The sequence below is a fragment of the Benincasa hispida genome, chromosome 5, assembly GCF_027475165.1.
Source record: "Benincasa hispida cultivar pf3 chromosome 5, pf3_genome.v1.1, whole genome shotgun sequence".
Taxonomy (NCBI): domain Eukaryota; kingdom Viridiplantae; phylum Streptophyta; class Magnoliopsida; order Cucurbitales; family Cucurbitaceae; genus Benincasa; species Benincasa hispida.
In genome coordinates this window covers 63315731-63387819 of record NC_143482.1, presented here as the reverse complement: position 1 = coordinate 63387819, position 72089 = coordinate 63315731, and the positions used below count along the sequence as shown (strand labels likewise).

Here is a 72089-nt window from a genome sequence, read left to right as displayed (position 1 = left end):
ATTAGAGTGCTTATGGATCTTGGTCACTTCCGTTGCATGATGGTACATTCCAACAAAAGCAATGTCCGTCATGTGCCCAAAACTAGCCGTTAGACACAAAATAAAATAATATTAAATTCATTTTCTTTTTAAAATCAATCTAAAAATCAAAAGTCCACTATGTATTACTCGTCCATTGCTCCAAGTGGAACCTTTCAATTGGTCGACTTTGTTGAGAAAAATTCTACCACGTCATCAGCTCGAGATTTTTTCATTAAGCTTGTTTCGGTCATATCTTCTTCGTTTAAACTCCTATTTGAGTTGTTCAAATTGCGTTGGAATCGTTATTCTGAGCTCTATACAATAGGTACTTCAAAACACTCAAATTATTAATGAATAAAAGCATATTTCTTATCATCAAAGTATTAATAAATTAATTAATTTGAGATTAAGGACCCAAAAGCTAACATTTATAGATGATGTTGCACAAACTGGTAAGCCTAAACTCCATAAAAAAACTTGGGGTATTTACATTTGGGGATTGGAGAAATGTAGGTGTGGTTGATTTTTTCTAGACCTGTCCCTCCTTCATTGAGAATGTTCAAGCAAAGCTCCACCGAGTTTGAACTCACAATCTCCCAATAAAACAAAGCATACATTCCATTTGGTCTAGGGGCTTTCATCGAGTGCATCCTTTTCATAGAAATTTCAACCTCACACCTCGTGAAATTTTTACACAACTCCATGTTTTGACCTTTAGTCATTTTACGTTCTATATGGTTCATGATTTTCATTATGTCCTCCTCACTTGGGTTCATCAACAAACAACTTCTTATAAAGATCTGTTGCAAGATGACCCAACTCAACATCCCCCTCAACCTAAAAACCTTTTTCATCATATAAATTAGTAATTGTGTTTATCTTTCTTCTAGTTGCCGCCTTGTGATGAAACCATCTAGTGTTTCTATCACCCCATTAAAGCCAATCTTCCCTAGAGCGAATTTTCCAGTGTCTCTCCTCCTCATCCAAAAGCATCTTAAGCTCCTTTTCTATTCGAATCTATTCAATCCTTTCATTATGATCTATGTTGTTACCAAGAGAGTTTTTGAAAGAGTCTACTTCATTTTCCTATCTAGTAATGACTCCTTGAAGAGAGCCATTGTCTTTTTTCCCCCACAACTTTAATCTTTTTAGACAAAAATAAAGTTTCTATTGGAATCCAGTCTAGGGTTGGCAAAAATCCCTGCGGGATCGGGTCCTCGCGGGTCCCCACCCCAATCGGGGCGGGGAATCCCCGGTTTGATGGGGGATGGGGGTCAAACTGGGGATCCTAACCGGGTCCTCGATCGGGGGCGGGGTGGGGATGGGAAGGGTATCCTCACCCCGTCCTCGTCCCTAATTAAATTTTATATATATATATATATATATATTACAAATATTTATATATCTATACATATATTTTTTTTAAAAAAAAAACTAGGGACGAGGGCGGGGATGGAGAAATACCCCCCGCGGGGACGGGGATCGGAAGTCCCCCCCCTTCCGCCCCGGCCCCGTTGCCAATCCTAATCTAGTTACTCCCTCTAAAGCATTGTCCTGCCAAACTAATTCAATTATATTCTTGTAATCTTCATTATTGATTTGAACCATACATTTAGATTAAGAGTTCCAAACTTATACGTTTGATTTGGTTTTCACTAATTCACTAACTAGCTTTCATTTAACCATCACAATTATATATATATAACTCACCAATTTTAATAAAATCAACTTCACACGATACTAAAGTAAATTTGATCACACATGAACAACTCTATCAAAACTTAGCTTCTAAATTTTAAATCAACTTAGTGTGCCTTTTTTTTCCTCTAAAATCTTATCAATTATGTACAAGATATATATGTTATAATTTACTAGATGCAATTTTTAGTTTCTTATATTTTTTCTTAAAAATTTATTAAAAGGTAAAAAATATTTTTTTTTCAAGTTTTATGGTAAATATTTCAACCACTCGTTCAAGTTAAAGTTGTAATAGGATAAAAAATAAAATTTGATAGTAAAAAGTAATAGAGTGAAAATTCATTTTTTTTTTTTTAAAAAAAAAGTTATCATAGAAATATTGTATATCATTTGTATAGAAATTGAGAAAAAGGAAAAACAAAGGCGTATCTAATTATTTCGACTCATGTTCCCACCTATGCTCTCTTTTTCTTGTATCAAAGGGAATTTTCTTTTGTGGAAAGCAAAAGTAAGATTTTTTATGATCTTTATATTCTTTATGTCTCTTGTTATTTCACCTTAACCACTTATTAATATTTATGTCAAAGCAAAAAAGAAAAAAAAAGTGACTGGCTAATAGGGTAATTTTTTAATGACAAAATAGTTGAAAATAATTTTAAATATTGTTTTTATTCGTGATAGACACTGATAGATATCAATTCCTATCAACGATATTGATATATATATGTTAATGTCTATCATTAACTATTTATTCGTGTCTATTATAAAATTTTAAATATTATAAAATTTCGCTTTTTATTCGTGTCTATCATTAACTATTGATAAGCAATGATATTTTACTATATTTATAAATAAATTAGTTAAAAATAACCCTAGTTAATATCTACTTAAGGAAGAAAAAATTATCACTAAGATCAATTATATGTTAAATGGCCTTATCTTAAATTATAGGCAACAAAATTTCAATTAATTACAAATCATTACTTGCGAAGGATTTCACATTCGTTTCCATTTTATTTCCCTTTTTAATTTAAAGTCTGAAAATTTCCCCCTTTCCTAATACTATATTCTATAATTCTTTTGGATCAATAACTTTAGGAGTAAAGAATTATATATGATTAAACTTAAGTATATAATAAGACTTGTTTGGTGATAATGAGAGATTGTTTGGCGGGTAATGTGAGAACAAAAATTCTAAGATAACCAAAGAAGAAAATTATATTTCATATTTTCACATATATATTTGATAGCAAATTTATAAATTAAAATTTAATTTTAACAACCGTTCAAAATTTGTTTGATAGGATACTATAAACAAGAATATTATTTGTGATTATCCACTAACTAATTTAATATAAATAATATAAATAATTAACTATTTATTAATGAACTTGTTTTAGGTAAAATTTTATATAATTATTATTTTGTAATATCATATAATTTATAATACACATTTTAATAAAAAATGAATTAAGTTTATAATATGAAATATTATATTTATTAGAATGTTATTTATTTAATATAATTCTACATTTTAATATTTCATATTTAAAAGAGCTATTTTCAAATATAGGAAAAACAAGTCAACTTAATATTAATAGATGTCTAACGGTGTTTATTATCGTTTATCACGATAAACAGTGACATTTTATTAAAACATTCTCAGTATTTTTGTCATTTAAAATAATTACTTTATTCAAAATTTAGATACACAAATATAAAAATATTGTTTTTAAAATTATACTATTTCGGTGTCAGAATTCCTTAACGGTTTTCAAAACCAAAATTCAAGTTATCTATGAAACATATCTTTTAAGTATTTTAAAAAAATTGAATGTTGTAAGTTTAAAATCATAGGGCACCTTTCAAAAAAGAAAGAAAATGTTGTAAAGGTGTCAGATTTTGATAGGTGTAGATCCCTAAGTTTTGGTGTTCAAAGCCAAAGTCCTCATCCAAATATACAATTATGAAACAGAGTGTACCCACGTGGTATAACCTACAAATTTAATAAGTACGTGAACTTAGAATTATGCACTTATAAAATAAAATAACATATGATTTCATATATACTAAAACAAATTTATTTTTATAAATATTTTATTAATGTATTTTGTGAATTCCACGCTATTTTTTAAAGCACGAAATTATGAGAAATGACAATGAAACCGGTTTATATATATCGTGTGCAAAATATCTCTTCTTCAACAGAATTATCCAGTGTTCTCAGAGTTCTCATCATTGCATTCTGCGGCTGATATGACAATTTTCTCCTTCTTCACTAGAGCTTCGAGAGCTTTTCATGGCTCCTCTCAATATTCAAAGCTTCTAGTCATCAGCGCCTTCAGGTTTTTCTTCTCCTCGCGTTCTATTTTTCTTTGATTCTACCTAAGTTCATCTATTGAGCAGTATTTTTCTCACTCTTGATTTGAGATACGAGAACTAATCGAGGAACAATGACTTTCCTTCTCATAGTTACCATATTGTTTGGACCTGATTTGAGATTTGTTGCTTTAACTTTCAACAGCTCTGAATCTGCTTTGTTTTGAGTTGCAAGATTCAATGGCTGAACGACTGTGGGTTTGGGAATAGGTTATTTTAAGTTTGTAAAACGACGGAGTGGCGGTAATGGATGATCACTGAAACCATGGCTTAGATCTTGATACTTTAAGTTCTGATTTCATGTTTTTGCTTTCAGTTTCTTCATCCATGACTGGTTTGCATATTTGTTTCTTTGTCTTTTACATTCCCAAAATGTATATAGTGATTCACTAATTGTTAGTTGTGATGACTGATACGTACAAATGAACACTCATTTCGTCTGCTTCGGTTCTGTTTTCGTTTAGTATCTCAAGGGGACTAGTCAAATCTTTAGTTTGGTATTTGTTAAATTGGCTGGCTCTGAAATGGTTTGTTTTGGCTTCAGTAGCGGAGGTGTATTGGCATATGCAGATTCACAATCAGACGTTGCCAGTCCTATTGAGGAGTGCCCAAAAAAGAGAGTTCTGGTGCTTGGAACAGGATGGGCCGGTACCAGTTTCCTCAAGGATCTGGATGCTTCAAAATATGATGTTCAAGTTGTTTCGCCTCAGAATTATTTCTCATTTACTCCTTTATTGCCTAGTGTTACATGTGGATCAGTTGAAGCACGAAGCATTGTTGAACCGGTTCGAAACATCGTGAAGAAGGTAATTTGTGTGATACACTTAATTAATCAATATCATCACAATACGTATGTAAGAAAATAGGAGAAGATTATAGATTGATGATTTTTTTCTCAAAAAACAAATTATACGAAACTTAACACCATGTATTCATCAAAAAAGAGAAGAACAAATACAGCCTAAAGGCGTTAGAGATGAAGAGTCCCTAACTGCTAAGCTTGATTTGAAGGATTAAAAACAAAAGACCTCCAATCTAAATTACAAACATAATTGTGTAAAGCACCCCACAAAGAAGCGGTAAACTGTACAATTTAAAAAAAAAAAAAAAAGGGGGTAGCTTGGAGAAGGGTACAGTTGTTCAATTTTGTCATCCTTTGCTCGTAATCAATCGACAACATAAAGCTGCCCCTAATTACAACAATATTACTTTTGCAACAGAGAAAAGGTGAAATTAAATTCTGGGAAGCTGAATGCATTAAGATTGATGCCGCTAACAAGAAGGTTTTCTGCCGGTCTAATGTTGACAATAACTTGGTTGGAAATAGGGAGTTTGCCTTAGAATATGACTATTTGGTAATAGCAATGGGAGCACAAGTTAATACTTTCAATACTCCTGGTGTGAAGGAGAACTGCTATTTTCTCAAGGTAAGCAGTTCTGTTTTCATAGTTTGATGTGCATCTCTTTGGGGTTAGCCACTTTTCTGAAATTTTGTTAGGCAGTTTGTCTATATCTAGGTCCTTGCTTCTTTTGTTGATCACTGTAAATTCCCACGTTATTATTTGGTAACCATTTCAGGAAGTGGAAGATGCTCAGAAGATCCGCAGAAGTGTGATAGATTGCTTTGAAATGGCTGTGATTCCTAGTCTAAGTGAAGAAGAGCGAAGGAGAAATCTTCACTTCGTTATTGTTGGAGGGGGTCCCACTGGAGTTGAATTTGCTGCAGAGCTTCATGACTTTTTTGTAGAAGATTTAGTTAACTTATATCCTTCGGTTAAAGATTTGGTGAAAATTTCAGTAATTCAATCTGGAGATCACATTTTGAATGCGTAAGGAATGAGTCTTTACACTAAGCCTGCTTTTTCTGGAACGTGAAGAAAATTAATTCAAAATTTTACTCGTCCGCTAATATATTTGGAGTGTATAATTTTTTTTTATGTAGCTCAGCATCTTTACAAAATCAATACATCAAGTATGTACTGTAGCCTTTAAAAGGATTAATTTATAAAAGGAAAAATCTCAGCATCGTTTTATATTGATCTATTGGTTTGGCAAGTTGATGAAATTTCCTTGCTTAATGCAGATTTGATGAAAGAATTAGTTCATTTGCCGAACAAAAATTCCTAAGAGACGGTATCGATGTGTACATAGGATGTCGAGTTGTCAGTGTATCTGATAAAGAAATAAAGATGAAGGTGAAATCAACTGGAGAATTATGTTCAATGCCACATGGACTAATTGTGTGGTCTACAGGCATCATGACTCGTCCTGTTGTGAAGGATTTCATGGAGCAGATTGGCCAGGTTTATTGATTAAGATTTATGTTCTTGTGAGTGTCATTGGGCAGGAAGAATGCATAAAAACAAAGTTCTAGATTTCGCTAGACTTGATCGATGCATTCATTCTATCTGGTCTTATGTGTTTCTCATGATGCAACAATTCTTATCATGGGTGGTTATTCTGTTCTTAACTATTAGTTCTTTCTGACATATAGGGTAGCAGACGCATTCTAGCCACTGATGAATGGCTTCAGGTGAAGGGCGCTCAAAATGTGTATGCCATCGGTGATTGTGCTACTATTGACCAACGCAAAATTATGGTATATTGAGCCATAACTGCTTGATTATATTTTAGTGCAACGTCTGTCTGGCAATCTGATTTTGACGAGAGCATTTTCGTACAGCAGTATAACATTTATCAAATTTTGGTCGATGTTCTTGAAGATCTAGATTTTCACCCATTTTATCACTTTCCTGAAGTTCTTAATTTCTGTTAACCGTTGAAGTATTTGACTTTTGAGATTCTATTGAGCTGCGGAGGGATTTCTCGTAATAGTAGTTTACAATTGACTACTATAGTTTTTGACTGCTTATCAATTGCAAATGGTATTTTCACTAGGAAGATATCGCCGCTATATTTAAAGCCGCAGACAGAGATAACTCTGGAACCCTGACTGTTGCAGAATTTCAAGATGTTCTAGATGATATCCTCATAAGGTATCCTCAAGTAGAAATATTTTTGAGGAGCAAACATCTACGCGATGTAAAAGATCTATTGAAAGATTCTCAGGGACATGAGAACGAAATAGATATTGAAGGATTTAAGTCGGCTCTTTCTCATGCTGACACGCAGATGAAAAGTCTTCCTGCTACTGCACAGGTAAATGCACATCTTCATTGATGTAAACTTGCTTGTTCAAGTCAGCTCTCATGTAAACTCGTGGTCTACATGGAAGAGACTTTCAAGTTATTTAATTAATATTTTCCTGTTCAGGTTGCTGCTCAACAAGGTGCGTATCTTTCCAGGTGCTTCAACCGTAGGGAGTATTGCACTGAGAATCCAGAAGGCCCTCGACGTTTTAAGAGTTCTGGACGTCATCAGTTTCTTCCCTTTCGGTATGTCTGCAGCTTATCTTTTCTATTCCATGTTCCATACCGAATGAAGAGTACTCTCAGTTTAAGCCTCTTATAATGTTCAATTGTGAAAAGCGAGCTATAAATGAACTGGGAGTACAAAAGACGAGGCCATTATAAAGATCCCCACTGAACCAAAGTCAAAAAGAAAAGAAAAACAGAAACAGAGAACTCATTAAGACCCTTCAATTGTTTAGGATCTTGGATAAGTGCTAGCTGTTCACACACCAATTAAAATAATAATAATAATGAAAGGACCCAGAAAATAGGCATTGAAGTGAGCTGCACTCCAAACCTCCATCCAAGAAATATTAATACTCCTAAGACTCTTTTGTTTCTTTAAAGCCAATATATAGCAAAAAAATGTTAGTGTCCTCCATTACAAAAGGGGAGGAGAAAGACCTCCTCCGTACTATCCTGATAATCCCCTTATTAGAAGCCAAGCGAACACCGAATATGTGTCTAGAAATCTATCCCAAATTTTCAAAACATAATGACAAATAAGGAAGCAATATGAGATGGCACAAGTGCTACTTTTTAGTTAGGCAGACATATACACATAGTAAAAGTTTGTGCCAATTCTGTCGAAGGAACCACATTAATCCGTTTAAGAAACACCCAACGAATTTCTAGCAAATAGTTCATCCTTGATGTCACATTAAGAGGTCACAGCACGAAATGATCGTAGAGGATCATGGTTCCTTCACATTTGTACTTCTGGTTCAAATTGATGTTTAATATCTTCTTTGACATGAATAAAGATATTTTGTATTGCTATCTCATAGTGCATTATTCTGCCCTTATTTCCCTTGATTGTAGAAGATTAGATCACGAGAAAGTTCATAAATAATTCCACCATATCCTTCTCTTTACATCTGAGGCAAAATTTGCATTCCATGTTTAAAAGGTACAAGCACTTGGGACAGTTCGCTCCTTTAGGGGGAGAACAAGCGGCTGCAGAACTCCCTGGAGATTGGGTTTCCATGGGTCACAGCACTCAGTGGCTCTGGTATTCTGTATATGCAAGGTGATTTTATTTACTTGCTGCTTCCTTTTATTAGAAGATTTCAACTTTTCTGCCTGACATATTAGGGTATGATTTTAAAGTGATTTCTAAAAATGCTTTTCATCGTTGAAAATCAATTTTAACTGTACGAAAAATGCAATTAAAAGTTATTTGACAAAAGCGACTTTTTTTTTTCCTTTTCAAAATCGCACTTGGTTGTAACTCAACGCTTGATCTGAATTCTTCTGGTTTTGTACACTCAGCAAGCAGGTCAGCTGGCGAACAAGGTATCTAGTGGTATCAGATTGGACGAGGAAGTTCATATTTGGAAGAGACTCGAGCCGCATTTGAAGCTAACCACCACCATTTACAGGACTCGACGTATTTCTAGTTGCAAGATTTCAGAGGATCACTTCTGAGTGGCCCTCCTTATTTTAATTCTATCATTTTTTTCCCTGATTTCCATGTTTACTTGAGTGTAATTGTACATTAGCATGTGTCACTAGAAATTATTGTGAGTACGACTGGTACAAGATGTTGTATAGCATCATGTTTTCATATGAATAGAGATGTACACGGGGAGGGACGGGAAACCCTCCCTATCCCTGTCCCCGCCCCTATTCCATTTTCCGGCTCCACGAACTTTCTCACGGAGAATGAGGTGGGGATTCCACAAGGATCGGGTTTCCCACGGAAAAAAGTTCTCCATCATTATTTTTTTCTAATAATTTTTTTATTTTAATTAAATATAAATTTTTTAACAATTCCTTAAACATATCCAATACAATTTTCATTTAAATAAAATATTATCAATTTTGCTAATAAAAATAATAATATAAATGTAATTTAAGAAGATATAATTAAAATGTTAAATTCTCATAATATGGAAAAATTAATATTCAATAATTAGAACATCCTAACTTATATTAAAACATCTAAGGAATTAAAGTAATAAAGTCTAAGATTTAAATAAATAAAACCTTCATAATTATCCTAACAAAGTTTGTAATATTAATTTATATACAAAAGTCGGGACAAGGTCGAGGTCGGGATGGGAAACATATTCCCCATCCCTAGCCTCGAATTGCAAATGGGAAAAAAGATTTCCCATTCCCTTCCCATTTCTTGTGTATTCGGGGATTCTCAATCCGAATGGGCTCCGATTCCATGGATTTTCTAGACATAACTACATATGATATGTGTAGATATAAAATTTTAATTCCAAACTCACTCTCATATATAGTTACATACTATCATCAACCTGTTGAGTAAAACAAACCATCATTTTCCTTGTGTTCTATTAGATTTCCTAAGATTTGTTTAGATTTTCTGTTTAAATCTTCTGTATCTTTTATTGTATCTTCTTCTAAAATTTAAGATTATTTGTATATCTCATTATATCCAACTTATTATAAATAGGTGCTCATTCTACCTATAATATTCAAGGAAAATACAACTGAAATTTTTGAATTATCTGAGTTTTACCTTGGTATCGGAGCTGTGTGACCAATTCCTAATTCAGGATAAAAATTACCGGTCATCCACTCTATACATGCAATTGCATCAATGGTTTGTACCACATTGCATCTTATGGCTCTCCCTCTCAAGTACAACAAAAAAAAATAATTTTTCAGTAAAGCAGGATTGTTTTTTTATAGCATCATCATCCAGGCCCTAGGGCATCCTTCGCCAAAAGTAATGCATCATTCACTTTCTAAAGTTTGTCTGTCAATCAATCTATCTCTACTTGTTCTTGCACTAGTTGTTTACAAGCAAAGCCTAAAAAATTGTCTTTTCCTATGTCTCATTCTAGTTCTTTTATACCTCTAAATTTAGTTCATAGTGATGTTTAGAGACCTTTTCCAATAATTTCTCCAGTAATTTCTTATAAAAGCTATCAATTTTGTATTAGGTTTATTAATGATTACAGTAAATTCACTTGGTTCTTTCCCTTAACTTATAAATCTGATGTGAGTATCATTTTGTTGAAAATTTATTATCTATGCGGTTAAAATTTTTTTGTTTCAATGGTGAGGTGAATTTGTAACTCCTCTTTCATCAAATTATTTACTATCAAAAGTATTATGCATAAAAAAACCGTGTCTATATACTCTTGAACAAAATGGTGTCGTTGAATGAAAACACAGACATATTGTTGAAACTGCTCTATCTTTGCTTTCACTTCTCTGTTCCTATTGAGTTTTGGCTATATACCTTCTCTACTGTTGTTTTTTTAATTAATCGAATGCCCACTCCATCTCTTGATATGTTGTCTCTTTTTGAAATGTTGTTTGGAACAACTCTTAATTTGTTAATTGGATATGTTTGCTATCCTTTGTTAAAACCATACAACAAATATAAACTAGAACCTAAAACTTCTCATCATGTTTTCTTAGGATATACACTGGATTTCAAAGGTTGCATTTGTTATAATATTCAAACTAAAATATCCATTGTCTCTCGTCATGGTATTTTTCATGAAACTATTTTCCCTTTTGCCACCACTACACCTATCTCTCCTTTAATTTGTCATGCTCTTCTTCTTCCATTCCTTCCCTTGACTCTTCTCCCACTACTTCTACTAACATTTTTATACCAACTGTCGTTGAGTTTAATATATAGGGTTCATCCATTGTTACTTCACCAACTTCTTTTTCTCCACCCATAACTATGCATGTTTCCCCCATGCCCATCAATCTCGCTCCTACCCCCTCTTCCCCTAATCCTCTAACTCCCTACCACTTGCCCCAGTGCCTCCTACCAATACTCACTCTATGCAAATCCGGGCTGAAGTCTCATCTTTAAGCCTCGATTACTCAACTTCAATGTTTTTTCCACCACACACTCTGATCATATTTCTTACATATAACTTTCACATTGACTCTCTCCTATGGCTGAGGAATTTGCTACCCTTCAGGAGCAAGGCACATGGTCTTTTGTCCCTCGATCTCCTGATATGAATGTGGTTGGATGCAAGTGAAGGATTGGAAATACATAGAATTCAAAGTGATGGAAACTATGGAAAAATATAAACCTAAACAGGAACATACACCACTAAGGAGTCTTCCCCGTTACACTCAATCTTGGTGTGAGGGAAGGAGAAGAAGGAGAACTAGAGAGAGATACAGAGAGAGCAAACTTTCTCTCCTCCAATATGTTACGAAGAGATCAAGGGATAAAGGAGTTATAACTCACTCCCTTTTATTTTTAATAAATTCAAATTCAAAAATTTGTATATACATATATATTAATCACTTAATATATATATAAACTATATGTTATATCACATATAACATAAATTATAGTTTATTATTCTCTCAAATAACCTAAGGTGTTAATATGAATCAAATTCATATTAATGTTAACCTATAATTTGTATATGAATCACATTCATAAAAATAATAATTGAATCATATTCAAATTATAACACTTCTCAACAAAATATATAAATTTAATATGAATCATATTCATATTAATTTTAACATATAGTTCATATATGAATCATATTCATATAACTAATATTTGAATCATATTCAAACATTTATTTCTCTCATAAAACAATATAAATTTAATATGAAACATATTCACATTAAATTTTAACATATACTTTTTTTATGAATTATATTCATATAATTAATATTTGAATCATATTCAAATATTTATTTCTCTCATAAAAATGTATCAACATACATTATATATATAATGTATCGATATACATTAGTTAACTGTATCTTATACAATTAATTCCCTTTTAATTAATTTGAACAATTCAAATCACATAAAAATTAATTTGATTCCCATCAGACCTTATGGACTTATAGATTGAAAGTCCAATTATACGAGATTAATTGATTAAACTCTTTTAATCAAATTAATCAACATTCATTAACTGTCGGTCACTCCTAAAGACTGACAGTTGAACTATTTGCACTAGATATATTTATGTGTCCAATGGATACAACCAATAAATAGTATGTTGACCCTAGATCCCCTGTAGTTACATTTAACTTATTAAGTACCACTGATCCTTTTAATGAATAATTAGTCATAATCTGAGGTGTCTCATTGTTCAAGCCCTAGATCCTGTAGTTACATTTAACTTATTAATCAAGCCCTAGATCCTGTAGTTACATTTAACTTATTAAGTACCACTGATTCTTTTAATGAATAATTAGTCATAATCTGAGGTGTCTCATTGTTCAAGCCCTAGATCAACCCTTAAGGGAGCAATTTATCTTCTTAGTTGTGTTCCTATGTAGTTGTGTTCCCACCCTAACTACTTATGTAGTTGTGTTCCCAACTCCTCAATCAGACGAATCCCCAAAATGGTAGACTTATTGAGTCGACGAATCTAGCCACTCTCACCCATACAAATCAAAGAATTGCCCTCATAAGCAAAAGTTTACAACTCATTTAGGATTAAGGTTAAGTCACCTACATAGCATTTCGTGGTTCGGTCTTTATACAAACTCTTTTGTATAAGATACCCCCGCTTACATGTCTCCCCAAGAATGATCTGGATCAAATCATTTGTAGTATTTTACAACAATTGTAATAATTACAAAGCGAGTCATATCAGTAGTGTTACCAAGATAAGACACCTAACCTTATCCATATACTACAGATCATTTAGGTTATCACTTAAATATGATCCACTTATATGTCTCCACATATATGTTTAAGTTACATCAGATAACTTTAGATCTTAGGTTAATGGATTATTGCACAAGTAATATGAAATCAATCAACTATTGATTCAACTAACATAAAACTACGAGGCTTTAGGGCATACACCCCAACAACAAGTGAGTCTTTCGCATAAAATTTATTATTGATGGTTATGTTGCTCGTTATAAGGTTCGTCTGGTAGCCAAAGAGTTGAAGGAAATTAGACATAAGGATTTCCATGAGTAGCGAAATGATCGTTCCAAATTTCATTCAACATTGAACATACACAATTACAGTAAAAAAACGGAAACTAATAGGTCATACATAATACGAAATTATAGCATGCTTACAGATAATCAAGGGATAGAATATCATACCTTTGAAGACTCATTCTTCAAACTCCTTCATTCACGAACGCTCGTTCAGTTTCCAAGACAGCAATACACGAACGCTTGAACACAACGACTGCAACATAGCACGATCACCAGCAACCACCACACGAACAATGCGAACACACAACGAACGACCTCCAAAACCTTAAACTCAATCGAGTTGAGTGAGGACACCACCACAATGGTTACCTTGGTATTCTCGGTGTGAGAATCCAAAAGTGTGGGCTCTGTATGGACTTGTTTAGAGGAAGAGACTGAAGGAACAACAATTTCATTTCCTGGTTCATGGCCTTAATCCACTCATCCTTGTCAACATCCTCCATTGCTTGCTTAAAAGACAATGGATCCTCGACCCCATCATTAGAAATGATGTTCTGGACTTCAATTAGACCCACGTAGCATTCTGATGTATTCATAACCCTCCCACTATGTCAAGGCAGTCTCAACTTTTGAGATGGTTGACTAGATGTACCGACCTCAACAACTCTTGTTGATCTGTTAGTTTGTTCAATAACTTTTATTGAACCTTCAGTAGTTTCACTAGAAGCCTCACGTAAAACAAGCTTACTTCGTGGTTTATGATCCCTGATGTGGTCTTCTTCCAAGAAGATAGCATTTGTAGAAACAAATACCTTGTTTTCACTCGGATCATAGAAGTATCCACCCCTCGTTTCCCTGGGGTAGCCTACAAAGAGGCAAACTTTCGAACGTGGTTCCAACTTCTTTGAGTCAGTCACAAGCACATGGGTCGGACACCCCAAAATCCTGAAGTGGCGTAAACTACCTTTACGGCCTCTTCATAGCTCAAAAGGTATTTCAGAAATACTTTTTGAGGGAACATTGTTCAAAATAAAACATGCAATCTCCACTACAAAACCCCAAAACGAGTCTGAAAAATGAGCATAACTCATCATAGACCGAACCATGTCCAACAAAGTTATGTTTTTCCTTTCTAATACACCATTCTGCTGAGGTGTACCTGAGGCTAAGAGTTGGGATGTAATTCTATGTTCTATCATATAGTTCTGAATTGGAGGTTCATATACATGTGTACCTGAGACTAAAAGTTGGGACGTAATTCTATGTTCTATCATATAGTTCTGGAATTGGAGGTTCATATACTTTCCACCACGATCAGATCATAGTGTTTATATTTTTATTCAACAAGTTTTCAACTCCAGCCTTATACTCCTTGAACTTGTCAAGGGCTTCAGACTTACGTTGCATTAGGTAGAGATGTTCGTACCTTGAATAATCATCTATGAAAGAGATGAAATATTCATACCCACCTCGAATTCTAACACTCATCGGACCACAGAGGTCAGAATGTACAAGCTCCAAGGCTTCTTTGGCTCTGTAACCTTTTCCAGTAAAAGGTCGTTTGGTCATCTTGCCTTCAAGATATGATTCACACACCGCAAGGAGTTTTCTTTTAAACTTTTTAGAAGTCCACATTTCACCATCTGCTCAATCCTTTTAAGGTTGATGTGACCTAACCTTATATGCCAAAGATGGACGTTTTCCTTGGGAGAAACCTTTGGTCTTTTAGTTGTTGTCGCTGTACTGAACATTTCAGCATTAAACAAGGCTTTTATGACTAACGACCTTAGTACATACAAGTTATTTGCCATTGAACCAAAACCAATCTCCATACTATTCTTGAAAATAAACACTTTACTCTGAGAAAAAGAGACGATATAGCCTTGTTCAATGAGACAAGAAACTGAGATTAAGTTCCTCTTGATATGAGGAACTACAAAAACATTATCCAGTAATAGATAACGTTTCTTGTCCAAAAATAACTTCAGCCTGCCTACAGCAACAACTGTCACCAGTATCCACTCGAAGAGTCAACTCTCCCTGTGACAACGTTCATTAGGAACTAAATCCTTGGTAGGAAGAACTAAGGTGATTAATAGCACTCGAATCAAAGATCCAGGCAGAATCATCATTCTCTACCAAATACGTCTCCAAGACCAATAAATCACATTTACTGTCTTAGACGTCCTCCTCTTTTGGAGAGTAGTGGGATCAGTGTCAGAACCTAAATAAACTCCAAGTTCCATGTCAGAGAACACTTCTCGTCTATGAACTTTAACAAAGTCAGCAATAATTGCTTTCTCTTCCTGGAGATTAACTTGGGAACTGACACTATTGGTTTTGTCATCCATCCATTTGTGCTAAAAAAGTAAGAGCTAACGTTCAAAAAATTCTTGCAACGAGTCCATGATTTGATGTGCAATGACCATGTTCTCAACCCATTTGGCTAAAGCATCAGGTATGCTAGCCAAAATTTAAAATCGGGCCAATGAATTAGCCTTCATTCACATCTCACATGCATTACGAATACTTCGCGGCACATCAAGGGTCGGGACTTGAGGACACTCCTCAACCATGACAAACTCGAGGTCGTTTACCACAAAATATATTTTACAAGACTCTTTCCACTGTATAAAATCGGTCAAACTAGAGGCATTTAATGAAAAATAAAACATGTTACTGAATAAGAAAAACACATTGACCTACGTTAGGTTTTAAGCAAATACTCGTTGAAAAAACATACAACATCCAATACGGTTTGGCAAAACTAACATGAACCCCGTGTGACATCTAGTTTCGCAATGACGCTTCTGTTATGGTTGATGCCCTAAAGTCTCGTGTCCTGTAGTTTGTAAACAGTTTGTACGAACGCTTGTATTGTATAATATATGATATTTACTTCACATCTTGTTTTTTGCTCAGTTGCTTGTTTTATTTGCTTTACCACAAACCAATAAACATAAAATCCCTAGTTATCTGTATGTAACTCAAGCATGTATGTGGTGACATACAAGTGGATCATGTCTTGAGAGATAACCAAAATGGTCTATAGTATATGGATATAGGAGGGAAACCTTATCCTGGTAACACTACGGATGCGGCTCGCTTTGTGGAATGGTCACAAGTGTTGTGACTCATCATAGATGGTCTGATCCTGATCATTTGTGTTGGGGACATACGAGCGGGGATGTCCTATACAAAGAGTTTGTATAAGATCTGATCACGAAGTGTTAACGTCTCGTTATATAACACCGTTCATGACAGAGACTTCACTTCACTAGGATGACCATAGGTAACATGACCTCAATCCTGAGTGAGTTGAGAACTCCTGCCATTGAAGGCGGTCCTTTGATTTGTATGGGTGCGAGTGGTCAGGTCACCGATTCAAACCTACCATTTTGGGATTCGTCTGATTTGGGAGCTGGGAACTCAACTACACAAGATGGAATTCACTCCTTCCCCCAAGTAGGAGTAAGTAGATAGATAGCTCCCTTAAGGGCTGATTTCAGGGCTTGAGCGATGTGGCACTACACATCTTCTCTTGGCTCGAGTCATACATAGTTGGACTATGTTGTATTGTTCATTAGAGGAATTAGTTGTACTTAAGGAGTGAGATGTAATTATAGGGCAAAACGGTAATTTGGCCTAGCTATACTTACATTTGTGAAGGGTCATCGTACTCATGATTGGTTATATCCGATGGACACAGAAATATATTTGTGGTAAGAAAATTTCAACTATTGGTCTTTAGTGGATTGCCTGACAGTTAACGGATAGTGGATCTCGTGGCTAAAGAGTTTAGTTAGCTATTCATAGACCGTTGGAGCTTCAAGCCACAGGTCCATTAGGTCCTCTGGGTAGCTTGGATAAAGTCGAGAACCAGTGTTTGGGTTAATTTGAAATGTTCAAATTGATAACAGGAAGTTCGATTATATATGATATAATTGGACTAGTTAATTATATATGATATAATTGGACTAGTTAATTATATATGATATAATTAGTTAAATGTATGAGATACATTATTTTGGAGGAAATTAGATATAAATATGATTTATATCAAGTAGAGGAGAAAATACTATAGCAAATATGTGATATCAAACTATAGGGTAAAAATATAATATGATTATATTTATTATTAATTGATTGATTAATTATATCATAATTAAGCCAATTTTTCACGTCGGACGTAGGTTAGTGGGGTAGCGTCGATTATTGTAACCGCCATTTTCATTTTGAATCATCCGTCCAAAAAGAAAGAGAGATCGCATTGGTGAAAAGTAATCGATCGCTTAAGCATTTCAAGAGCCTATACGATAGTCACTCTCCACCTAAACGATCGTCCACTTGCGCCTAAATGATCGCACACTAGTTCCTACACGATCGATAGCTTCCCTAAATGATCGTAGTGTGTCTCGAGTTTGCTAAGCGATCGTATAGCATTTCCTAAACGATCGTACAGTAAAACCTACATGATCGTGTAGCTTCTCCTAAACGATAAGCATTTTGCAATACGATAGCACATTTTTCTTTCCCACTTGCTTATTGCCTACACAATCTGGTCTTCCTACTTCTTCTACCAAATTCACCAAAGACCACGCTTTAGGTTCTCACTCTGAGAATACCTGAGGCTCTTTTCTGGTGGTTTCATCACCGTTGCGTTCGTGATCTTACGGTTGTGTGTGCTGCTGCAGTCGATGCTTCTGCTGCGTATTAGTAGATCACGTAGAGGTTTTCACTGTGTTGAGATACGAAGTTTGAAGAACGTCTTCAACTGGTATGGCAACTCACTCCCTCATTTATTTTTGTTCAAAGCATGGCGTTAATTAAGATTTGTTTGCATAACTATGCATTTGAATGTATATTGTTGTATTTCGATCATTGTGAAATTGGAGCGATCTAAACGCACTTATGGAACTCTTCGGTAAGAGACCTTCAGCTTCAAAGGTTTAGGACAAAAGTCGTCAAAGGGTGGTCAATTTATCCCTCCTGAATTGAGACATTCTCAACCAGCCATTAATGCCAAAACAACTTTTGCTCCTATAACGACTAGCCATCATTGATTTGGTCAAGAAATCATTAACTTACTTAACAATTTTCCGTAAGTGTGACACATCATTTTAGGCCCTAAAGTTCCGCCCCAAGCAACCAATCTGAAGGGAAAAAATTCAATTGGGGCAAAAACTAAAGTGACCCTATCCATTTTTGGAGTTTACCTTGATATTGATCAACTGCACAAAACCCATCCGGAGGGGGACACTCCCAGGGTGCCATGAGGAAGTGCAAGAATGATCTCACAGTGCGAACCAATGAAGGAGACCGCATGACGTGTTGACACACACCCTTCACCCACTTACTATAAAAACTCCCTCCGTCCACCTTGATATTGACTCATGCAAACACCATCCGAAGGGGGATGCTCCCAGGGCACCACGAGGCCAAGCATAAACTTCACAGCGTGTACATTCACGGAGAAACGTGAGTGGAATCATTCACATATCATATATATCTCTTCCTCCCATTGAGTATTTTATAACCTAGGGTTTAGTTTACTTAGAAAAAACATGACTAATAATTTTAACAAAGTGAATTTTTAGGTTCCAAAAGTAACTTTTACCTTGGATAGTTGAACAATTTTTGGTCATCATCTATTAAACTCTTTAACAGAGTCTTAACCAACTGTCGCGTGCTTGCAGAAAATCTATTTAATTCACCTTTCCAGGTAGGTTCCTAGGTAGGGGTGTTCCATTTCCGTCAGTTTAAGTACCCCAGCCTAGACAGAGCCTACCTTAGACAAAAGATTCTTTATAGATAGATTTAATACAATTTTAATCTTTTATGTCAATCTATTTAATCTTATTAAACCAATTTAAAAAGATTAAACTTAGGTTGCTAATCTCATTAGAACCTTGAACTTAAGTCTATCTCAATCCGATTTTAAAACCCTTTTTAAAATATGAGTTCGCCTAAGTTTGTATGCAACTCTTTTTTATCGATTTTAGTTATAATTTCTATTATAATGCTTATAAAAAAAAAGAAAAAAAAAACTAAAACCATCCACAACACAAAGCAAATACATACAAGGTATTCATAACATTTATAAATAGGCCTAAGTATCATGCTCCATGCATTGTTCATTCATTGCTACTTTTATATAACACTTATATAACCAAGCAAAGAACCAAACACACATGCTTCCATACACCTTATACTATAACGCTTATAATATAAAGATAATGCATGAATATGCTTACTGCATGCATAAATATAACTCTTATATTTCATGATGCATGCGCATGCTCTCTTGTAATTTCATCATGTCATATTATAGCACTTATAATACATGATGCATGAATAATTACATAAACTAAGGTGGGTTTCAAATCTATATGTCATACACTATGGCATATAAACATGAACCGAGATAATTAGCCTCAAAATCCTCAAAACCAAAGCTAAGTATTATAAATAACAAAGAGTCACCGGTTCAAACAAGTGAACCGGGCCTTGAACTGTCCGATGAAGTCTGTGTCTCCTTGATCGTGTACCAAAATCCAAGTGATCATATACACGAAAGAGTAAACGCTTTACTCAATCATTTACCAAGCTTCCTGAGTTAAACGATCGTTTAGCAACCAATAAAACCATCAATAATCTCTCACTCAATTGGTTATTAAAGAAAAATAGATAATTATCCAATAATTAATATTATTATAAATATATATGATAACCAATTTACCATATTATATTTTTAACCTATAGTTTAAATATTTCATCTCATGAAACATATAAACCATAGTTCTTTTTCTATTTTATGGTACTTAATGTAAATCATATTTACATTAATCCCCTACTTGATGTATCTCATACATCACACCGATTATATCATATATAATCGAATTTCCTCTTGTCAATTTGAATATTTTAAATCAACACCAAGAACTGATCCTCAACTTGAATCCATTAAGCTACCAAGGGGACCTTATGAACCTATAGCTTGAAGCTCCAATGGTATATAAATAACTGACTAAACTCTTTAGTCACGAGATCCACCATTCGTTAACTGTCGGGTACTCCACTAAAGATCGAAAACTGCACTCTCCTTACTACAGATATATTTTGTGTCCATATCAACCAACCAACAATGCGATAACCCTTCACAGATCGCTCATAAGTACAGTTGGGCCAATTTATCGTTATGCTTCTGTAGTTACATCTAACTCTAAGTACCATTGATCCCTCTAATGAACATAAGTCATAGTCCTACTATGACTAAGTCCTCTCTTCCAAAGAGAAGTTGTGGCCACTATGTTCAAGACCCGAAATCAGCCCTTAAGGGAGCAATCTATCTACTTACCCCTGCTTCGGGGAAGGAGTGAATTCCATCTTATGTAAATGAGTTCCCAGCTCCCCAATCAGACAAATTCCCAAAAAGGTAGGCTTGTTGAGTTGGAAATCTGACCATTCTCACCCATACTAATCAAAAGACCGCCCTTAAAGGCAGAAGTTCCCAAAATACTCAGGATTGAGGTCATATCACCTATGGTCGTTTAGGTGAGATGTAAGTCTCAAGTATCAACGGCGTTATATAAAGAGACTAGTCATCTCATGGTCCGGTCTTATATAAACTCTTTGTATAGGACACCCTCGCTTGCATGTCTCCACTTAAATGGTCAGGATCAACCATCTGTAGTAGTTTATAACACTTGTAAACCTCTACAAAGTTGGTCGTATCCGTAGTGTCACCAGGATCAGGTATCCCTTCTTAATCCTTATATTGCATATCTTTTTAGTTTATCACTTAAGGCATGATCCACTTGTATATCTCATATACATGCTTAAGTTTTCATACAATAACCATGGAGCTTTGTTTATTGGATACTTTGTTTATTGGATATAAGTAAATTCAAAATAAAATAACTCTTATTTTATTCATAACAATGTGTACAGTTTACAAACTACGAGACTTCGGGAGAACTAGGACACCAATCCTAGCAAGAGTATCATCAGATTGAAGGTTTTGATTTCTCTAAGACTTTTAACCCTGTGGTTAAGAAGCCTACCATTCAGGTAATCTTTACACTTGTAGTAACCTACTCTTAGCCTTTGCATCAGATGGATGTCAAAAATGCCTTTTTGCACGGTCGGTTATAGGAAGTTGTTTATATGTCTCAGCCTATTAGTTTTATTGACAAATCCTACCTCGATCATGCTTGTTTTCTTCATAAGAGTTTTTATGGGCTCAACAGGCACCTCGAGCATGGTATGATCGTTTTGCTTCCTATTTACTCACCTTGGGGTTCGTCATGTTTGCTTCTAATACTTCATTGTTTGTTCAACCCATCGGTTCCTTCTTAACATATCTTCTTCTATATGTTGATGCCATTGTAATTACTGGCTCTGATTCGAATTATTTTAATCGATTAAAGCTTATGCTCGCCTCAAAATTTCAAATTTCAGATCTTGGCAAGCTCAGTTATTTTTTGGGTTTTGAAGTTCAGACTGTTACTGGTGGTCTTAAAGTTATGATGTCACTCCCTATCGGAAGCCTGTTGGATCATTACAGTATCTCACATTCACTCGTTTAGACATTGCCTTTGTCGTTAACCATGTTAGTCAGTTCATGCAGTGGCCCACTGTTATTCATTACTCCGCTGTCAAATGCATCCTTTGGTATCCTTGTGGTACGCCAGGCCGGTATTCTATTCAAACCTAGCAAGCTTTCTCTACAAGCGTTCTGTGATGCTAATTAGGCTGGTGATTCATCTGATCGTTGCTCAAACTCAAGATATATTGTTCTCCTTGGCTCTTCTCCTATTTCCTAGTCTGCTAAAAAGCAACCTACTTAATCTACTGAAGTTGAGTATCGTTCTCTTGCCAATATTGCGTCTAATGTTTATTGGCTCCAACGACTTTTATGTGATCTTAATGTTTTCCTCTCCGATCTCCCTGTGTTATGGTATGATAATGTGCCTGCTATCTCTCTTGCCAGCAATCTCGTTTTTCATGCTCACACTAAACATATTGAAATTTACTATCATTTTGTTTGTGAAAAGGTTCTTCACAAAGATTTTATTGTTCATTTCGTCTCATCTTTTGACCAGATTGTTGATTTATTCACTAAGCCTCTTTCTTCAAGCTCCTTTCAGAACTATTTTGTTAAACTCATGACTGCTTTCCCATCTGAGTTTTATGTTTTCTTAGATTTGTTTAGATTTTCTGTTTAAATCTTTTGTATCTTTTATTGTATCTTCTCCTCAAATTTACGATTATTTGTATATTTTATTGTATCCACCTTATTATAAATAGGTGTTCATTCTACGCATAATATTCAAGGAAAATATAACTAAAAAATTTGAATTACCTATGTTTTATCTTATTCAACCACCTGATAAAAGTAGTAAAGTTCAACTGATCACCGTAACATTTGCCAATAAGAGCTTAACTCAACTAGCACCTATATATGCTAAGAACTAATAGGTCTGTTGGTTCAAATCCCACCACCACCAATTTGTAATTGAGAAAGAAAAAAAAATTGATCATGTTAACATTCAAATATTTGTTCAACAAAGTGAGGCTTGGTAGGAAATATGGGTCATGTTTTATGTTTTTGGATTTGTTGAATAAATATATGCTTGATAAATGTGTTTTTAAAATAATTTTAAGATACTATGGTCTAGTTAGTGCAAATTTTGAGACACAACATCTTTATATTTTTTTTCCATATCTAAATATAAATTTATATTTTAACAAATATAGTATTTCATGAAAGTTACATAAAATTTGCGCTATTTGAATTACATAATCTGAAAATAGTCTTTAAAAATACATTTGCCAAATATATATATTCTTGCGGCCTAGGATTAAAAAAAAAAAAAATAGAGCTAGGGATGGCAAAATGTCCTACGGGATCGGGTTCCCGACCTAACTGGGGCAAAGAATCTCTAATTTGATCGGGTATGGGGTCAAACCAGGGATCTAATCGGGTTTCCAATCAAGGACCCCTATCCCAAATATTTATTTGATATTATTTTTATAATATATTATTTTATATAATGGTCATTTATAATATTATTCATAACACACATATATAAGTGTTAAGCTACTGGATATATTTAAAAAAGAAAAATTAGCTTATATCTATGTATGTGTGTGTATATATATATTTGTATGTATATTATGTATATATGTGTGTGTATATATGTATGTATATATATAACATTGTTAGTTTTCTTTTAAATTATTCATTTAAATAAATAAAACAATAATAATACTAACTTCCAATCTAAAATGTTTACCATTTCAATATAAATACCAAATTATGAATAATTTCTAAATAAAAAATAATTAAAAATAAAAAAAAATAGAGATGTTTTTTCCACGAGGACTCGATCCCCGAATGGGGATTCCCCGATCTCGACTCCGACTCCCCCGTAACCGGAAATGAGGTGGGGACGAGATGAAAATTCTTCGTTGGAACGGGGATAAGGAATGCATCCCCAACTCCACCCCACCCCGTTGTCATCTCTAATTAGAGCTCTTTAAAAAACTACTAGTAAAGATAATGACATTTTTTAAACTAGGTGTGTAAAAGTAGGCTCACTTTTATTGTTTTAATGGATGACTTCAAAAAAAAATACAACGAATATAGAGTTGTCTCTTGGAAAGATGCAACTATGATGAGGTGACAACTCTCACCATGTTGCATTTCTTCAAGAAATGTAACTCTATATTTAATGAAACTCAATAAAGAAAAAAGAAAACTCTATTTTTAATAGTTAAAAAAAATATCCATGAATATTTACCAATTACTTCTTTAAAGAACTATTAATTAAAGAGAGGTACACGTAATAATATATAAAAAAAAACTATAAATTCATTGGTTGTTCCAAAATCTATATGAAAAAAATTCCTAGTAATTAAAGAGAGACAGAATAATTTAAAAAAAATTCAAACTTATAGAACGTTCTAAAATGTATATGAAAATACAAAAAAATATATAATTATTGATTGTATTTTTAAATTACGTCACAAGAAACAAAAATCTAGACACAACATAATATTTAAAGAGATGACAAACAATACTTAAAAAAATAAAATACCTTCTTTGGTGATAAGTTTGTTACTATCAAATTTCTTGAAATAAAAATCTTAGTGATTAAACAGAGACATACAAAACAAATCTAAAAAAGAGAAAGAGATGAAACACATTATTTGATGATATAAAAAAAATCTAGTAATTAAAGAAAAACACACATAATAATAATAATAAAAAAAAAAAAAAACTTATCGGTGTTCCAAAATCTATATGAAAAAAAAAACTGTAAAATTGTTTAATGTAATTTGAAATTACATCCCAAAAACAAAAATCTAGACGCATCATAATATTTTAAGAGATGACAACAATACATTAAAAAAAAAAAGATGAAATAACTTATTTGATGATTCGTTCTGTCAAATCTCCTGAAATAAAAATTCTAGCGATTAAAGAGAGAAATACAAAACAAATCTAGAAAAAAAGAAAAACCATAGATAGCACACCTTATTTGATAATTGTACGTTTCCAGGATTGGTATGGCAACCCTAGATGAGGTGAATAGGATTTAAACTAATTAAAACTTTTTCATTAAGTGGGCCCAATTAAGGAAATTAATAAACTTTTTGCTAGACATAATTTAAACAATAAATTTAATCCAAAATAATCAATAAATAAAAATTAACACTTTTAAGCTATTTAATTCTAATAATAAGATTGGTAAAAGATACACAAATTAAAGAACTACCAATCAAAGTAAACAAATATGAACAATAAATTTCAAGAACAAATATTGCAATTAATTTCATGTAATAAACTATAATAACACAATAATTGCAATATTAAAGTAGTATAGAGATAGAGAAATTAACATCGGAGATTTTTATAGTGGTTCAGCACAACCGACCTACATTCACTTCTCAAGCTCCTCTTGAGTATGCGAATAGAAATCTCATCGACTCTTTCTACAGATTAGAGCCTAACCGCTACACCGCTCTTTTTGCGAGTCCAAGAGCAAACTCAATGAAGGATTGTGAGGTCCAAATCAGAAGTGGGATCGTGTCCTAATTTTTTAAATTTCACAAAATGATAAAATTCACAACCATATTATGCATTCTAACAAAAAAAAATGTTTACGGCATGCTTAAAATATTACAGAGAAAGAAATTAGGGTTTAGTCATACTAACCCTTGAAGCCATAAAATCTTCACAATATTCCTCTCAAACCTGTCACGAACCCACCTTGGAACACGAATGAAAAATAGCAATAACCAATGTGGACACTACCACAAAAGAGTCTTTTGTATTCTCCTTAGGGGTTGAGAATTATAGAGAGAGTTATAGGCTTTTCTGATAATTTTTGGGAAAGAAAGAAAGTTTTGGCTGAGAGGACAAAAGATTTTGCAGGGCAGATCAATCTTAAAAAATTCACATACTCTCTATAAAAAAACCCAGGATAGAAGACAAAGAAGATTGTTGCAACTCGTCAACCCAAGATTAAAATTGAGACTATTAAGGGGAAGGAAGTTATAACTCCCTCCCTTTAATTCAAAAAAACCATATTTTAGTTTAAAAAATAATAATATTATAAAGGAAAATTTTTATAAATAGAAAGTTATGTACTTTTGAAACTTTTTGTTATAAAGTATAAATATTTTTAATTATTTTTATATTTTAAAAGGCCCTTGTTATATATATAGATAGATAGATAGATAATAACCAATTTATTATATATATAACTATATGTTATATCAAATATAACACATAATCTATAGTTTACATTATATCAAATACAATATAACATATAGTTTTAAAACTATCAATAATTCATGGTATTTAATATAAATCCAATTTATATTAAATTTAATTATATGAATTTAATCCATATAATTAGTATTTGCATTATATTCAAATGTTTATTTCATCTCATAACAAACTTTATATTATAATATATCAAATACATTATATTAATTATATCACAGATAATTAATTTAAATTAATTATATCATATATAATTAATCCTTCAATTAATTTGAACAATTCAAATTAATCCAAAATTAATTCTCAATAATCCCGGTTGAGCTATAGAGGGATCTTATGGATCTATAAATTGAAACTCCAACGGTACTTGGATAATTAATTAAACTCCTTTAATTAAATTACTCAACTTCCATTAACTGCTAGTCACTCTACTAAAGACCGACAGCTGCACTTTTTACACTATAGATATATTTCTGTGTCCATTGGATATAACAAGTCAACAGCGCAATGACCCTTTACAAATTGCTCGTAAGTACAACTGAGTGAAAATTGCCATTTTGCCTCTATAGTTACATATAACTCATTAAATACCACTAATCTCTCTAATGAACAATAAGTCATAGTCCAACTATGACCAAATCCCTCTCAGGCTAAGAGAAGATGTGACACCACATTGTTCAAGCTCCGAAATCAGCCCTTAAGGTAGCAATTTATCTACTTATCCGACATTAGGGAATGAGTGAATTCCGTCTTGTGTAGCTGTATTCTTAGCTCCCCAATCAGGCGAATCCACAAAATGGTAGGTATATTGAGTCTGCGAACTGACTACTCTCACCCATGCAAATCAAAAGACCGCCTTTATAGGTAGGAGTTCACAACTCATTCAGGATTCAAGTCATGTCACCTATGGTCATCCTGGTGAAATGTAAGCCTCTACTATTAACGGTGTTATATAATGAGACTATTCATTTCGTGGTCTGATCTTATACAAACCTTTTGTATAGAACACCTCTGCTCACATGTATTTACATGAATCATCTGGATCAATCATTTGTAGAACTTTACAGCAATTGTAACATCTACAAAACATGTCGTATTCGTAGTGTCACCAGGATAAAGGTCCCAGTCTTATCCATCTACTACAGACCATTCAAGTCATTGCTTAAACAAAATTCACTTGTACGCCTCTACATACATGTTTAAGTTATGTAAGATAACCTTGGATGTTTGTTTATTGGTTTTGTGAGTTAATGCTACTAAATGTCGAATAAAATACCTCAGATTTTATTAAATAAATAAAATGTTTATATAATACAACAAACTACATGACCCACGAAATTTAGGGCATCAACCCCAACACTCAATCGTTTCTACGGATAACGATCAAACCGTTACAACCGCTCTTTTTCTGGGATCAAGAGCAATCCTTACAAAAGTTTGGAAATGTTAAAGAACATTCTTACAATTATCTTAATAGAGTGGATTTACAATATTAAGCTCACAACAAATCAATCCTCACCACATAAAACATTTCTCTCAAGAATAAGATGAAAAGAAGAAAATTGAGACTTAGAGAGAGCAACAATTGTTGTTGAAATTTGGAGAAGATGAAATGTTTAAATCAGGAGGGAAAATTGCTGAAAACCACATTTAATTTGGACCATTGGATTTTGGAAAAGAAAAATCAATGGTGGAGATTTTAAACTAAACTAGCCGTTAGACACAATCAAAATATAATATAATAATATATATCTTTTAAAATCATTTCTTTTAAAACCCAACAAAAAGTAAATACCCAGTATATGTCCAAAACTAGCCGTTAGACACAAACATAAAATAATATTAAATTTATTTTCTTTTTAAATTCATTTCCTTTTTAGAATCAATCCAAAAATCAAAAGTTCTTCATATGTCACTTCTCCATTGCTCTAAGTGGCACATTTCAATTGGTCCACTTTGATGAGAACAATTTTGCCATGTCATCAGCTCGATGTTTTTTCATTAAGCTTGTTTCAGCCACATCTTCTTCGTTTGAGGTCCGATTTAATTGATTCAAACTACGTTGGAATCGTTGTTCCAAGCTCTATGCAATGAACACTTCAAAACATTCAAATTATTAATAAATAAAAGCATGTTTGTAATCATCAAAATATTAATTAATTAAATAATTAAAATGAATTAATTCAAGATTAAGACCAAAAGGCCAACATCCTCTGTCTTCTAAATGCACGGGGTGGTTATGTTATATGGTTCTTTTGTAAAATCCAAATGCACAAAAGAGATATTTGTGAGAAATTGTATTATTTGGAGAAAAGGATATGAAAAGTTGTGTTTATTGGAGGAAAAATACCTACATCGCCAAGGATTAAGGTAAAATGAGGAACGAAATGGGGAGAAAAGATTATGAGAAATTGTGAAAAATAGCACATTTAAGTTTTCACTTTACAAAACTAGCACGCTTTTTGGAAACTCGTAAAAGTAGTTTCTCTCGGTCCATCTCGGGCAAGATCAACCACTGAGAATTAGTTAAAAAATCAACTTCTTTTGAACTTGTCGATTGTTTTGGACCTTCTCGATACATCTTGCTTGGTTACACACCGAGATTTGTTTTTTTTTTTTTTTTTTGTAATCTTCCCAAATCATATACTATTTTCAATTTTTCTCCAAATTCGATTATGTTTACTAAATATTATATCAAATTATTACGTAAATTTTCAAATCTTTAGCATAATTTATGTTTTCACAATTTTATGAATTTTCAAAATTCCAAATGCATTTTCCAATTATCAAATTAGATTTTCCAAATTGATTCAACATTTTTAAATTTTGGAAAATATCAAATTTTTTGAAAAATTGGGTAATATTTAAGATATATATATATATAGAATCTCGGTGTTAATCCTGCCCAAGATTCCACTGAGAAAATTCAAATATATGAATTTCGGTGCTAATTATATCTGGAATTTCATCGAGAAAGCTCAAATATGTAGAATCTCGGTGTTATTTTGTTCGAGATTAGTATCGAGATACACATAATCTAGGTGTATAATCTGGCGAGATGTATCAAGAAAGCTTGAAACAATCGATAAATTAGAAAAAGTTGATTTTTTTAACTAAAAAAACTATTTTTACGAATTTTAAAAAAAGATACTAGTTTTGTAAGTAAAAACTTAAATATGCTATTTCTAACAATTTTCTACAAATTCTCCTTCATTGTCCCTTTGAATATTTTTTTAGAATAGGTGATATTATTATATAACAACAAGGGGGATCTCACAGCCCGGGATCAAAGCATCAAAGCACAAGCAAAGACAGGGTAACAAAACCCAAAACAAAACCTACAAGATAAGACCAGAACAAAACCAACAAAAAACGCAAACTCGCAAACCACCAGGGAGAAAGTCAGAGAAAAGAAACCAAAACCCCATAAACAAGGGACGACAACAAAATAAAGAACAACTGAAATTTAAAAAGAAAAAACATCCGGAAACACACTATATAAGACCAAGAAGATCAACCCTTCAGGAAGAAGCACGAGCACGAACCGTAGAGACCATAAGGTGAACCAGAGCAGACACCGACCTCAGTCTACTTCCATGCAGTCGCGAGTTACGCTCCTGCCAGATGTAGTATATGGAAGCACACCAATACACGGAATAACTTACTATGCATCTCCTTACCTGACCCCACTTGACACAACCAACTCAACTCCACATCCCAACCTGCCACCCGATGCAACGAGCCCAACTGACGCAACACACTAGACCACACCTCTCTCCCAAACCCACACTCAAAAAATAAATGATCTGCGACTCCACACCTCTTCCACACAGAAGGCACCCCCCCTGACAACACACCCCAACTCCTCAACCAATCCCGCGTACCCAACCTGCCCCTCATACCTAACCATGCATAGAAGAAATGATGTGAAATATCACCCCCCGCCCACAAAATACCAGCCCAAGACACCCTAGAACGACGAGGACGCAAACTCTCCTATGCACTAGCGATAGAAAACCGACACTCGCATCCGTAACCCAAACCCAATAATCTTCCCCCCCCCTCCCCCCACCCTAGGCCCCACTGCTTGAATAAGACCCCAGATCTCAAGAAGCTCCTAAGACACTATAGGCCACCTCCAACCTCTCTCACCATCCATGAACTCCGAAAACCGCGCCTCCAAACTACTCCCTGCATCATAAACCACCGTAGACCCATATAAATCCAAAATCGCACCCTCCGACAGCCAAGGATCGCACCAAACAAAATAAGACCGACCATCGCCAACCATCAAACAAACCAAATGCTTGAATCTACCTCTACTTCGTAAGATAGCCCTCAAGTACCAAGACCTCCCAACCTCACTCCGAACAGTCCACAAGAACCGCCCACGCAAAACATAAGCCTCTACCCACGCCACCCATAATGAACCCGATTTAATTAAGAGAAGCCAGACCAGCTTCATAATAGCAGCCTGGTTCCAAAGGGCCACATGCTTCACACCCAACCCTCCCTTACCCAACGACAAGCATACCTCATTCCACGCCACCCATGCACCACCTCAACTCACCGGACTACCCTTCCATAAATAACTACGTAACAGAAAATCAACCTCATGAGTTACACACGTAGGCACACAAAGATGCTACACTAAAACACCTGAAAGGATTGTAAAACAGACCTAACAAGCTGCAACCTCCCAGCAAAGGAGAGGGACCATACTGCCCAGCTTCTAATACGAGCTGTAATCCTTTAAATCAAATGTGCACAATCCCCAACCCTCAACCGACCCGCCAATAAAGGTAAACCCACGTACCTAACAGGCAGCGAACCAAGAGAGAAATCCATAAATGCAGCTAGTTCCTCCGCCTCCCTAGACTCCACACCCGCAACAAACATGGAACTCTTTCCAACATTAGCAATTAACCCAGACAGCCCTGCAAAATCTGCCAGAACCTGTCTCACAAACTCCAAAGAATCTCTCTCAGCTACACAGAAAATCGTCAAATCGTCTGCAAAAACCAAATGAGTCAGGCCCACACGCTCACACCGATCATGGAACCTAAACCACACAGGCGGATTATTCAACAACCTAGACAAGACCTCCATCACCATTACAAACAAAAAAGGAGACAACGGATCCCCCTGCCTCAACCCTTTTCTACCAGGAAAAAACCCCTCAAGGGAACCATTAACCATCATAGAGAACATAGGCGAAGTAACACAAGCCCTTACCCAACTAACAAACTAAAGGAGCGTACCTATAGCCACCGACACATCAAACAAAAAATCCTAATTGGCCGAATCATACGCTTTCTGAAGATCTACCTTCAACACACAATGCGGCTTCCCTCTGCGTTCCTTATAGCCCCCCACAAGCTCCTGACACAATAATATGTTTTCGAAAATCGACCTACCCAGAACAAATGCAGACTATTACCACTGATGAAAGCAGGCAACCATAACTGCAATCTCTCAGCTAAGACCCACGAGATACACTTATACACAACATTACAACAAGAAATAGGACGAAACTCCTCCATACGTTCAGCTCCTAACCTCTTTGGGATAAGAGTAATAGCAGTAGAATTAACTTCATCAGGCATATAACAGAACTCAAAAAAATTTCAGCACCGCATCACATAAATCATCCCCAACCACATTCCAAGCAGCTCTATAAAAATCAACTGAAAACCCATCAGGCCTAGAAGCCTTCCCAGACTTCATCAAGAATAAAGCCTTCTTAATCTCATCCCGACTCACTAAGCGACCAAGCGCCTCCACCCCCTCCTCGGGCCAGCTGAATTGCACAATATCCCCAATTCGGGCAGTAAGATCCCTATACCTCACTAGCTGAGACCCTAAACAACCCCGAAAGAATTCTACTGCCACCTTGTCATGCACCGTCTGGCAAGTCCCCCCAACATCCACGATCGTAAATAAACCAGTGCAGTTGCGACGAGAACGAAAACAACGATGAAAGAAAGTTGTGTTTATATCACCTAACTCCAGCCCCTCACCTTGGCCTCCTGCTAGAGCGACGCCTCCTCCAATCTCGCCACTGACCAGAACACCTCAGTGGCCTGAGCCGCCTCCGCACACACCGACTCTGAAAAGGATCCCTTTCTACCTTCGCCTGAGTAACCTCCATAAGCTTCCTAGCCGGCCTCACCTCATCAACTAACATAGAGATACGCCTCCCAAACGAAGCACGTAAAACTCTCTTCACTGCCTTCAAATTTCACACAAAGCTAACCATTGGAGACTCCTCAGGCCTTCTCCACATTGACCTGATAGTATCAATAAAACCCTCAGCCTCCACCCAATGAGAAAAATAACGAAAAGTGGGAAGCAGCCTACTCTTCGTCTCCCTTGTAGAAACCAGAAGATGGCTATAATCATAAATCCCCCACTGACCAAACCTAGCCTCTAAATACGGAAAAACTACCTTCCACGCCTCATTAGATAAGCATCGATCCAATCGGCGCAAGATACCATTCCCCTAAAATTTTTTAGTCCAAGTAAACCAGTTACCTGTCACACCCAACACAACCAGATCTGCCTCCAGTAACATCCCATCAAACTCCTCCATCTCCCTCAAACTAGGGCAACCACCAAAATCCTCCGAACTACTACGAATAGCATTAAAATCCCCCAAAACAACTCCAGGAAGCTGTCACGAGACACACACATCAACCAACTAAGACCACAAGTTCATCCTCTCGCTCACGTGATTAGAGGCATACACAACACCAATATGTATCCTAGCACTAGATACAATATCCACTAAAGTTTCAGAAATGAACTGATCCCCACTGATATCAATAGAAAACTCATAGACACTCTTTCGCCATATCACCCAGATCCTTCCAACTCCTCGCACACTATAATTACACACACAACTCCACGCATCACCAAACCTACCCATCATCATACCAAAATTTTTGCGACAAACCCTCGTCTCAAGCAGGAAGCAGAGAGTAATCGAGGATGACACCTGAAAGTCTGCCACCACCCTACACTTAACAGGGTCATTCAACCCCCTAACATTCCAGGAACACCAAATCATAGACCTTGCAACATATCACACCTACCACCTCCCACTGGGTCTTTGCTCGAACTCTTGAACATCTCATCCATAACAGACAATGGATCAAGATCTGTCTGCAATAAAGCCAAAGCCAACGAGTCTCCCCCCTCATCACACAAAATATCAAACTTATTGCGATCATCAACATGCTTTACAAACCCCATAATTCCAGGGGACCCATAAACTACTATGTTTCTCAAGGGCACCGAATCCGGTGACCCATTGCCACCCTATGCCCTACACCTCCTCTATCCCACCTACAACGACTGACCATAGTAAACTTGTCAACACTCCCTACACTCTTACTCCCATCCATTGGGCTATCTCTCCTCGCACCAATACCCACGTCCTGCCCCTTCCTCACACTCTCAATACCCTCATTCTCCCCCAAACACCCCTCATTAACCGCCACAATACACAACCCCTGACCCTTCTCCATACCCTGCTTCTCACATATAGCCTCAGTATGCCCAAAGGATCCACAAACAAGCACACTTACGAGGTTTCCACTCATACACTACTGGAATAATAAACTCCTGACCCTGCATTCTAACAATGACTGAAGGGGGCATTAACAAATCACCATCCACCTGAACACAAACCCTCGCATACGATAACCGTCGCTGCTCTCTTGTTGCAACAATAAAAGAAACAGGTTTACCCATGACACTAGCTAACACTGCTAAACCCCTATTTGTCCACAACTCCAGGGGAACACGCTCCACTTTAATCCAGATAGGAACATAATAAAAAACAAAGTTTTCAGGAACAATACCTGGGGACCACTGTCGTAATAAGATGGGTTTGCCACCTAAGTGCCACGGACCATTCTCCAGCATTCAATCCCTTGACTCTACCTTTTGAAATTTAAAGATAATCGAACCGTTCTCCAACAAGGTAATAGTTGGCATCTCTACACATCCCTAAATTCTTTGAATAATTCGACAAATAACAGAATACGGGAGTTTTGCATCCACAAACTGACCAACCAAAGATTTCTCCCACAGACAAACACCTTCATCAATAATCTTCTCACAGGGTTCAACAATAACTTTATCATCTTTAACCACTGGGGGAATGAACTTTAAATTTCCCTTCAACTTCGACCCAAAAAGGGCCGCCCACGAATTACCCCTTTTCATGCTGTAACCAGAACCACCCCCTCCTCCAACATGACCGACTTAGGACCAAACCCCCTCACTAAATCAGTTTTGGGAACCGTCTCCTCCCGATCACGAAGATCCCGTATGTCCATCGAACGACTTTCACTACCAAAAGGCCCAGCTCGTGAAACCCCTCCCTACCTGACTTATGCCCCCCCTCCTAACTTCGGCCCAGCACCACGCGACCACCCACCAAAACCCCTACTCCTTTTGACCCTTTCCCCAGCTTCACCTGCACTAGACCACTCCCTTCAACTCCACTCACCCCAATTCCCTCAAGGCCTAAGCCAACACCCCTCACAACCCGATTTTCATCCGGGCCTCCAACACCCTCAAGGCTCCCAGACACACCCTTTTGGACCCTGGTCCCCAACTCCACCGAGCCCAAACTCCCCTGCCCATCAACTGACCCAAAACCCAGCCCACCCAGATCAATCCCCACACTCGACTTACTACCGATTCTAAGTTAGACGATAGAGGCTTCCCTTCGACCGCCTCCGGAACACCCACCGTCAACCTCCCCAGCCCTACTTTGTCAACACTCTTCGTACCAGACCTTTCACCCTCCTTAGAACGACCGTCAGACAACCCTAACTCTTTCACCTCCGAAGAACGAGCATCCAGACCCAAATCAATCTCCGATCTAAGCAGATGAAAGGGTTACCGAGCAACTCGACCTCATTCTTCTCCTTCAGTCTTAAAGGCGACCGCTTATGCACCATCGTCACCCGCTTCCACCGTGGTTAACCCGCACCTCAATACCTCAAATCTTCAGATCAAAGACACAAACAAACCCCTCAGACCAGATCAGCAGCGAGCACCCTAAACGAACCCAACCAGCACCTCGGACCAACCACCTCGACTTGAAACACCTCGGACGACCGGACCAAATCAATCAGCAGTGATGGCTTCGAAGCGACCCAATCAACCCAAGCGATCGATTAGTCTGAACCCAATCAATCAGTCGGAACGAACCAATCTGAACGGACGAACGACCCAATACTCATTAACCGCCGCGACTTTGAATTGGAGATGAAAGCGACGGACGAACCGACGACTTTGAGAGATGAACAAACCGGCGCCTGAACGGAATGGATCTGAACGGAACGGAAACGTAGTGAAACATAGGACAAAACCCACCTATTCGAAACATAGTAAACCGGCGCCAGACGAACGAACGACCACCTAGGACAAAACCCACCAGCGGTGGCGTTAAATATTGCATAGAAACATAGATTTAGATTTAATTCAGCATTGAATCTTCTCTTTCCAAACATTGGTTAATTAAACAAAGTAGGTCCGTTGAACCGGTTCTTAAAAGTTAAAAACAAAAGCGAACCGTTCGGTTGGCATCTGTTGGCTGTTGCAAATCGGATTCGGCATACCCTGGCAATAACACGGTGCGTTTCACAGCTTTCCGGAGCGCAAACGGTAGATATGATCAAACGGTGCAAATTACCCCTGCGATCGCCGACGAACTGCTCCTCGGAGTAGAATTTCCCGGCAATTTGTCTGCGTTTGTCTGATTCGACACTTGAACTCTCTAAGCTCTCAGAAATGGAACCAGGGAGGCCGGCTTTCACCGTCGATCTTCTGGAAAGGTATGCGGCCAAAGGGAGGGGAGTGATAACCTGCATGGCTGCTGGGAATGATGTCATTTTGTTAGGCACTAGCAAAGGTTGGGTCACCCGCTATGACTTTGGCGTTGGAGATTCGATCGGTATGATTCTTCTTCTTCTCCTAATTACTTGTTTGGTATCTAATCTAATTACTTTTCTTTTTCAACAATCACGAAAATGTCTGCCTCGATTCTTTATGTTTTTTTCTCGGAATATCATTTGGCCTGACGAAGAATGTTGGCTAGTAGAGTTGATGTGGAGCAAGAGCTGCAAACTGAATGAATTCCGATTAAGTTGTTCAGTTAGCTTGCTCAATCGAAATCGTTATTTTTTCTGTTTCGAAGGCGGTGCAGGGGTTTACAAATTGAAACTGGATTCAAGTGGCTTTTCAGCTCCATAATACTTGCGCTTTAGGGAAATCGATGTCCTGTAATCTCATCTCGATTTAGTCATGACTCACATGCCAAGAATGTTGAGTAATTTCTGATGAAGCTGGAACTTACATTTCCACTTCTTTATCGTGTTTTTAGCTCAAATATGTAAATATTTTACAAAATTTGATCAGTAAGTCCATTAAATCTGAATCATTCTTTGTTTTTTCTTTCTTTTGATTTGCTTTTATCTGACCATTACTTTATGCCATAAACATTTCAGTATAACGTGAAATGAAGATTGCATAACACTAAATATTTGGAAATGCAGACTTCGATCTTTCTGTGGGTCGGCCTGGAGAACAATCAATCCACAGAGTATTTGTTGATCCAGGAGGTAGTCATTGTATAACGACAATTGTTGGTACTGGTGGTGCCGATACTTTCTATATGCACGCCAAATGGTCTAAACCTCGACTTTTAACCAGATTGAAAGGTCTTGTAGTAAATACTGTTGCCTGGAATAGGCAACATATAACTGAAGGTTTGCTTTCAAATCCTACCTTTTGTTCACTGGTTGGCATTTGCATTCTAGTTGGCTCTAATTAATTTACTGTTACTACTGCACGCCTCTTTTACGAGCAGCTTCTACAAAGGAGGTTATTCTTGGTACTGACAATGGACAACTATTTGAACTTGCTGTTGATGAGAAGGAAAAAAAGGAAAAGTATGTAAAGTTTCTTTTTGAATTAGCAGAACTTCCAGAAGCTTTTATGGACTTGCAGGTACATCATGCCCATTTGAGTTTGTCCTTCCACATTTTAGTTTTCAATTTTTTTTCGTTCTTCCTACCTACCTGACTTCCTATATGTTTAACTAAAATTTAATTGAATGTTGGAAAGTTATAATATTTCTGATCCAATGAGCACTCTGTCCTTTTGTGCTAGAGATTTCATAATTTTTCTCCATTAGACATTACGACTAATTAGATGATTATTCTATGAGTTTGACTTCAAGCAACTTTGCAAACTTTACAAAGTATTAGATGAAGATGAAAAAATATTTCCCCTATCGATTTAATTTATATTTTAAATTTCCTTTCTGCTTTCTTAGTCTACAATTGATTTTGTAGCACACAGTTGTCAGTTCACAATTTCAGTTCTGTCAACGCTCACTTGGCTTGCTTTTCATGCAGATGGAAACAACTAGCGTACTAAATGGAATGAGATATTATGTAATGGCTGTTACTCCAACACGACTGTACTCTTTTACTGGATTAGGATCATTGGAGGTAAATTAATTTTTAATCTCTGATTTGTTCAAAATTTTTAAATTTTATGGTGTTAGATTCTCACACTGGCCTTCGGAAATATGTATTGTACAAATGAGTCAAATTGAGCCATTCCTACGATACTATTTACTTTGTACTTCATTTGCCGTGACACCCACTTTATGTTTTAATTATGTAAGATGAAGTTATGTATGTCTGTTAGAACATTTTTTGTTCCATATCTACCTTCTAGGTTTCTTCAAGTTAGCTCAAACTGCTTTGTTCTGGGCACAAATGTTTCTAAAATGTAATACTGGTCCTAAAACAAATTTGCAGAGTAGTAAATATTTTCTGTAACTATAATATATCTGTGCTAATTAATGGAAGACCAACTAAAATCAATGCATATTGTCATTTGTTAGCCAAGACCTTTTTTCATGACTTGAGTGCCTCACAGCTTAATGGTAGCAAAAAAGTTTGTGCTTCTTTCCTTTCTCTATTCTTCTGTAAAATAAAATGCATATATATTTTGGTTTCTTATGTGATCATTTTGAGTCTTGTAATTCTCATAGTTGCTCAAGTGACAAACTAATATTCTATCTACACTGATCATGCAATTTTGGGCGCATGATTTTCTTATTTTACTAATTTCCCTCCTTGAAGCTCCCTGTTCCCAAAATTTCTTGCTATCCACAATTCATTTACATATTACTTGAGCAAAAAATTTAGGGGTAGAAAAAGTAGGAAAAAATGTTCAAAAGCGATGTAGAATGATGAGTTCAAGGATTGTGTGGTTAATATGAATAGATATAAATTTAATCAACGTAACGTTTTGAAGGCCAGAAATTAAATTAGATGCTATGTATTTATAAAGATGTCTTCTTTTTCCACTTTGTTTTACGGCCATGCTATTGGTAGGGCTAGATATAAGGCCCACCTAAAGGAGCATGAAATATGGGGTCTGGTCTAGGGTTTCTTACTTGTCAATTACTTCCCACGGCTGTACTATATCCTTTGCAGTCCTGCCTCTTCCAGCAATGGTCAGTTCTCAGATAGTTATGCATGGAGCTCCTACTGATGTTATTTGAATGTTCATTTTCCTTTCCTTTGCAATCTAGCTCTACCCAAGTATAAATAAGTTCCATTATTATATTAGTGGTCTAAATTGTATTCTTGTTGACAATGTTGTTTGTTTAAATTTATGTATATCCAGACTGTCTTCTCTACTTATTTGGAACGTGCAGTGCATTTCATGGAACTTCCTGGCGAAATACCCAATAGGCAAGTGCCGTTTGGGATCTTTTGTTCTTAGCTTGTTTTACTATCCAATATTTGGTAATCCATACTGTTATAAATTGATCGACAATGCTGTTAAATATTGAAACATTTATATTAAGACATTTATCATTTCAGTGAACTACATTTCTACATAAAGCAAAGAAGAGCAATACATTTTGCATGGCTTTCTGGAGCTGGAATTTATCATGGAGAGTTAAATTTTGGATCACAACGTAGGTAAGAGTTGGTATATTCTGATTTTATTTTTGAGGGTTTTAATTTAACTACATATTATAGGCCAGTTCCACAGATATTAATATTTTATGAGTTTCCTAATTATATCAGCAATATTTTATTTAATTTCTTAATTCAAATGACATTTTCTTCAAAAGGAAAAAAGAAGAAGAAAAAAAGTGGTGTAGCATGTTTAAGCTATATGAAGATTAGATGAGTTGCATGGGACCTACACAAGTTGATAATGGGAAATGTTTTTCCCGATTTTCTTTTATTAATGAGTTCCACCACCACCACCAAAAGAAAGTGATAATGTTTATCAAATGTTCTTATTTATCTGAATGGTATAATTGATTACATTGTTTTGTTAATAAACTTTCATACTAACCTTCCTGCAGTTTATCAAATGGAGATGAAAACTTTGTTGAAAATAAGGCTCTTTTGGATTATTCAAAGTTGACTGAAAATTCTGGAACTCTTAAACCAAGTTCCATGGCAGTGTCTGAATTTCATTTCTTGCTTCTAATTGGTAACAAGGTTAAGGTGCGTTGATTGAGAAACTCATGTTATATTTATTTATTTATTTTATCATGAAGCTCTGTTTTAACTTGTACATGCAACTTTTGTAATATTTTTAGAACTCTTTGAGAGAGCCTTGGTTTTCATGTGTGTGTGTGTTTGATAAGTTTTGGTATGTATGGGAATTCGTGTCCTTGAAATTTCTTTTTCTTGACTCTCTCAAGGTTTCCTACCTGATGCATTTTTCAGTATTTCTTTTATTTATGAGTTCTCTTGTTCTAGCTTTGAAATTCATCTTGAATTATTATTTTTTACTAGGTTGTAAATAGAATTAGTGAGCAAATCATTGAGGAACTCCAGTTTGATCAGACGTCAGAGGCAATCTCAAGGGGTATCCTTGGATTATGTAGTGATGCGACAGCAGGTTTATTTTATGCTTATGATCAAAACTCCATTTTTCAGGCACGTCTTCTACTTCTTTCTTCTTCTTCTTCTTTCTTTTATTTGGGTTCCATTCCCCATTGCAATGACAATAGAATTTGCTCCTTTAACATAGGTCTCCGTTAATGATGAAGGCCGAGATATGTGGAAGGTTTATCTGGACATGAAAGAGTACACTGCAGCACTAGCCAATTGCCGTGATGCTCTTCAGAGAGATCAAGTCTATCTGGCTCAGGTACTGGCTGGCTAGTTTGTGTATTCTGAAAGTTTTTTTTTCTAAAAGAATATAAAATCTAGTTTCTTATCGTAATATTGTAGAAGTTTAGCATGCTGCGAATTTGGAGGTTGATTTGTTTCTATGATGCAGGCTGAAGGTGCATTAGCATCGAGGGATTATCTCAGAGCAGCATCTTTCTATGCTAAAGTGAAATCCCTTTCTCTTACGCTATTTAGCTTGCATTTTTCCTTATTGCTATTACAAGTGATTTGCTTAATACCAAACTAATCATCAGAAATGGTTGTCATATCAATTGAGTTTCTGCTACTTACTATTGAAAATTTTCTTGATTAATAGTTTATTTGGCTTTCACGTAGATTTGTGTTGTTTCTAAGACATAATTTTTGTGCAGATTAACTACATATTGTCCTTTGAGGAGATCACTCTGAAATTTATAAGTGCAAGTGAACAAGTAAGAAAAACAATTTTCCCTTAATCTTTGCGGCTTAATAATTAATAACTGTGCATAGTAACTTAATGATTTGTGTGCATCATCTTATTTTCTTAGATGTGTCCATTTCTTGAACCGGGATCTTTATTATGTTTGGTTTTCTTGATCCTCTCATGTAAGTTTGATTTTTTTTCCTGTCTACATATTGTTTCGAATTGGCAACATCTTTGATGAATTTGCCGTTCTTGTTAAAGTTAACCTGGTTGATTTTGGGGAGGCATAATGTTTGATAGATTGTTTGTCCTAGCTGCCACCCTAAAAAATATAAATGCAGTTATAATGACATTAAATTAAATCTTAGGTATACTATTAGTCATGGTTGTTCTAAAACATTCGTCACTAACCTACATAAGATTGGATTTTTCTTGCATGAGATCGACTTAGTTTTTATTCTTTTGCATTGTGCAGCATATTTAATTTCTGATATCTCACTTGCAGGATGCTTTGAGAACTTTTCTATTGCGGAAGCTTGATAATCTTACCAAGGATGATAAGTGCCAAATAACAATGATTTCCACATGGGCAACCGAGTTGTATTTGGATAAGGTTCTTACTCCTATCCTAGACGTGAATTCTGATGGAAAATAGTGACACTAATTCAATTAGGAAATTTTTTCTATTAATTTTTGGGACTCTTTAAAGGGCAACAGGTGAAAAGTTGTATGATATACAACATGATATAAACAATCTGCAATGTTGTCACTTTTGTCTGATATAAATTCTGGCTGTTCTTGAATTTTTTCCATGGTACCATGGAATGAAAATTTTCTACTTCAATTTTCATCTGATGGAATAATATTGTGGACAAACAGTTCACAGGAAATTGTAGTACTATTTGTTCCGTGCTAAGATGAAGTCTCTTTTTCCTGGTTTCAATTATTTGTCTTTGTTCATTGATCTTAGATAAATCGTCTACTCTTGGATGATGACATTGCATCTGATGGGCATAGTACGGAGTACCAATCAGTCATTAAAGAATTTCGTGCTTTTCTTAGTGATTGCAAAGATGTATTGGATGAAGTCACTACAATGAAACTCTTAGAAAGGTACTCAGTCATTTTATGTGCTGAAAATTATTGTTTTATGGATGTATTCATCTTCGGGTTAGAACGTAAAATGGACAAATGGTTGGGATCAGACGTAACTATTATCAAAACTCTCTCTCTATAATTTTCCTTTGAATAATTTTCAATAGAATAGTTTTAATTAGGGGTAGTTGCAAATATAGCAATTGGCCTCAAAGTATTAGTTGATATAGCACAATACAAGAGAATTTGCAGGTATAGCAAAATTTAGATCCAACTCTTGGAGTCTAACAGTTATAGATTATATTGCTAATAGGAACAATAGACTCCATCATTGATAGATTTCGCTATATTTGCAATTCTTTAAAAATGTTGCTATAAACTTAATTATTATCCTTTTACCCATTGCAATTACCCTTTTAATTATCTATAAGATGATATCTTGCAGCTATGGTCGGGTTGAGGAATTAGTGTTTTTTGCCGGTCTAAAGGAGCAGTATGAAATTGTCGTCCACCATTACATTCAGGTGCCTTATTTACCACTAATATGAAATTTCTAATGAAATGTTATAATTCTTCACATCCTTCATTGGTGTGTTGACCATCCTCTTGGCACTTTTTATTTATTTATTTAAGAAGCTGAGGCTTTTATGAAGAAGACAAAACAACATAAAATCCAAGGAGAAATTGGTCCATTGCTTGAAAGAGCGGGCGGAATTAGACAAAACAACCCCAATCTTGGTTTTATTGATGAATATTTGCAATTCAAAAATTCTTCATGAAGAGCCTTCTAACCAGTTAGAGGCACCAAATTGTACTATTCAAAAAAAATTCTTCAAAAAGGCCTGTTCTTGTCTCTAAGAACTATGTTGTTCCCTTCTTTTCCAACGCCACCACAATAGAGCTTTTGAAGCATTAGATACAAATTCTTGCTTTCCCATGCAACCACCACCGTAAGGGAATTTTGTGAAGCCAAGCTCTAGTTTCTTTAGGACTGCACCAAAGAAAATGAAAATTTTGACCGTAATTTGAATCCGTTTGTAGCCCATTGGCTGTGAATAAATAGACGGTCCATGGATTTTTCTTTGGATACGTTAAACAATCAAGAAACAGCAGGTAATAAAGCCATGGCGGGATTTGGCTTTGAATCCTCTTTCCAGTGTTGAAATTTTTGTAAGCTAAGAACAAACAAAGATCAATTAAGCCATAGAAGAAGGAAGAACTTGGTCATCTCGGGGTTCATACCTTCCCAAATCTGTTTAGCATGGGATCAATTTGACCTGCTTTCTCAATTCTCTATTATCCAGCTAGAAAGTGGCAGATTTGCAAGTAAAGAGGCAAGATGATTTGAACGGAATTTTTCTTTTCCTCATAATGATTTAGGTGAACATTTTCCATCATTTATATGAAGAGCAACCATTCTTCCTACTCTCTATCGAAGTAGTTTCTTCTTAGCTGCAACTCACATTTAAATTGCCTCATTCTAACTCTCCCTAAAAACAATCTTGAGCAATAGAAATAGAAAAATGTTTGGAAAAGCTGGCTTAGGGGAGAAGGATCCTGCCAAGCATTGGTCCAAAATTGAAGCCTCTCCACCGATTACCAGTCTTAAAGAAGATGCCTTGTTCAACAAAGAAATCTTTAGTTTTCTTTTTGCAATATCAACCCACAAAACTATAAAAGTCTTACTGCTGAAGTTTTTTTTACCTCGCAGGGTTATTAACATCATATTTAAGATTTCATTTCTCTAAATAATCTTTTACAATAGCCTCATTTCTTTAACTTTTTAATATATCATTATATTCACGTTACTTTATTTTTCCATCATAACTGCACACATGTATTTTCCATACTTACTTTCTCCTTGGCTTTTCGATGTAGCAAGGAGAAGCAAAAAAAGCGTTGGAAGTGCTTCAGAAACCTGGAGCACCTCCTGAACTTCAGGTATTAGTTGAATTTTTTAATTCAGTCTGCTGCATTATTTATTTATTATTTCATATCTATATTTATTGAAATTAAGGTATGAAACTTATATGCTGCAGTACAAGTTTGCTCCAGAGCTCATCATGCTTGATGCATATGAAACAGTTGAGTCATGGATGATCACAAACAACCTCAACCCAAGGAAGTTGATTCCTGCGATGATGCGTTACTCAGGGGAACCTCATGCAAAGTAATTTGAATTTACCATCAACTTTCAGTTAACTAACATGCTATACTGCTTTCTGATCTTCTCTTACTAGTTTTCTGTTCTTAGTTCTTTATTTTGGGGAAAAATGAACAAATTTGACAAATATTTTTTAATTTCCGTTCATTTTTTTCCCCTAAACAGTATGAACTTTTTTTCCATTTCCAAAATTTATATTTTATTTCTAAAGTCTCCTTCAAAATGAGGAATGTTTTCAAATCAACCCAGATTTTGACTATATGAATTAGATAGAGATAAATCTCATAAATGTCCCCGGCTGACCTAGTGGTCTAAGGGACAAAGAGCTAAACTAGATATATTTGAAATTATGAGTTCAAACAAGGGGGGTAGTCACCTAGGATAATAGGCATTCTTTCAGTTTTTTGGAATGTTGCAGAATTAGGTAGTTGTCCTTGAGATAAGCTGTGAGGTGTAGAAATAGACTAGATGCCCATAATTATCAGCAGTTAGTGCATCAGTATAAATACTAATTACAATTTACTTTTAATGCATAATTAGTATATCAGCAATTTCCAAAGAATGCAGATGTTGTGTTTTTGTAATATAGAATGCAGATGTTGTGTTTTTGTAATAGTTATAGTTGAAGATCTATGGAACATTCATAGATAAAATCATGGAAGGATGGGGCAATTGCAATTAATATCTGACGCTGATATTATATTCCTACCACCTTGAATAGTCTTCCGCTTTCTGGATTTTTTCTTGACTAACTGGTTGAGAAACGTCTAATATCTTTAGGTAGTGAGAGATGGATTCTTGTGGGCTGCATGTAAAAAGGATTTGAAGTTTTGAAAATAATAAATTTGTTTGCTGCTGCTAGTGCTCACAGCAAATTCAGCTCAATTTGAACACATGGTATAGAAAGTTGATCAAGTCTGCGTCAATATAGAAGTGTAAATATGGCTATTTGTTTCATTCTGTGCTTGAAAATATTTGAAGATGCCTATCATGCATTGATATAGAAGCATGTCAACTTATTAACAGTATGATGAAATAATTGTTTCCAATTAGAAAAAAAAATTATAAGCAAGGCACTATAGATGCTGAGATAACTTATTAAGCTTGCTAGAAGTTAACGGAAATTTTGTAATTGACCTAGCAAACTGCCAATCACTTGTTTGTTTTACACTACTTTCAGGAATGAAACTCATGAAGTCATCAAATATTTGGAATACTGTGTTCATCGATTACACAATGAGGATCCTGGAGTTCACAACTTGCTGCTCTCTTTGTATGCCAAGCAGGTTGATTTTGCATATCATAGTAGAAATTGAACTTGGGATTTCCTCATTTCTTGTTAGTAGCTTGATTAAAGAGTTATACTTCCCGTGGTTTCCTTTTTTAATTTATGTCTCCAAGAACTCTGTGCAAACATGTTGTTAAATTGTTGCTTTGCAGTTTCAGTTTAAGGTCAGTGAGGTTTTGGAGTGAACAAAATTATTAGACTCGTGTATGAGAACTAGTTGTAACCAATGTGACTTTTATTGAAGAAACTTGCAACTGGCTAATTTTTTTTTATTTAGAGTGGCTTGAGATTTTGTGATTAATTTAAAATATTAATCGTTATTTTGCTAAGAAACTAAAATTTTCATTTGATAGTATGAAATGATTTTCATTGATAATATGAAATGATTTTCATTGATAATATGAAATGTACCAAAGGAGACAACAAGAGATGACAGAATTAGCTAATTTTTTAACTTTTGATTTTTACTTTTGCATGTATTTTTATTTTTCTGTTTCTATAGAACATGTAGGGAGCTTATACACAAATTCATTTGATGGTATTGTTTTTATTATAATAGGAAGATGACAGTGCACTTTTGCGATTCCTGCAATGCAAGTTCGGAAAAGGGCAGGAAAATGGCCCCGAGTTCTTCTATGATCCAAAATATGCTTTGCGTCTTTGTCTCAAGGAAAAGAGAATGCGAGCCTGTGTTCATATATACAGCATGATGGCCATGCATGAAGAAGCAGTTGCTCTTGCCCTACAGGTCATATTCACTACGAAGTTGTTCTATTAATTCATAATGTTTGTTTTCTCATATATATCCTGGCACAGAATTTTTTCAAGAAAATTATCTGACGTTGAATTTCTAATTATTCCTGGCTGGGGGAGTAGAAACAGTTAGTAGAACAAGACATCAACAATGCCTACAGCTTACCTGGATGATTGTTTATTTGTTTATTTTATATTAAGATTAGCATCCGAGGAACTGAAACAAGAATACTCCCCAAAAAGCTTTTAAACCTGGGAAATTTAGTTTCCCTTTTAGAATGTTTACATGTTCTTGATCAACTTCTTATAAAGTCATACCTCTACGTGCCTATTAAAACACATTTCATTCGACATTTTGGTGCGTTAGGTTGATACTGAGCTTGCTATGGCTGAAGCTGACAAGGTTGAGGATGATGAAGACTTGAGAAAGAAGCTTTGGCTCATGATCGCAAAGCATGTTATTGAACTGGAAAAAGGAACTAAAAGGGAGAACATAAGAAAGGCAATAGCTTTTCTAAAGGAAACTGATGGTCTACTAAAGATTGAGGACATTTTACCCTTCTTTCCAGACTTTGCTCTAATTGATGACTTCAAGGTGAGTTATTATTTTTAACAAACTCATTAAGATTTAGGGATCATGTTCATTTCTTTTTTCTCTTTCCCAATCTTTGTTATTATCTTAAAAATAAGATTTTGTTAGATATCAATGGTTAGCAATACTAACTAGTTAGTTTTAGTTTGGAGTATTATAAATTGAGGGAGTGAGAGAGGGGAATGGGGACAACGAGGAATTTGACCTTGGCTCATACGGAGACTTATAGTTTTCTTTAAGAATAAATATACTCTATGATCCATCTTTTAGTTAATTCTCAATTTGGTCCTTAATATTTTGAAGTGGTCAATTTTACCCTTAATATATTAAACATTCTCCATTTGATCCTCGTCCAAAAAAATTTCAAATTTGTTAACATGTATAGCTTATGTGTCAATAAATTGTTGTTTTTGTATTTGGACTTGCAAGTATGCCACATGGACATGCCATGTCATTTCAAAAACAGAAAATTGTTAATTGGTGGGTAACTTTTGCTGATAGGTTGAGTTGAATTTCATGTTTTAAGTGGCATGTTATTGTTAGAAGGGAAAGTTCATTATTTTTAGCCTGGAGCATTATAAATGTAAGAACAGGGATGAAACAGTGAGGAGTTTCTGGATTTTATACAATTTAGAATTTCTTTGCTGCTGGGGTTGTTTCCTATTTCAGAATAGTTGTTTCTGTTTGATTGTGTTTTCTTGTTTGAAATGCAAAGGTGGTGATGGGGTTTGGTTATAGATAGGAGTGCAGAAGGAGGGAGTAGGTATTTGATGAATGAACTAGGGCTTAGGAGAGATCTCAAGAGAGGAGTGCAACTACCTTGTATTTGTTACTATTGTAATTTCTTCATGATAGTGCGATATATTAGTTTCCCATATTTTCTGTTGTATTGGCAGGTAGATGAAATTAAATGAATTCTATATTTCTTTTTAACTATTTATAAAGTGATGGTGACCATGCATATAATATTTTATTACTGGTGGCCTAAAATCTCCACTTGTATACTCTGGGTTTCAATAACCTCTAGTAGCCACTTAAAAATTCTTGAAATATCTATGTAGGAGGCAATTTGTTCATCATTAGAAGATTACAACAAGCAAATTGATCAGTTGAAACAGGAGATGAATGATGCAACACATGGTGCTGACAATATTAGGAAAGATATCAATGCTCTTGCTCAAAGATATGCAGTAATTGATAGAGATGAAGATTGTGGGGTATTGATCATTCTGGTGCTAACTAACCATTCTTTCAGTTATTAATATGCAGTTGCCAAGCACACATCTTAGCTACAACTTCCTAGTTTAAAACCTATCAGTTTCCATTTCTTCAGGTTAAAACGAGCATAAAATTTTATACAGGATTACGAGTTGGGAGTGCACAAGAATTATCTAATTTCTGGTTGGGCTCATCTTGGAAGTATTCTATATATTTTTAGAGCCAAAGTTTTAAACTCAGTATTTGATGTTTTTAAATCTTAATGAAGTGTATGGTGATGGTGTCTTTGTGGTTTCATGTGAAATAAATAATTCCGTAGTCATAATGCAGTTCACCTTTTTCCATCTCTATTTGATGTTAGTAGTTTAAAACGAACTTCATTCCTTCATTTGATACATTATGCCTAAATTTCTGTTTCACCAGGTATGTAAGCGGAAAATATTAACTGTGGGCAGAGACTTCTGGATGGCTTCAAGTTACACATCAGTAGCACATATGGCCCCATTCTATGTCTTTCCATGTGGGCATGGATTCCATGCTCAATGTTTGATCGCTCATGTTACACGTTGTACGGATGAAGCTCAAGTAAGTCTACAATAGAAATTTATCGGGGATTGTATATACTCAACAATCTAAGTTGTGGAATTTATGTTTTGTTTAACATTGATTAATCCCTTGTTCCGGGATTATTCTCTTGCCTAGAACACTCATCATTTCATTAAGCTGTCTGTTTCTGATTGCATATAGGAAGTACGGTTTCCTTATCAATGTGATGATAGCTTGGTTCATGGTCATGAGTGGGGTTTCGGATTCCTAAATTCCATAGAGTAACATGATAATTGCATCTAACGTTTAGAATTGACTTTGCAGGCAGAGTATATTCTGGATCTACAAAAACAAATTACTCTATTAGGTGGTGAGACAAGAAAGGACTTGAATGGAAGCTTTGCTGAAGACTCCATCTCTAGCATGACTCCCGCAGATAAGGTTATTTCTTGGCAATTTCCAATAAGCATTTTGGAATGTATGTGTGGGAATATATGGTTGGTGTCATATACATATGGATGCTGCTTAATGATGCATATTGTTCTTCATTTGGGTGCGCTAGCTTAGAGTGGTTCTTTTTGAATATTGAAGATAGAATAAATGGGCGATGGTTCTTTGAAAGCCCCTCGCACATTTCCCAAAAGTTTATTTAGTCTCTCAAGTTCTCGATCCCCCTATATTTATGACTCCTTACCTCCCGAAGAAACTCTCCTACTAGCATATGGAGTTGCGAACGAATCTACTTCTATAGGCCAGATGTCCAACTGCCAAGGCAAAAAAATTGTTCTTTGCTTGTGAATGTCAATGGGGATTTTTCTTTTCCCTGTTAACCGCTTCTCTGAGTTTGGGAGATCATTATTTCCCTTTAATTTTCTCTCTCTAATTTATTGATTAGTTCCCAAACACTGTATTAAAGGGTAATGCATGTTGTTTTTACCCAGATTTTGCATTGGCTTGTGACTTGCGTTTTATTGTTTATATCTAACTTGTTAATGTGTAATTTTCGACAGCTTCGAACACAGTTGGATGATGCGATAGCGGGTGAATGCCCATTTTGTGGTGAGTTAATGATCCGTGAGATCTCTTTGCCTTTTATTTCATCAGAGGAAGCGCAACAGGTTAGTTCATGGGAAATTAGACCACATAACCTTGGAGGACAACGGAGCTTTTCTTTACCGGCGTGATTCTTCCTTCTTTTAATCTTTCAGAGTGGACCTGGATTTCAGATCCTTTGTGGTGTGTACATAAATCTTCCCGTGCGTTGCTCAATAGTTCCCTTCTAGTTATTGAAAACATTTTTCTCTGTATCGATTATAAGTTGTATTCATGATTTGAAACTTGTACCCTACTGTGAGTTTGTTGTTAATGAAATCTACTCCAATGTTGGCACTCACTTGAACCAAACTTTTCCACATCTGAATGAGACTCGAACAAATCAGATTATGTTTTTTTTTTTTTTTTTTCTCTTTAGTTTCATATATGGGTGAAATTCGCAAAAAAGATATACAATCCATGGTGTTACAGTAATAAACTATAACTATCCCATATGCTATTACAAACAATTTCAATAGGTTAAGGTTGAGATTGGAAAGTTGAAGTATGTATAGTTCGTGGGATTTGTGTAAAGATATGGTCCATTGGTTGTGTAAATCTAAATTTGTATGATCCTTTTATCTCTTTTTCCTTTTTGGGTTGTGTAACCTCCATTTTGGTTGAATTTATACCTGGTGCAGACCAGACTTGGAGAGAATTTTATTAATGATAAGATAATCAAAAATACGGAAGAAGTTACACTTATACAATGGAAACAAAAAACTAGGCCTAACTAACAAAACTACAAAACTAACAACTTAACAACCAATCAGTAGTTACAAGAATGCTGGAAACTACAATCAACTAAATACTAATAATATTGTTGGCTAGTTTAGTCTTTAAACTTTGCTTCTAGTTAACGAATCTATTCAACATATCACTCGACTTATTTGTAAGTGTCCACAAATTTATTCAACTTCTATATAGAACCATTCAATATGTATATTTCCGGTATCAAATTGCCCAAAAGTGCCTGGTTTGAGGATACGATTCATTTACTCGAGAAAAAAAAAAATCGTTTTCTGTGTTATGTTATGTATGTGTAGACTGTAACCTGATCTGGAAAGAATTGGACTAATAATCCTCGAGGAAGCAAAGGATAGATAGCTATGTTTCAAACATGAATGTTGAATCTTAAAACCAACCCTTTGCTCAGTTACAATATTTTCACCAAAATCGAAGCACCAAAGCTTAGACAAATATACAGACGGGACTATACAATAATACTACTAGAAAGATACGTGGGGTTTCACCAAAGAATTCACAAGTGAAGAGAAAAAACTGCAGAGGGAATTCTTGTAAGTAAAGTTTGAAATTAATTCAGATGACACAACTAAATTAGAAATCATCTGATGGATTAAATTCACATGAAATTTCTTGGCTTTAATAAAAAAAACAGAAACTGAATCTGATAAGTTGTCTCTTTGTCATCTTTTTTGCTTGAACTTCTCCTGCAGATTCCAACATGTTTTTTTCTTGATTTCTAGTTTCTGAAATTTCCTGTTTACTGTGAAAGATCTCAAATTGTTCAAACCCAAACAAGCTTTTGATTCGATTCATCAAAGCTAGTTAGTTGCACAGATCTGAATCTCTTCTTTTTCGTTACCCACAAATTGCTTCAGTTTAGTTTAATTTTAACATCGATTAATTGCACATAAACTTCAAATTATGCAAAGGAAACAGGTTCAAGATTTTCTATTATTCAAAGAAACCGATTCATCTCTCTTTTTCTGTACAATTATCTCAAAGCTACATAGCGATCTTCCCAGAGAATTTTCAAGTTTATCGATCAATTCCTCAATCTTCATCTCGTCAATTCCAGATCAAATAACTTGAATTTCAACTCGCTCGAGTAGCTCCGAATCTGATCGCCGATCAAAGATCGGCGATCAGATCTCGTTATATATCACCGGAAGTAACCTCGAAGCCAAATTACCCTTGGCCCCAACAGTTCAAGTACATAACTCTCCGGAGAGAATCCTCCGTTTGCGCCATCCTCTCGTCAACGTCGCAGCTCTGGACACTTCCCGGACCTTCCGATCCAACCAAACTGGATAGTGGTCGGAGATCCGCCGAATTTTCACCGGAAGACAAAAGTCTCCGACCTTGTCGAAGAGACTTGAGTCCAGATTTCCACTTGTGTCCGATCTCCGTGTGACCTTGAACCACCGCCACGCTCGCTGCCATTCCAACTCTGTTCAGGTAACTCATCTTCAACCTCAAGCTCTTACAAAGTTCTCAAAGAAAGAAAATCCTTCGCAACTGAGTCGCTTACTCACTCACTCAACTCGTTCACCGATATTGCGTTGATTGAAAAAAGGAAAAATCGCAGTCATATTTATAGACGGAGCCGGTTGGTTCAATCTCTAAACCCGTAACATAGTCCACAAAACCGCCGGTTTAACCTCCGTTTGATTTAACAGCGTTAACTAACTAAAGGCGTTAATCTCTGACATTAACCGAGATAATTTGCATTTGATTAGTAATTTAATCCGACCAAAAGATAGGGTTTACGTGTCACTTATCCATACGATGTCAGATGACTAATCCGTAACCAACCAATCAGGTGGCGACATTTTTGAGCGGTGGGTCCCATTAAGTGACTTTATTGCAACTCAGTCCCCGAGGGAGAATTTTTTTGTCGTGACGTGGTGATTTTAATTTTTAGTGAAGGGACAGAGAAAGGGGGGGCACGTGTAATGTATTTGTACGGTTATTTTAAAATTAAAATTGGAATTTTTTTTTTCCCCATCCCTAAGGTTGTATAGAGACTAAATTTTCTAGCAAGGGTGTCACGTGACAAGGGATGGGCATCCCGTGCCTCCATGACTTTTATTTTTTGTTTTTTGTTTTGTTCCTTTTTTACTTTCTTTTTTGTTATTTCCACGTTTGTTTTAATTTGTTGATTTAAAGAGCACTTTTTGCCAGGTTGACGAAAAGATGGTTTTTACGTGGACTAGTGTGAGGAACAAACTCATTCCTCGAAATATATGTTTTTTTTTTCTAAAGAAACTTCTTTAAAACAAAAACTAACTATAATAAAGATAATCATTAAGAATAAAGGACATCCAATTAAGATAATTAGACTTCCAACAAACAACACGATCTTTGAAATATACCAAATTTTATGCTAATTTGAAATTCTAACCTTCAATTTTGATTAGAATAGACAACTTAAATATGGGTTAGTTTTTACCTTCAAGTGTTATTTAGTCCACTAAATTGAGCATAAAAGACAAGTAAAAATCTCCTCAAGTTCATTAATTTCAATTAAAAAAAAAGGCACAACAATAATTTCGAATAATTCACAAAATTCATAAATTTCAAAAAAAAAAAAAATGTTAGGTTTTCTTTAAATTTTTATGAATTTTGTATTGTCCCTGTCTTATATAATTGATTGAAGGGTTAAAAGAATCCTTCTAATGATATTTGAAATGGTAACGTATCCAAATTTGAGGTGCAATTATTTGATGAAATTAAATGTTTTAGGTTAAAGTTGATACAACCAAGTTTAGAATAAAACTTAGATTTTTTTTTCTTCAAATGTAGTGATGTTTAATGTTGTAGTTTGTGGTATTAGATTAATTGTTCATGGAACAAAAAAAAATGGTAAGTCTTAAAAATATGACGATATAGAATTGAGTTATTGTTACATTGATAATATAGTACATAGAAGGTTTGATAAATCAAAGTCTAGTGTAGACTTGTCAAGGATTATATATGAAAAAACTTAGGTCAATCTTTTGTTATCTCACAATATGATGGTATATCCCTATTCTAATAAACACTATGCTCTATAAATAAATAAAACAAATTTTCAACTAAATAATCATTCTTCATTTTGAGAAATACAGAATAGAGATAATTAACCATGGACAAAGTTTCACATCAATTGGAAGTCAAAAAAATTTGTTAGTGTAAATAGCAAGAACAATATGTTAAATATGAAACATTTTATCATTTTGACTATAGTTTAACTATTTAAAACATGTCTTCAATCGTGAGATATTATAGATTTAGAAATCTTCACTCCTAAACTTAAAAGAGCAATAAATAAATAAATAAATAAAACATTAATTTGAACTTTACTATGGTCATATTGTCTCAAAAATATTTTTGAATACCTACTTTTAAAATATCTTTTTATCAAAATTGTTTTGAAAAATCATAAATTCATAAATTTGTTAGGTTGGAAAGTAATAACAACTCCCATTTTGAAAACTAGATTATAAAACAATAACAAATTTCATTAAAGAAAAAGTAACAAATGTTATAATTAAACTTCATCAAAATGCACCAATAGAAAAGAAAATAAAAAAAGGTGGAGGAATTATTCATTTAATAAATCCATATTTTAAAAAATAATAATAATAATATTAATTTATTGAATTAAAAAGGCCTAATTGGCTTTCTTTTTCAATCCTTTAATTACTTGTGGTGGGCTCAATCTCTTTTTCCTCCCTTTTTCCAACACTTAACAAAATTTGTCTCTTTCAGGGTCCATTTCAATTGTGGTCCTTTGCCAAAGAGTTTAATAAAGATAAGATATATATCTTCTCAACTTAATCTAAAATAATTACCCTTTCAAATCAAATTAATTATTTTCCTATTAAAATATATAAGTGTAGCAGCTAGGTTAAAGAATAGACTAATTATATGAGTACATATCTCATATAATATATAGGGTAATGAGGTGTCTTCTATTGAGATTGATAATCCCATTTAATTATAAGGACACTAATTAATTATTAATAGCTTCAACTCTTTAACTAAACAGATTGAATCTGATTATTATTGTTAGTATTTTATATTTGAGAATCAAAGATCTCAAATCTTCATATACTCTCCACTCTTTACTTTTTGAAATAAACTTTCCTTATTTTTTTAAGATGAATAGAACTTTCAAGATGGCAGACAAAAGATTATTAGAAATTATTTAAATGTGTTATTACTGTTATGTAATAAGAACCGCATACTCCCAATTATATTCTCTACCAATGTTAGATCATTTTAAACATTATTTTATAAGGATCCCAAAATCACATTTATATGTTCATAAATGGTTTTTTATTAACAAACTTTTTAATCTTTTAATATACATGAGATCTTGTATCGAATCCTTCTATAATTTTACCATGTTATGGTATTATCTATTTCAATTTTGAATATAAATTTTTTAAGATTTGTTTCTAATTTTACCTATGGATCTTATTCAATTATCACTCATTTACGTATTTATGGATCAAATTCTTGTATCTCTATTATTTAGATTTTGTTTGATAATCGTATTGTTTTTTATTTTCTGTTTTTGAAAATAGACTTCGCAAATTCTTTTTGATAAAATAAGTTTTCAATTTTTGAAAAATGTTTTCATAGAGTAGGCAATAAAAAAAGTAGAAAAAATAGTGTTTATATAAACTTAATTTTTTACAAACATAAAATAAAAAATAAAATGGTTATGAAACCATTCTTCGATTTCTTAATAAGTAAAGAAAAGTCTTGCTTTTCAAAGATTTGATTTCGGGTTTATGAATATATATAATATCACATCACACGAATTAAAGATCGTAGGATAATATGCACGCATAATAATTTTAAAATAGTTCCAAATTTAAATAATCAACTTTATGCAAAGTAGACTAAGCAATTAATAATTTAAAGAACTGTTTTAAAAACAGTTCAAATGAAAAGGATAACCCAACAACCAACAAATTGCTCTTTTGTTTATTCAGTGATTAGTTGAAAAAAAAAAAAGTTAAAAAAACAAATTAGGACAAATACCAATTTATATCCACTTTAGAATGATATCAATTTAAATTATAAACTAATAATTGTATCAATTTAAATCCTAAATTTTGAGGGTTGTATCAATTTAAACCTTAAACTAGTAATTGTATCAATTAAAGCATTGAACTTTCACAAGTATATCAATTTATAAAGCTTAAACTTTCATAAGTATATGAATTTAGATCTAAACTTTTATAAGTATATCCAAATAAAACATATTGAGGATTTAAGTTTAAGGGTTAAATAGATACAATTATCAGTTTGAGGTTTAAATTGATACACTCATGAAAGTTTGAAGTTTAAATTGATACAATTATTAGTTTAGGGTTTAAATCGATACAACTCCCAATAACCCTTCAAATATCTCTACAATAATTTAATATCGTGTACATAAATTTTAATCATGATTTCACTTTATGTACTCATCAACTTTTCTTTTATATAGTTAATGTGGGATTTTGTTTAAATTTTCAACAAAATGTATCATTCATATAATTAGTGGATAGTTTCTTTAGTTCAATAACGTGTAAATGTGAGGATTCAAATATTTGAGCTTCTAGTTAGTGTTATGTTGTTTTAATCCATTGGATCATTCTAAAATTGGCATGTGGTTTAGATAAAACTTTTGATGGGATAATTTATATTAGAGGAAAATCATACTCATCAATTATTGTTTATAGAAGGAAAATTAATTTCAAATGCCTATCTAAGATCTCCATGTTTGGCTGAAATTTGAGATAAATCCCAACATGAAAAAAACTTTAGTGTGTTTGAGAATAATAGGTGGGATTTTTCCTTTATTATTGGTAGGGGTGTTAAAAAAACTCTATGATCGAAAAAACCGATAACCCTATCCAATCCATCCGGTTTGGGTTACGTTATCAACTCATTTGAATTGGGTTGAATTCAAATAAATGAAAATTTTATGGGTCGAGTTGGTTCATAGGTTCTCATAATATAATCCAAATCAACCTAAACCAACCCGAATTTATTATCAACTTTAAAATATATATTTTTATTACTTATAACACAATTATTTATACATGTATTAATTTTAATTTTATTTAATTCCAATATTTTTTGAATAATTTATTCTTCAACAATTCTAAAAAGTAGTTTCTTTGCACTTTAGAAATAAAATTTTCAATATATAAATTGAAATTGAGTTGTTGATCTTAATTCAATATGTAAAAATAATTAAATTATATTTTTACATGTTTACGTTTTGGTTCTTTTTAGAATAAAATTTTAAATAAATGACTTGATTAACCTAAACCAACCAAACCAAAATATTTCATGGTTGAGTTGGATTGAGTTCATTTTTTTTAATAAGGATTATTTGGGTTGAAAAAATTTACAACTCGAACAATTGGATTGGGTATAAAAAGTCTTTCAACACAACCCAACCAAACCCATGAATACCCCTAATTATTGTTGTTGGAGTACTTGAATTGTTTCGAATTACTCAATACAGGAGTTACTTACAATTTGGTGAATATATATATATATATATATATGATACATTTAATTATTTATAATTATTTACGAATATTTATGATTATTTACTATTATGACTCTAGATTTAGAGAAGTACATTATATAAACTCTTTAAATCTAGTGTTGCCATTTTATTATGTATTTTGTAACATTTCCTCTAATAAAATTATTTTCGTTAATAAATCACGTAAATCTGTAGATTGATTCTCAATTCTTTTTAATTTTTTAAAATAATTTAATTATCGATTTCGTAATATTAATTTAACGAGGATTTGGTTGGTAGAAACACAAAGGAATAATATTGGGATAATATTGATTGATTGGCCGATGGAATTTAGGAAAACCCGGAAGCTCATGCCTGTGGTTTTGCTTGGTGTGTACAGATAATGACTTAAATGCCCTTGGTTGTCCATTTCCTAAGGTGGATAATGGAGGACGAGAAGGACATTTTGGCTTTTGGTGGCTTGAGATGAGAATGAGATTCTGAATTGGACTAGATTTTACTTTTCGGTAATTATATAATTAAGAAGTATAATTGTCCACAAAACTAATTATAGAGTATAGTTAATTTGTAGGAAAAAAATGAAAAAGTAGGAATGAAAGGGCTCAAATAAAGTAATTAAAAACAACTTTAGTGGTTGTCAATCAATGTAATGGGGGCCAGCCAATTTATAGTAAGCCAGAATAATAATGAAGTGTTTTTTGTCGTATATAGAAGTAGGGATAATAATAGGACATTATTTATTGTCTTTATTATTCCATGAAAAATGAAAGGACTTTAAGATAAGGGAGATGAACTTGGAATTGGACCCATCTCCAAATTTCCAACCCATGCTCTAACAAAAGTGCTTTATTTTTGTACAAGGGTGTAATTTTAATAATGAGATGTTTCGGGGGTTTCTGAGTTCAAAACTTTATAACTCAACCCAGTCAAATTGGAAGAGATTGTCAAATTTGGCTTTTTTTTTTTTTTACACATGTTAGTATTTGATCTAATTAAGCATAGTTCAAAGTAATTGGAAAAAAAAAGTCTTTTAATTTTCATATCTAAAACTTTGAGCAGTGTTTAATTTTGTATTTGATATATTCTTCTAATGATTTAGTAGATATAAAATTAAAAGTTTAGAGTCTATCGAACATAAAATTGAAAGAATTTTTTTTTATTAAACATAAACTTAAAAATTTAAGGGGAAAAAAATACTTTCTTGATCTATGAAATTTGGATCTAGTTTTTATTTGTTCTCTAAGTTTTGAAATACTACACATTTAGTTCTTAAGTTTTGAGTTTAATTTCAATTTAATTCATAGATTTCAAAATGTAATTATTTTACCTTTGAGATTTGAGTTTTGTTTTAATACTTCTCTAGGTCCAAGATTTACACTTGTAAATTTGATTTTTTTTTACTAATTACCTACTTCATTCTTTGGTGTTATTGTCTATTAATTTATTTAAGATAATTATGAACTGGAATTTCAAATTTAAATTTAATAGTGATGAAAAATAGTGAGACTTGATTCATTATAATTCTAGATTCATTATAATCCTATTAATTTTTTAAAAAACTTTTAAATTAACTAATATACATTAAGATGGAAAGTGAATACTTAGTAGAAAATCAAAATTAAAAATACAAATATTGAAACATATAGATCAAATTGAAATAAAGTTCAAATCTTAAAAATAAAATAGTAATATTTTGAAAAATGATAACTAAAATTCAAACCAAACTTAAAACATAAATATTAAAAGTATTATCATTAAACACCTATGGACCAACTAGAAATTAAATTTAAAATTTAGGTAAAAATGTATTTTTTCCAAAATTCAAGAAGTCGTCGTACATTTTTTTTTTGTAGCTTTATAATTTATCAGACACCAATTCAGAAATTTACAGATTAAATTTCTAATTAAAAGAAGAATCATGTAGGATATACATGCAACGTCACAACACCATCCTACTGAGGGAAATTTTTTTCAGTACTTAATCGTTTTATGGAAATTTTTTCATACTTGATTAGAATTGTGGGACATATAAAATAAATAATAAATAAATTAATATAGCTTTTGATAATGTATCAAATTATGAACGTAAATAATAAGTACTAGAAATTTTCGCTCTTACTAAGTATCCACTTCTTCTACCAAATCGTTTTAGATATGGCTGTTGTACAAGGTAGTTGAATTATACATTTAATGTGATATCTTTGAAACCAGAGTCCTTTCAAAGTTGTTCGAGTATTTAGCTAGCTAATTAGACACCGTACATACAAATATGGTACTACGATAATATTTAAATATTTTTAATTTAAGAGCAATACTTGGGTGCATCCCAAAATGCATCTATGCTTGTGCATCCTATTCTCATCACACATAAAAATAATAATTAAATGTTTGAAGAAAAAAGATCAGAGAATAAGCCACATGGTAAATTATGATTAGAGAATTTTTGAAATATATAAAGATAGGTATAACTCGAAATGTATCTAAGTATTTTTCATAATTTAATTACTCTCGTTCATTATTGGTCAAATTAGGTACTGTGTTTCTTTCTCCTAGTCCAATATTGAAGTATAAGATTTGACTTACCTTGTTCTAACACTGCACTCAACCTTATTAACTTTTTGACTAGTTTGAAATAATGCAAATTTAATTCTACTTATTACTATTAGGTAGGCTAAGGTAATTTGATCTCACCATATTTAAGTTGTAAAACCTAATAGATTCATAACCTTTTCATTCTTAAAATTTAGAAGTATGACGATATTAATCGAGAACAATTATCATCCATTTTTCTTCTTCACTTTATCACTTTAGGTCATATTGATGTGACTTATTATTATTAATCATTAGATATAATCTAGGTTATATCTAATTCATCTATTCCTTTACTTTATTAAAAAAAAATATTTGCCACACGACAAATTTTTATTGAACAATTATTTGGACGACACAAAAATAAGTGCAACCTAAGCAACACCTAAATTTTTTCCTCCCCATTTTTAGCTACCTATAATCTAAGAATCAAATTACAATCAAAAGTAGTTTCTCTATACACCATAGTCTAAATTAAATTGGATGACATATTAACTCATCGTAGTTATTTGATTAATAATCTAAATGAATGAAATAAAATCTACAAAAATGATACATATGAAATTAATTCATTTTTGGTCAACATATGAGTATAATTCAACTTATATAAAACATACAATCTCGACTATGAAATAAAAGATTCAAACCTCTACCTTAAATTTGTTCATCACTTCCTACTAAAACTCAAAACTAAATGGTGACGGTTATTAATTAGATGAATAATATAAATCAATAAGGACCCCAACAGCTTAAGTACATAACAGTTCTAAGAGACTCTTCAGATTGTTTGGCTTTGTTATGATCTAATTCCCTTTTAACTTCACTAGAATCCGCCATAACAGAAGCTGAAGAAGAAGAAGAAGAAGAAAGTTTGTTGGGATGAGACGAAAATGCCCTCACACCATAATTATTCAGCCTCCACAAATGCCCTTGGTCTTTCAACGCCTCCACCGCCCCAATACTCGCCGCCGCCGTCGTCCAACTTTTTCCGGCACACATTTTTCTTGTTCTATGTAACTGTTTTTTTTTTGGTGAAATTAAGGTAAAGGAAAAGGCTGAGGGTGTTTGTGATTTATAGAGATGGGTTTTGGTTTTATGGCCTATGGAATCCAAAATGACCAAAACCTCAGGCTAATGATTGACAAACTAATGTCTACAAACATGGGTGGGTTTTGAGCTTATACCATAGTGGCGAGTGGGGTGGGGATGTTATGAAAAATGACTGGATTGCCCTTGTTGATGAGGGATGTATTTAGTGAGGAGTGAGGGTAGACATGGGAAATGTGGGGCCCTTTCTCCGAATATAGTTCGCTTGGTTTTTGGGTATTTGTCAAATTTAATAAATTATGAGCCCAAAGTATTGGGAAACAAACCACTCGCTTCTTACCCACTGGTTTTTATTCTCAAGTCTTATCGTGTTTGTGTGTTTGCTCTTACTCTTAACTCTAATGCCGCAATGCAAACAGAACTATTACGTACAATAATTGGAATTTTCTTCCAATATATGATTCTCAATTTATAGTATCTCACACATTTTGTAATTTTGTATTTTGTCTAATTTCGGTTATTAAATAGATGATGGATTCTATGGACAAGGCTTCATTTTGGATTTTTCTTTTAACTCAGCAACCAATAGTGGAGTTTGACGAAAGAATTTCTCTGGTGTTTGGATAAAAGTCTTACCTTCTATGGATGGATGGATGTTCTTATATCTTGTTAGGGTGAATATGATAGATCAAAAACATAACTGATCGACCTAATCAAAGGCAGGCGATTGGAGAAGAGGAGGGGCTCTGTCAACATCCCAATCAAAGGCGGTCGATTATATTGGAAACGAAGTAGGCCCTCACAATACAACTCAATAGATAAGAAAAGAAGATTGTTCTCTTACTCACACAATATTGGAGAAACTAGAACTTGAATATTACTTTATTTTCTTGGCTTGCTTACAAATGACAAATCCTATACATATTTATACTAGTAAGAAAATACATCAAAAGACATCAATGATAAATGCAAATACATGTGACTTTTCACCAATACATGAACATTCATCAATGTATCTTGTAATTCATGTATTCAACTATCCATATATCTAAATAAATGTAATTCATGCACCTTGAATATAAGTCTACATTAATTCTATCATCCTCCCTTAATCTAGACTTGAGCAACTCCAAGCTTTTCTCTGAACTTAACAAATAAGTCAAACTTTAGTGCCTTTGTAAAAATATCTGCCACCTGGTCTTGAGTCTTGCAATGCTTCACCATCATTTCTCCATCTTTAACCAAGTCTCAGATAAAATGATAATTGATTCTAATATGCTTGCTTCTTCCATGGAAGATTGGATTTTTTGATAATGCAATGGCAGAATCACTGTCACAATATAAAGTAGTCTAACTTTTTTTCATACACTTCAATTCTTTCAACATCCATCTAAGCCATAAAGCTTGACATCCAGTTGCAGATAAAGAGATGTATTTTGCTTCGGTGGTAGAAAGAGTAAATAGGTTGTTTCTTTGAAGTCCATGAAAAAATACCCGAACCAATGCTAAAAACATAACCAGGTGTGCTTTTATGATCATCAACATTACCACCCCAATCACTATCACAAAAACTAATTAACACTGATTTTGGAATTTTCTTGTAATAAATTCCAAAATTAATAGAGCCAAGAATGTAATGAAACACTCCTTACCCGCTTCTCAATGACATCTTTTCGGGCTTGACATGAATCTGCATTAACATACTTACAACAAATAGAATCTCAGATCTTGTTGCAGTCAAGTACATCAAGCTTCCAACTAAGCTTCGATATAAGCTTGGATCAACATCTTCTCCAATATAATTCTTGCTTAATTTCAAATTTACATCCATGGGCGTGTTACAAGGAAAAGTATTTTCCATTCTGATTTTTTTCAGCTAATCACAAGCATACTTTTGTTGTGAGATGACAATCTCTCAATCTTTTTCATTGACTTCAATTCCCAAAAAATAATGGATGAGACTCATATCACTCATCTCAAATTCTCTTTTCATGGAATCCTTAAAATCATCACACAACAGTTTATCATTTCCAGTAAAAAGAAAATCATCGACAGATAATGAAACAATAAAAAATTTGCCATACTTATCTTCTTTGACATAGAGTGCATGCTCATATGGACACCTTCGAAAACATGTCTTTATAAAGAAATTTTCAATGCGACTATATCAAGCTCGTGGAGCTTGCTTCAATCCATATAAGGCCTTTTTCAACTTGTACACTTTATCTTCTTCTCCTTTTTTCACATAACCCAAAGGTTGTTCAACGAATATCTCTTCCTTCAAGTGTCCATTCAAAAAAAGCGGATTTTACATCCATTTGATAAACTTTCCACTCATTTTGAGCAATCAAAGACAAAATCCATTGAACTGTTTCAATTCTTGTCACAGGAGTAAAGATCTCTTCATATTCACACCATATTCCTGCTTGTAGCCTTTTACAACAAGTTTTACCTTGTATTTTTCAACTTCGTCATTTGACTTCAGTTTTGTTCTGTATACTCATTTTACTCCAAGAACTTATTTGTTTACTGGAAGATCCATCAACTCCCATGTTTCATTTATTTTTATTGCATCAATTTCTTGATCCATTGCAATCTTCTATTTGTCATCCTGGACCGCCTCATCAAAATTTAAGGATCAACACCGAAAAATAATGCAAAATCAGCAACAGTATAATCAATTTTGCTAGTAGCATTATAAATTTCTTGAATATTTCATATTCTCCTTGGTGACATATAATCATCACTTGTGGAAGATGACGATGTAGAAGAAGATGACGCCACTGCCTGAATCTCTACTTGTTCTGAGTCTTGAGCATCTCTATTCTCGTCCATGCAAACATGATATGGACTTTTTGCTTCTCCAACGACATTCCAGTTCCAGGATTCATCTTCATTAAAAATCACATCCCGACTGATAATAATCTTTTTCGACAAAGGATTATACAACCGATAAGCTTTATAATTTTCACTATAGCCTACCATAATACATTTTTTTGGTTTATCATCTAATTTGCCTCTTAGCTTAACTGGTATACGAGAAAAAGTTATACTCCCAAAAACTCTCAAGTGGCAAACACATGGTTTCTTACCACACCATGCTTCATAAGGAGTCAAACCTGGAACAGTTTTTGTAGGAACTCAATTCAAAATATAAGCAGTATATGCAACAACATCTACCCAAAAATCATTTGGCATCTTTTTTGCTTTTAGCATACTTCTTGTCATCTCCATGATTGTTCTATTCTTTCTTTCTGCAACTCCATTCTGTTGTGGAGTCATTCGAGCTGTCTATTGATGATGAATACCTTGTTCCTTAAAAGATTTATCAAAAACTTTATATTCTCCACCACAGTTAGATCTCAAAGTTTTTACCTTATGGCCACTTTGATTCTCAGCTAAAGCTTTGAAAGATTTAAAACAATCAAATGGTTCACTTTTTTCTTTCAAAAGATAAATCCACAACTTTCTACTGAAATCATCAATGAAGGTTATAAAATATCGGTTACCTCCATTTGATATTGTACACACAAATTTGTATGAATCAACTCAAGAGGTTTGGAGGCTCTCAAAGCTTTACCAGTTGGAAAAGGATCTTGGTGATGTTTTGCAAGTATATACACTTCACAAATATTTGTCTCATGGTTGATATTTTGAATGCCTGCCATCATATGGTTTTTGCACAAATACGATAGTGATCCGAAATTCAAGTGACCATATAGAAAATTCCAAAGCCAAGATGGATCCTTCAATATGCTGCTAAAACAAGAGATTTGACCATATGTAAATTTAAGAGGAAACATCTTATTAGCAGTTATCTTTACCTTGGCAATAAGAACGCCAGTCTAATCTTTGATGGCACACACACCACCTTCAAATGAAACTCTTAGACCTCGCTGAAGCAGTTGGCCAATACTAAAAAAATTATGCTTCAAACCTGGAACATATAATACATCAACAACTCGTTTTGTGCCTTTCTTCGTCTTAACGAGAATATCACCTCGGTCTTTGATCTGCAATCTGATATTATCACCAGTTTTCACTTCACTTTGGAGATATTCATCCAAAGTAACAAATATACTTTTATTTCCTGTAATGTGTTTACTACAACCACTATCAAGATACCATGTAGACTTTATAACATCGTCTTGAGCACTACATGAAAGAAATATAACACTTTTTCATCATTTTTCTCCTCTTTATGCATCATGGTAGAATTTCTATCTCCATTTTTCAGTGCCCAACAATCTACTTGAAAATGACCGTACCTTTTTGCAATTAAAACATTGAATGTGAGAAAAATTACCACGACCATTTCCTTGATTTCTGCCAAAGCCTTTTCCTCTTCCACCTTCTCTTCCTCGAGATGAATAAGAGCTTTCTTGTTGATTTTCAGAATTCATATCATTTCTATTATCATAGTTTCTTCCACCTCCTCGTCTGCCACGACCACCATGTCTTCCATGAGAACCGCCTCTGAATAAAATTTGCATCTAAAATGTTTCCTCGGGATTAATATCAAATTGCTTCAATCTAAGCTCATGGGATTGGAGAGAACCCATCAAGCTACTTATTAATAGTGTAGATAAATCTTTTTATTCTTCAATTGCAACAACAATATACTCAAACTTTCTTAGCATGCTTCTAAGAAACTTTTCAACAACTCTTTGATCACTCAATTATTCTCCATTTGTTCTCAAACTATTGACATCGCAAGAATATGATTGAAAAACTCTTCAACAGTTTCGGCCTCTTTCATCTTAATGCAATCAAATTCAGATATGAGAGCTTGTAGTCTTACCATCTTTACCTTATCTTCTCCTTGATAGGTGGATTGTAAAATATCCCAAGTCACCTTTGCAAAAGTAACTGTTGAAATTCTTTTGAAGATATATTCATCAACAACTTGATAAATGAAGAATAAAGCCTTCTTGTCTTTCTTACGATTTTCTCTCAACTCGGTAAGTTGTTGATTAGTGAGCTCATTCTGATTCTCAACTTCATTGTATCCTCTTTCAACAATATCCCACAATTCTTGTGAGCCATATAGCACTTTCACTTGAAGACTCCACCGATTAAAATTCTTCTCACTGAATCTTGGAAGTTGGGGTTGCAACATGTTACCACTTGAAGCCATCTCTAATCTTAGCTCTGATACCACTTGTTAAAAACGAATTAGACCCTCACAATACAATTCAATAGATAAGAAAGTAAGATTGTTCTCTTACTCACACAAGATTTGAGAAACTAGAACTTGAATATTACTTTATTTTCTTGGCTTGCTTACAAATGACAAATCCTATACATATTTATACTAGTAGGAAAATACATCAAAAGATATCAATGATAAATGCAAATACATGTGACTTTTCACCAATACATGAATATTCATCAATGTAACTTGTAATTCATGTATTCAACTATTCATGTATCTAACTAAATATAATTCATGCACCTTGAATATAAGTCTAGATTAATTCTATCAGATTGAACATGCAAACTGACAATTTTTTTTAATTACAAAATAAAACCGATCAACTTTGCACTCTTCAATGGTCGAGATCGATTTGAACATTTACTAAACCGACCATAGTCGGTTCGATGGCGATTTGGTGGAAAAACCAACTCCGATCGACTGCCGCACACCTCTTTATCTTGTGTATATTTCATTATTTTTTCTGTTTTTATCTGTATTTGTAAAAAAAATAGCAAATAAAAACTCTTAGCCATATTGTCAGTTAAAGATTGAAGTTGGTTGGGAATTAATACGTCCTTTGGACTTCCCTTTCCTTTATTTTTCTTCCTTTTGTATTATATTTCCAATGAATACTTGAATGCTATAGCCCTATTGCTTTATACAAGTTTGCCTAATTCTTACAATAGTAATGATACAAAAGAATAAGAATATTACAAGTGGCACAATATGATTGGTGAGTGGTAAACAAATTTTAAATACCTTAGTGAGTCATCCCTTCTTCCTCCACCTTGGCTTTTCCTTTTCCATTTCTAATTTCTTCTCTAACATCCTCCCTCAAACTAGAGGGTACTTCAAGTACTCCTAGATTGGCTCGTAATGTATAGAAATTTGTGTTGTTGAGTGGCTTTATGAGACAGTCAGCAAGTTGGTCGGTCGATGGTATATAGCAAATATTGACGTGACCTTTGAGAACATGGTCTCTAATGAAGTGAAGATCAATTTCGATATGTTTGGTTCGAGAGTAAAACACTAAATTTGCAGCTAAGGCTCCTGCTTCTAGGTTGTCGCACTATATAGTTGGTCTAGTGTTGGACTGTAATCCCATCTCACCTAGTAGTTGTTGAAGCCAGAGGACTTCTGAGGTGGCATGAGTAAGTGCTCTATATTCGGATTCGGTGTTCGACCTTGCTACCACTGCTTGCTTCCTCGAGGACTAGGAGATGATGTTATTTCCCACAAAAGTACAGTAGGCTGCCACTGATTTTCTGTCATCAAGGTTAGAGGCCTAATTGGCATTCGAGTAGGTAGAGATATGTAAGTTCGGGCTCGATTGAAAGTATATTCCATAGTGTTTGGTGCCACTGATATACCGAAGTACCCTTTTTGCCACTCGACAATGGACATCAGTTAGGGATTGAAGGAACTGATTGAGTTGATTGACAGCATACGTGATGTCCAGCCTTGTGTGCTTTAAGTATTGAAGGGCTCCTATAGTACTTCGATATACAAACGGTTCAGACAGAGGTTGGCCAGCAGCTTTGTATAGTTTGCTTCCTTGGATTGTTGGTGAAAGTACTGGTTTCACATCAGAGATATTAAGCTTTTGTAGTAAATCATCAACATACTTCGACTGATTTATCAGAAGGCCAGATTCAAGATAGTGTACTTGAATTCCCAGAAAATATCGAAGTTGTCCAAGGTCTTTAAGTGCAAAATGTATGTCCAGTGTTTGTATGAGATATTCAGTAAGTTTAGTATTGTTACCTGTGACTATGACATCATGCACATAGACAATAAGGTATATTACCGAGCCTTCCTTGCAGTAGATGAATAGAAAGGTGTCGGATCTCGACTGATAGAATCCCTACTGTTTGAGAACGGAGCTGAGGCCAGTATTCCAGGCTCGTGGAGCTTATTTCAGACCATATATTGCCTTGTCCAGCTTGCAAACATGCTTTGGATATTGAGTGCTTACATATCTCGGTGGTTGGCTCATATACACTTCCTCAGTTAGTCATCCATTTAAGAATGCATTATTGAAATCAAGTTGCCTCAACATCTAACTGTGTGTTACAGCAGCACTAATGACTACCCGGATCATTGAGGACTTCACCACAGGGCTGAATGTTTCAAAAAAATCGACTCCATGATATTGATGAAAGCCCTTGGCTACCAGTCGGGCCTTATACCATTATATTGTGCCATCCATGTTCCTCTTGAGGCGAAATATCCATTTGTTCCCAACAACATTCTGAGATGGAGATGGAGGAGTCTTATTTCTCATCAGTATCATGTATTCTTCATCCATCGCCTTTTTCCATTGAGGGGTCGCAAGTGCTGTATTGATTCTGGTGGGCTCTGTTTGAGATCAATCAGTTGCTTTTCTTGTTAACCAGGCCTTTGGTTTAAAGATGCCAGCTTTTTCTCGAGTGATCATAGGACGAGTCGGAGCAGGTGGGGGGTGGGTGGTGATAGTTGGCTGTGATGAGCTTGCACAGGCTGAGGTAGAGTGAGGATGTAATATATGAGGCAGGGTTGAACTGATATGGTCTTCAGAGAATGTTTGAGGCAAGGTCTCAGATGGCTGTTGGTGTGATGCATTCTATTGTGAGAATGTCTGGTTTGTGAAGTGTAAGGTCTGGTATGGTTGATAGGCTGGTTGTGCTTGAGGGAGAGACGGTGACTAAGGTAAAGTATTGAGGATTGGTTGAAGACTCGAGACTATTGATTCATTGAGGTGTGTAGGTATGGGTGGGGTGTCGTATGGACGATCGTGTTGGACGATGGACTGTCCACGATCGATGGACTCATTGCGATCGTCTTGTCTTTGGTCTGCACAATCGGTCTACATGATGAGTACTGGCGATCGTTTTGTCTTTTGCCGGTGCGATCGTTCTATACAATGAGTTATGAATGATTGTGTTATCTTTCTGCTGGGCCATCGTTTTAAACGATGGAGACTGAACGATCGTATTGTCTAGCATCTAGGCAATCGTTCTACACGATGGGAACTGAACGATCGTATCGTCTGGCATCTGAGTGATCATTCTACACGACGGGAACTAAACGATCGTATTGTCTGTCATCTGAGCGATCGTGCTAAACGATGGAGGCTGAACGATCGCATTGTCTATCATCTGCATGATTGTTCTCTGCGATCGTGTTGTCTCAATGATCATGGTGTCTCTTGTAAGGTCTGTCATCTGGGCAATCAAACTAAACGATGGTTGTTTAGCGATCGTTGGCCCGGTCGTCTGGACGATCGTCGTGCACGATTGATGTGCAAAGGGAAATTCCTTTTCATCAAACTTCACATGTCTGCTTGTATAGATCCTGTCTGATGGACTGAGGCATCTATACCATTGTGATGCGAGCTGGGACCAATATACACACATTTCTCCTAGTGTAATTGGAATTTTTTACTGTAATAAGGCCATAGGTATGGGTAGCAGGCACACCCGAAGGTCTTGAGATTAAGAAAATCAAGGTTAGAACCAAATAAGATGGCAGCAGGTGATTTACCTTGCAAGATTGAGGTAGACATGCCATTAATGAGATAGGCAGTAGTGGAGAATGCCTCCCACCAAAAGCTTAAGAGCATGGATGCCTGTGCAAGCAGCGTGAGCCCTGTTTCTATGATGTGTCGATGCTTGCGCTCGGCCCTGCCATTTTGTGCTGAGGTATACGGATAGGACTTTCGAACTAAAATTCCTTTGGACTGACAGAGATGGTGTATTTTGTCATATTCTTTCCCATTATCTGACTGTAATTTCTTTATTCCGGTGTTGAATTGAGTTTGTATTAGTTGTATGAAGTGTTGAAATGCTGCCAGTGTTTCACTTTTCTGTTTCAGAGGATATAGCCACACATATCTGCTGTGATCATCTAAGAATGAAATATAATATCTGTATCCATCAGTAGATTCAATAAGAGCAGGCCCCCATACATCAATATGTATTAATTCAAGCATGTTAGAAGCACGAGATTGAGAATTAGGAAATGGTAAGGCAGATAACTTTCTCAGTTGACAAGATTGACAAAACTCATTTCCTTCATTTGATTTAATAGGCAGTTTACATTTTCTAATCACATATTCTAAGGTTTTTACGGATGGATATCCTAGTCTCCTATGCCAAACAACTCTTGATTCAACTAAATTGATCCTAACTCCTGATAGAATTAAGGCAGTTGACTTGTTATTTTTGTACTGAGCTGATCCTCGACCCTCTATAGTCTCATGTATCACTTCAGCCCCTTGAAGTCTGTATAGCCCTCGGTCAAGCTCCCCTTTCAGCAATGTTCTGCTCGTATCCTTATCCTTAATGACACAACAGTCAGTGTGAAATTCAACAACCACAACATTATCATGGGCTAAATTTGATATACTAATGAGATTCTTGGCTATGTAGGCACACACAAGACATCATGCAAGATAAAGTCATTCCTTCCATCAGACATGCAAGATTGACCAGTGTGAGATATGTGTAGTTGTTCACCATTACCTACAGTTACCAATTCATTACCTCCATATTCGATTGGATTATTGATGTTGTTGTAGTCTGGAGTGACATGGTTGGTAGCCCCACTGTCTATGTACCAATTTGGATCTGTTACTGTTTCTGGTGTGGCCATGAAGGGGTTGGAGGGCTGAGCTGTCGTGAACAGGGCAGTAGTATAGTTGTTGGGGCTGATTGACCCTTGGTTTCCTCTGCCTTGTCCAATACTCTATGAATATTCTTTGTCATAACAATGATAACATATCAGGGCTGAGTGACCGTACTTCCCACACACTTGACATGTTGGTCTGTTTGAGTTATTTTTGTGGCCTCTTCCTTGACCATGACCACCTCCTTGTCCATTAAATGGATCGTGATTATTGTTACTTCCTTTGGAGCTGTTCCCTTGCTGTCCACTTCCATTGTATGAAGGATTGAAGTATGGTTTATCACTATTTGGATTCCTGCTGAATGCTATATTGACAGAGGGTTGTTGTGCAAAAGAACTATGTATTTTGATAGAGTTTTGATGCTTCAGTCGTTTTTCTAAGACAGTAACTCAGATTGCATATCTAACCATGATATACCTAGTTTACCTTGGATGCCTACTACCATCGGGTTGTATTCTTCATCTAAACCGAGAAGGACTCGTGAGATGAGGGCTCTTGTCGACACAGGGCTGCCGGCTTGTACAAGATTGTCGAAGTGCAGTTTCATCAATTTGAGGTACTCACTCATCTTTTGGCCTCATTTTCTTGTTTGTTGGAAAAGCTGTCTTAAGTAATCTTCTTCAGCTCTTGATTGAACTCCGAAAAGCTCCTGAATAGCCTGCCACAATTCCTTGGTAGTTTCATATCCCATGAGTTGAACAGCCACATCTAGTGCCATCGAGTTGTAGAGCCATCCCAGCAAGAGTTAGTCGACTGCAAGCCAAGCTTCATATTGCGAGTTGAGTGATCGTTCCTCTAATGAACTCACTCTGTCATTGCTGGCCACTTGAGAACTTGAAGTTGCTTTAGAGGTGGTTGGAATAAACATTGGTAGGCAGGGTATCTGACCGGAGAGGTGACCTTCAAGTTTGTAGCTCTGGAGGATTGGAAACGCAAGGGTCTTCCACAGCATGAAGTTCCCTCGTTCAAGCTTTGTGGTGGTGTGTTGATTGAGAGGTGGCGTGGTGAACTTAACTGGTCCAGTGGAGGAGTTGTTTTCGGTGAAGGTGGCGTCGACCATTTTTGGCTCTGATACCAAGTTAAAGGTCGAAGTTGGCTAGGAATTAATACGTCCTTTGGACTTCCCTTTCCTCTGTTTTTCTTCCTTTTATATTATATTTCCAATGAATACATGAATGCTACAGACCTATTGCTTTATACAAGTTTGCCCTAATTCTTACAATAGCAATGGCACAAAAGAATAAGAATATTACAAGTGGCACAATATGATTGGTGAGTGGTAAACAAATTTTAACGACCTTGGTGAGTCATCCCTTCTTCCTCCACCTTGGCTTTTCCTTTTCCATTTCTAATTTCTTCTCTAACATTGTCTTATTGATAAAATATAAAATTTATCCTAATTTATCAATTCTATTTATAGAATTGAATATTTACTGAAGAAGATTTAATGTTTTTCTCTGTTGTTCTAAGTGGATTGGGATATTTAATCAAAGAATCCATGTTGCTTTCTTCCACTTGAAACCTAGTTTCTTTAGTTGTGTGAGTTTGTTTTGTATGATTATTTGTTTTATTTGTTATTGCTTATTCCTCTCTTCCTATTGTATTTTGAATTTTTTTTTAATTGTGTCTTGACTTTAGATTGGGAGCTTTCTTATCTTTTTTGTGATTTAATACCTTAAAAAAATTGATTAGTTTAGTGATATGCCCGCCTATCA

The 72089-nt window shown here is 34.6% G+C and overlaps 4 protein-coding genes across 4 annotated transcripts; 2 read left to right on the top strand and 2 right to left on the bottom strand.

Moving 5' to 3' along the window:
- The first annotated feature begins 3818 nt into the window (after positions 1-3818).
- On the top strand, positions 3819-9142 carry LOC120078161 (external alternative NAD(P)H-ubiquinone oxidoreductase B1, mitochondrial-like). Its single transcript, XM_039032386.2, has 10 exons — positions 3819-4064; positions 4643-4904; positions 5319-5525; positions 5677-5927; positions 6182-6401; positions 6593-6697; positions 6997-7257; positions 7372-7493; positions 8419-8538; positions 8781-9142. Exons 1-10 carry the CDS (start codon positions 3976-3978, stop codon positions 8866-8868), a joined length of 1725 nt encoding a protein of 574 aa, XP_038888314.1. The 5' UTR covers positions 3819-3975; the 3' UTR covers positions 8869-9142.
- A 20572-nt stretch (positions 9143-29714) lies between these two features.
- LOC150036335 (uncharacterized) lies at positions 29715-31799 on the bottom strand. The gene is made up of 6 exons (XM_090313637.1): positions 31634-31799; positions 31010-31205; positions 30764-30785; positions 30330-30667; positions 30014-30095; positions 29715-29810 (listed from the first exon to the last, which is right to left on the bottom strand). The coding sequence occupies exons 1-6, from the start codon at positions 31797-31799 to the stop codon at positions 29715-29717; spliced, it is 900 nt and encodes a 299-aa protein (XP_090169763.1).
- A 3892-nt stretch (positions 31800-35691) lies between these two features.
- LOC120077772 (zinc ion binding protein) lies at positions 35692-49888 on the top strand. The gene is made up of 23 exons (XM_039031787.2): positions 35692-36166; positions 36768-36980; positions 37082-37221; positions 37632-37727; positions 38920-38987; positions 39120-39221; positions 39617-39761; positions 40056-40199; positions 40294-40413; positions 40546-40602; positions 40808-40867; positions 41345-41452; positions 41810-41952; positions 42380-42458; positions 43813-43875; positions 43974-44104; positions 45279-45384; positions 45946-46134; positions 46507-46734; positions 47793-47948; positions 48373-48534; positions 48820-48936; positions 49506-49888. The coding sequence occupies exons 1-23, from the start codon at positions 36004-36006 to the stop codon at positions 49677-49679; spliced, it is 2964 nt and encodes a 987-aa protein (XP_038887715.1). The 5' UTR covers positions 35692-36003; the 3' UTR covers positions 49680-49888.
- A 1598-nt stretch (positions 49889-51486) lies between these two features.
- On the bottom strand, positions 51487-51913 carry LOC150036334 (uncharacterized). The gene has a single exon (XM_090313487.1). It carries the CDS (start codon positions 51796-51798, stop codon positions 51520-51522), a length of 279 nt encoding a protein of 92 aa, XP_090169613.1. The 5' UTR covers positions 51799-51913; the 3' UTR covers positions 51487-51519.
- Positions 51914-72089: the final 20176 nt, after the last annotated feature.

Coding starts and splice junctions, on each gene's coding strand:
- LOC120078161 (XM_039032386.2), top strand. CDS start 3,976: ATGACAATTTTCTCCTTCTTCACTAGAGCTTCGAGAGCTTTTCATGGC. Junction 5,526..5,676: donor AGAACTGCTATTTTCTCAAG/GTAAGCAGTTCT, acceptor TAACCATTTCAG/GAAGTGGAAGATGCTCAGAA. Junction 6,698..6,996: donor TTGACCAACGCAAAATTATG/GTATATTGAGCC, acceptor TATTTTCACTAG/GAAGATATCGCCGCTATATT.
- LOC150036335 (XM_090313637.1), bottom strand. CDS start 31,799: ATGCCTGATGAAGTTAATTCTACTGCTATTACTCTTATCCCAAAGAGG. Junction 31,206..31,633: donor GTTGCCTGCTTTCATCAGTG/GTAATAGTCTGC, acceptor TGGTTTTTGCAG/ACGATTTGACGATTTTCTGT. Junction 30,786..31,009: donor CTTGGTTCGCTGCCTGTTAG/GTACGTGGGTTT, acceptor TCTGTTACGTAG/TTATTTATGGAAGGGTAGTC.
- LOC120077772 (XM_039031787.2), top strand. CDS start 36,004: ATGGAACCAGGGAGGCCGGCTTTCACCGTCGATCTTCTGGAAAGGTAT. Junction 41,453..41,809: donor CCGAGTTGTATTTGGATAAG/GTTCTTACTCCT, acceptor CATTGATCTTAG/ATAAATCGTCTACTCTTGGA. Junction 42,459..43,812: donor TCGTCCACCATTACATTCAG/GTGCCTTATTTA, acceptor TTTTCGATGTAG/CAAGGAGAAGCAAAAAAAGC.
- LOC150036334 (XM_090313487.1), bottom strand. CDS start 51,798: ATGAGTTACCTGAACAGAGTTGGAATGGCAGCGAGCGTGGCGGTGGTT.